Below are 71,488 nucleotides of genomic sequence, written 5' to 3' on the forward strand. Positions count from 1 at the left end.
TCACGATCTCAGGGCTCACGAGTTCGAGGCCCGTGTCGGGCCCTGCGCTGACAGCTCAGAGCCTGGAGCCCGCTTCGGATTCCGGGCCTCCCTCTCGCTCTCTGCCCCTCCCCCGCTCACGCTCTGTCTCTCAAACATAAATAAACGTTACAAAATTGCCTATAAAAGCTTTAAAAAGAGTGGCTTCGAATGAATTAGAAATGGTAAATACTTTAAATTCTACAAATGGTGGTTTAGAAAGCATTCCATGGAATGTTTCACACAAATTATCTTGGTGAGCCTGCGAACAGCTCTGTGACGTGACAGGCTCTGAGCTGTCAGCACTGAGCCCGACGCGGGGCTCGAACTCATGAACCGTGAGATCGTGACCTGAGCCGAAGTCAGACGCGTAAACGACGGAGCCACCCAGGCGCCCTCAGAATTAGCATTCTAAAGTGAAATAAAACATGTCTAATCTTATGTCCTTCCCGGCTTAAAAATCTTTGCTAAAGAGCCAAATAACTATGGAGGTAAGAGAGAGATACTGACAGATGATGCTAAAGACATAGAAAAGGTTCCAGAATACATACTTAAGGGCATGTGTTTTACGAGTGTCAGATTAGCCATGGGAATCACGTGAAGGGGTGGAGAAAAATGTCCTAGGAGATTATGAGTGTTTGTGGGGCGGTGTCACGGGGGTTCATGGGGCAGGGACGAGACCCACAAACCATCGCCAAGGCGGATGTCCAAAGGTACGACTTACACAAAGGAGTGCATACGATTTGCATTCAATACAAGTTAGATGAATGAATGAATGAATGAATGAATGAACGAACAAGTGAACGAATAAACTATTTTTAAGAACGAGTGGCAGACTGCACTCAACATTTCAGAAAGAGCTAACCAAACTCACCACTCTCCTGAGATCATCTGAACCCCGCTTGTTGGAGGAAGTCACCTGTGGATGAGTTCAACAGGCAAGTTCATATAGACCTTATTAAGCAGAAAATACCACCGGTGCCTTGGATGAAAGAAGGGAGACCAGGGCTCGTTGATAGGAGGCCCTGAAGACCTTCCAGGGTCCCCAGCCTCTCCTGTCCTGCGGCTGCCGGACAGCACGTCCCCACGGCGACAGGAGATGGGAAGCAAGCCAAGGGCATCCTTCCTTTTAGTCTCGGGCGTCGGTTCTCGGCTAATGAGACAACGATGTAGGTGAGGATCTTGGTTGTTTGTCCCTTACACATCCGATATGGTCCTTGTTTCTAGAAACTTCTTTTCTATGTGCTTTCCCACGAAACATTCATGTGCCTGGCCAAGTGTTAGGTATCTGGGAATCATGTCTAAGACGTGGCCCTCGCCCTCTAGCATCTCCCCTGAAGATGGGTGGTTATTTCTGAAAAGATAATTTAAATACACCATCGTATGTGCAATTTGTTTCTCAGACATTATCTCACAGGTTATCTCTGAACACAAGGCAAGAGTAGACTCATCACTCCTTTTAACTGAAAATACAGTATGTGCGATGAATTTCTCAGACATATCTCATAAATGATCTCCAAACACATATGAAAAGGGTGAAACCATCACTTTCTTGAATTAAGTCGAGGCGCAAAAATGCTCAGCACCGGACGGGTGCTCGACAAGTACTGAATGAATAAATGTTGAAATGCTGAAATGAAGAAAGAGATGTTGAGTGAATATGGAATAAATCAATTGAATGCAGAGACAGACTAGCTGCCCACCCAACCCCCTTCTTTTTCCTCCCCAGTAAAGGGCTAGACGGTATTTCCCAGACGCCCTTGAGGTTAGGTGGCATCACGTGACAAAGGTGTGGCCAATGGGATGCCACAGACCAATGGGATGAAAGTCCTGGTGGAGGGCCAAGCCACCAGATGGAGGGAGGTTGGGTCTCTGAATGACCACATGGAAACACGTCCCCCACCAGGCACGTCTGATTGGCCTTTAGCGCGACCGGGATAAACGTCCACTGGGTGGGGCCACGGAAGTCTGGGGATCATTTGTTACAGCATCGAGCCGCGCCTGTCTTGAACCACCTAGCTGCTGCCAGCTTTCAGGCTCAGAGCCCACGGGCGAAGCACCTTCGTGTGAATCAGAAAAAGGCGCTCCCGCCCCATGCTTCCCCCGTCTGCCAACGCTCCATTTCTCTTCCAGAACGAGATCTCCGAGACAAGGGTCGTTCCATATTATCTTCCCCGTGGTAGGTAACGTCCTGTACCTGCCCCTCCTGAAAGTCTCTCTCGGATCAAGAAATCGTGTTCTGGAAGATCATTGAGGTGAGCGCTTGGCTTCGGGGATCTAAATACGTGGTTGGGGTCCACGACATCTGGAGGCTCTCTGCCATTTCTTGTCCCCCCCCTCCACATAGCCTGCCCCGTTTCTCCCAGCCCCGGCACACAAGCTTACGGAGCCCCGGGGGCCCGCCCTGGGTTGGCCGCAAAACTGAAATGCCACTTCCCCAGCTTTTCCCAGGCAGAAGCACCCAGCCCATTTCTCTGTGCTGCGCCCGTGCCCGGCCCTCGCCATTCGTCAGCTTTCTCGATGACTTCCCCCTGCTCGTCCCAGCCACACTTCTTTGCAGAAAACTGGAACTCAGAACGTAGTAAAGACGATTTGCTCCGGGACACAGATGCCCCGACTGCCTCGCCTTTGAGAGCTGTCCAAGGGGCAAACGGAAACACACACACACACACACACACACACACCCCAAAACCCAGAGCACTGCCCACGGAAGAGGGATGTGTGTGTTTGTGGGTGTGAGCGTGTTGCATGTGTATCTGTGTTGAGTATGTATGTTGTGTGTGCATCGTATTGAGTGTGTGTGAGCGGGTATGTGCTGCTCTCAAATACCCCTGCCAGTCTGCTTAGCAAGTAGTTATTATTTTTTTTAATGTTTATTTATTTTTGAGAGAGAGAGAGAGACAGAAAGAGACAGAGAGAGAGAGAGAGACAGAGCGTGAGCAAGGGAGCAGCAGAGAGAGGGACGCACAGAATCCGAAGCAGGCTCCAGGCTCTGAGCCGTCAGCACACAGCCTGACACAGGGATTGAACTCCCCAACCGCGAGATCATGACCTGAGCCGAAGCCGGACGCTCAACCGACTGAGCCACCCGGGCGCCCCCCAAATATTTACGACTTGATAATTCCATAAAGTACAGCTGACAAAAGTCACTGCCAAGCAGAGACAGCACAAAGCTCTGTCACCCTTCAGCTGTGTGTCCTTGGGCAAGTGATAGGGGCTGACTGTGCAGTGGCTATTATTACTCATATTGTTGTTCCCACACAGGGTCCCGGGGCCAGATGAGGCGACTCCCGAAGATGAGAGGGCTCCTCTCTGCAGGGGCCTAGATTCTCTCCAACTGGAATGTTCGGAAATCCAGAGATAGGTGGGGCTGATCTGCAAAACCACTGCAACAGGGGTCTGCCCAATATCCACTCACCTGACTTCCCCGGGCAGGAGGGAGCAGTGGGGAGGAAGGGAGGATCTAACCTTCGAGCAGGAAGGGCCTTGAGTTCACCACCGCCAACCACTCCGAAGATCACAGGAAGGCTCCCAGGGCCCCCACGGCCTCAGAGCTGAACAAACACAAGCCTTGTGGCATGCCTTGGTTGAGTAACCAGGGCAAACTCTCTGTGTGTGTCTGTCTCCCTCCCTTTTATTCCACTAATGAAAGAGAATGAGAAGAAAGATTTCCCTTTAGAAAATCAGGAGACAAGAGCATTAAATGCTGAAACCCCAGAGGGCATCTTCGGGATCTAGCCACATAAGGCAAATTCCTCGTCTCTCTGAATCCTCGCGACTGTTCAGCCGGCCAGGTGTTGGCAGCTAAGTTAAGGACTGTCACACAGGAGATGAGCAAGTTCACGTTGGCTCGAGGCCCTGTGGGTATCGGAGCCAGAGCGAGTGAGAGAGAGAGAAGGTCTCTTTACTTGGGGGACGGCACGTGAGGTCGGCCGGGAGAGGCATCTGGGGCCAGGGAGGACGGGACACATGAAGCCAGGTGGCAACTCGTGGCAAAATCCCTGGCCTGGATGTCTGAGTTCTTCTTTCAGATCTGGCACTCATCTGCCACATGACCTTGGGCAAGTCCTTTCCCTCCTCTGCGGTTTGATTTCCGCACGTCTGGGATCCCTTGCCATCCTATCATTTCGTGCTGAGGAAGTGGGGCCAAGCTTTGGCCCGGTAGCCCCGAGGATACCCTATTGAGAAGGCATTTAGCGGTGATTCTAGTGAACGTTTCTGCAGTGAGATTGATCCGTATCATTTTAATATGGTGCCACACTTCCCCGGGCCTCCTTTTAAGGGCCGCGGAGTAGATTGTTCTAGTATGTTCTTTTCCCATGCTTGGGTTCAGACAAGACATCAGCGGTAAAGATGTAGAAGGCGAATAATGTGCTGAGTGCCAGAACACTCGAGCACTTGCCAGAACTTGAGCAGCTGCTCAAACGATCACTCATTCATCCTTAAAACTATCAAATCACCCGTCCGCTTATAGACGTACGCGTGTTTCCATCATCTGTCCCTTAATCAATCCAGTCATCAGTTTATCCCTGGATCCACACATGCATACATGCGCCCATTCACACACACACACACACACACACACACACACACACACACACACACGTATCCATCCATCCAATCATCCAAACTCCCATCCAGCCACTGATCTATTCACATATGCATACGCCCATCCCCTCACCCGTGCATTTACATAATAACCATTTATATAATCCATCTATCCATCGATGCATCCATCCAAATATCCATTCATCTATTCATACATATACCCTTCCCTCCATCCATCCATCCATGCACTCATGCATTCATCTATGAACGCGTACACGCGTACATAAATACATACCTACCTATATACACGCATCCACACCTACTGACAATATTTACAGCCTCCTATCCATCGTCTCTCTCTCCACGCGCCCATTCATGCTCTTACCCCCTCAGCAACGCATCATCTACCTTTCACCCAGCCACGCGTCCACTATCCATTCATCCGTCCCTCTGCTCTTTGCGAGACCCTCAGAGAAGGAGGACCGTCGTTCGTTCCTTCAAGGGGCTCACGGGCAGTGACAGACAAGAGAACGGCTATTTCAGTGGGGTGTGCAAACTCCCATGATGCAAAGTAAAGAGACACAGGTGAGGACCGGGGAAATACGTCCATGACAACCACCTCCTGTGCGCCTGGGTCGTTGCTTATATTGCACATTGACTTTATGAGCTGGGTGGTATAATCCTCATGTTGAGGGGGAGGAATTTGGGCTTAAAGAGGTTCCTTAATTCTCCCACGTTCTTGCAACGAGTAGGTAGCACAGGTAAGACGTAAATACTTGACCTGAGAGCCCAAGACCCTCATCCACCCTTCAACCAGTTCCCACGGAAGAAGTAGGAATAAACGTGAAGAAAGGCAGAAACGAAAAGAACTCATCAGAAGCACCAGGCCAGAAGGGACCTCTGCAAATCTCCTGTCTTGTCACAGAGGACAGGTGAGGGACCACTTCCCTTTGAAAGGGATGGCACGGGGCGCCTGGGTTCCTCGGTCGGTTGAGCGTCTGACTGCGGCTCAGGTCATGATCTCACGGTTCATGAGTCTGAGCCTCACGTCGGGCTCTGTGCTGACAGCTCGGAGCCTGGAACCTGCTTCGGATTCTGTGTCTCCCTCTCGCTCTCTGCCCCTCCCCCCGCTCACACTCTGTCTCTCTCTCAAAAATAAACAAACATTAAGAAAATTAATAATAAAGGGATGGAAACTCTAACATCTTGTGCGAGGTGGAATAACGCCCCCTTAAAGATGCCCACGTCCCCAGAACCTAGAAACACGTTACCAGACATGGCAAATGGGACTTTGCAGAGTTTAGCATCTTGAGAGGAGGGAGATCATCCTGGATTATCCAGGTGGGCCCAGTGTATCACCAGAACCTTAAAGAGGAGTTTAGAGGGTCAGAGTCAGCGAAGGAGATGGAAACGGAGGTCAAAGTCATGCCAAGATGCTCACGGGGGCCCTGAGCCAAGGTGGATTCTAGAAGCTGGGAAGAGACAAGTAAATGGAGTCTTCCCGGGAGCTTCCAAAACAAATACGCACCTGCCGACACCTGGGTTTTACCCAGTGAAACTGATCCCAGACCTCAGACCCGAAGAACTGGGCAATAATAATTAGCGTGCATTGTGTTCAGCCACCAAGCTTGTGGTCACTTGGTACAGCAACAACCGGGGTATATTTGGGGACATGTAACCATGATTCAGGATCTTGTCCAAGAACCAAGAAACTCTTTCTTGTAGTTGACAGCAATATCCCTTCTGATTTTGTTTCTTAGAGCATAAGCACCGAATGGCCATCTCTATAAGAGCTTTATTGAGATAGAACTCACACACCATAGAATTCATCCACGTAAGGTGCACAATTCTGTGACCTTTAGTATATGCACGGACGTGAGCCACCATTACCACAGTCAACTTTAGAACACTTTTGCCACCTCAAAAAAGAACTCTGTACCCATCAGCTGTCACCTCTTTAAACCCCCAGCCCTTCCCCTCGCCTTCAGCAACCACTAAGATACTTTCTGCCTGTATATATTTCCCTTTTCTGGACATTACAAGCCAATGGAATCACATACTACGTGGCCTTTTTTGACGGGCCACTCTCTCTTAGCATGCTAGTCGTAAGGTTCACCCATGTTCTAGCAGAGATCAGTGGTTCACTTCTTTTCAGAGCTGAAGAATATTCCAGTATAGGGATAGACCACATTGTGTTTATCCGTTCATCTGCTAACGACCACGTGGGTCGTTTGCACCTTTTGGCTGTTATGAATCAAGTCGCTACAAACATTTGTACAATTTCTGCGTGGGCTTGTGTTTTCACTTATCTGTTCGCTCCTCTTGGCTTCTCTCGTTTCACCTCATTCCCTCCCAATGGCCAGAGGCGGAAGTTCTGGTTCATATGGTAACTGTGTTCGGTCTTCTGAGGACGTGCCTGTCTGTCCCAGAAGCTGCATCATTTCATATTCCCACCAGCACTGTACGAGAGTTCCCATTTCTCCCCAACCTCACCAACATTCGTTATTTTCTTCTCTCTCTTTTTTTTTTAATTTTATAGACAGAGTGAGCAGGGAGAGGAGCAGGGAGAGAGAGAGAGAGAGAGAGAGAGAGAGTGAGAGAGAGAGAATCTTAAGCAGGATCCATACTCAGCACAGAGCCCAACACGGGGCTTGATCCCGCAACCCCGGGATCGCGAACTGAGCCGAAATCAAGAGTCAGACACTCGACCGACTGACACTTGTTATTTTCTGATTTGCTGGACCCAGTCCTTCTAATGGGTGTGAAATGGCATGTCTTTATGCTTTTGATTTGTTTCCCTGACGATTAAGGACCTTACACATCCCTTTCTTGTGTTCATTGGCCTTTTGCATATCACTTCCTTGAAGGAATGTCTATTCAGATCCTTTGCCCACTTTTAATTGTCTTTTCTTGAATTGTTTTTTTTTTTAATGTTTTTATTTATTTTTGAGACAGAGAGAGATAGAGTGTGAGCGGGGGAGAGTCAGAGAGAGAGGGAGACACAGAATCGGAAGCAGGCTCCAGGCTCTGAGCTGTCAGCACAGAGTCTGACGCGGGGCTTAAACCCACGAACCGCGAGATCACGACCTGAGCCGAAGTCAGATGCCCAACCGACTGAGCCACCCAGGCGCCCCATGTCTTTTCTTGAATTGAAAGAGCTCTTTATATGTTCTGGATACTGGTCCCTTATGGGATATATGATTCGCAAATATTTTCTTATTTATCAATTATTTACATATTTCTACTCTATGTTAATATTTCTTATGTCTTAATTCAGTATGTCGAATATTTCCTCCTAGCCTGTGGGTTGTCATTTCACTTTCTTGATTGTGTCCTTTGAAGTGCAAAAGTCTTTGGGGCACCCGGGTGGCTCAGTCGGTTAAGCGTCCAACTTGGGCTCAGGTCACGATCTCACAGTTCGTGAGTTCGAGTCCCGCGTCGGGCTCTGTGCTGACAGCTCGGAGCCTGCTTCGGATTCTGTGTCTCCCTCTCTCTCTGCCCCTCCCCCACTCGCGCCTCCCTCTCTCTCTCTCTCTCTCAAAAATAAATAAAAACATAAAAAAATTTTTTGAAGTGCAAAAGTCTTCAAATTTGGTGAAGTCTGATTTCTCGAGTTTTCTTTCTGTGGCTCGTGCTTTTGATGTCACTTGAACGATTATTTAAATGACAGAATAATAGATTTAAAATATCCGGCACAGGGTCTGGCATGTAGCTCGAGAATGACCCCTCCTGAGCTGCCATCATCAACAATGTAAGAAGACTTCACTGCAGCGTCTGTTGAGGGCACTGACATGTTCATTCTCCCCCTGCTTCTAACCACCTTAGAAAGGCAGGGATACTTCCCTCCTGTATGTTGAGAAGGACCCCAAGGCCTGAGAGGTTGAATGAGGGTAGGTGGTCAAGCCAGGATTCCCTCCCCAAGCCTGGCATTCCTCCCAGGATCCCACAGCGGCCTCAGCACTTTCCCAAGCCCTCTGGGCCAACGGACGAAGAAGTCTAGAGATTGCTGTCTGATCCAGGACAGGACTATTTCTCCAGAACTTGGGCATACTCATAGCGTGCGGAACCTGATGGAGGAGGCCATGATGACCCTCTGGCAACTGGGCATGTTCATGGCAGCGCCGGGTTCTGTGTGGGGCTGCCTGATATAGGCCAGAGTAACTTGCAGAGGGGACAGAAGTCCATGAGACCTGGAGAAACCAGGGGAGGCTTCATGGAGGTGGTAGCTGTCAAAAGATGGCAGGATTTAGGGGTTTGAGGGCAGGAAGTAAGTGAAGTTGGGTCGACGGAAATGACCAAGAGACGGTGCCGACTCACTGAAAAAGTTCGCGGGGGACAAACAACTTCTCCGAAGGAGCAATCCCAATAATCACCATAAATGTAACAATAATCATTGCTCACACGCCAGGCATTGCTCTAAGGTTCATCAGAGCCCATCTGGTCTTTACGAGAATTCTCCGAAGCGGGTAACGTTATCAGCCCCGTTTTAAGTCCAGTGGAAATTTAAGCCCAACTCAAAGATGGGAAGACTGAGGCGCAGAGAGATTGAATAATTTGACCAAGACTACAAATGAGAAGTGGGAGAACACCAAACTCGGCCAGCAGGGCGGATGTGGGTGGAGGACGCAAGAGAAGAAGAGAACGGCCTTGTAACACAATAACGAATTCCTAAGCTGAACCGAGACATGTAGCGGTTCGCTCCATCCGCTTCCTGGCTGTGGAATCCTATCCGTGTCTTAACTTTCCCGAGCCTGGCTTCCCCAGGCCACGGAAATGGTTAGTTCGGGCCCCTGAGGGGAGGATTTCCAGAAATCAGAGTCATCCAAGAAGGGACTCAATACATTTTAAATTAGGGGATGACATTATTTTCTTCCGGGGGGGGGGGGGGGGGGGTGGTGGGAAGGGCCTTAGAAACACAAGCTGAGGGGCGCCTGGGTGACTCGGTTGGTGAAGCATCCGACTTCGGCTCGGGTCATGATCTCGCGGTTCCTGGGTTCGAGCCCCGCGTCGGCCTCTGCACCGACAGGGTGGAGCCTACTTGGGATTCCCAATCTCCTTTTCTCTCGGTCCTTCTGCCCTCCCCCTCAAAATAAAGAAACTTTTAAAATTACGTAAATAAATAAGGGACACCTGGGTGGCTCAGTCGGTTAAATGTCCGACTTCGGCTCAGGTCGTGATCTCACGGTTTGTGAGTTCGAGCCCCGCATCAGGCTCTCTGTTGTTAGTAAAAGAGCCCGCCTCGGATCCTCTGTCTCCCTCTCTGTCTGTCCCTCCCCTGCTCACGCTTCTTTCTCTCTCTCTCTCTCTCAAAAACAAATAACAATTTAAAAATCTTAAAAAATGGGACACCTGAGTGGCTCAGTCGGTTAAGCATCCAACTTCGGCTCAGGTCATGATCTCACGGTCCGTGAGTTCGAGCCCCGCGTCGGGCTCTGTGCTGACAGCTCGGAGCCTGGAGCCCGATTCCGATTCTGTGTCTCCCTCTGTCTGCCCCTCCCCTACTCTCACTCTGTCTCTCTCTCTCTCTCAAAGAATAAATAAACATAAAAAAAAATTTTTTTAATCTATTTAAAAAAAAGAAACACAAGCTGAACGTCAGGCGAGATGTGTAACAAAGTACCAGCAACAAGACCCGGCAAAGGGGAGTTCACTGTGAAGGTTCACTGTCATTACTGTAAAGGGCCAGCCTAAGGGCACCCCCCAAGCCCCAGAGCATGCCACGCGGGTGTCTTCCAAGGACCACCAGGCCCAGTGCAAGTGGCGCCCTCAGCGGGCAGGCGGAGTCAGCTCGTCAGCTATTGCGATGCTACGATGGGTGTCGGGGCCTTGGAGCCTCCTGCCTCATACGCCAGAATCCAAAGTGTCACCCCCACGGGCATGCAAGCTTTCAAGAAACGAGGCAGGTGGCCCTCGTCTGTCCAGTGCAAGACCTCCAGCCACCGCCCCCAGCTCTTCCAGTGCACACACGCACACGCGCACACACACACACACACGCGCGCACACACACACACACACACACTCCCCCCAGGAACCGGCCATTGCGTCAGTGCTGTTGTTGAAATGTACTCCGTACATATTTGAGGCCGCGCAAGGGAGCGATTACTTCCCAAGTCCTATTTATGGCAGTTTTGTTTTGGAGGAGTTAGCAAGGGCGCGGGGGGCCGGCGGATATCGTTGGTTTTTTTCAGAAAGTCTATTTAAAAAGCAGAATGCCGTGGCCGGCTGGGTTTGAAACAATGAGGATGAACATTCGCGGGCGGTGATGCTTGTCCCTTCATTCGCTCGGACTTCTGTTGAAACCTGAATCCCAAATGACCCTAGACACAGACATCCCACGGTGGAGATGGGTTTTTTTTTATTATTTTTTTAAATCTTTATCGTTTACTTATTTTTGGAAGACAGAGTGTGAGTGGGGGAGGGACAGAGAGAGAGGGAGACACAGAATCCGAAGCAGGATCCAGGCTCCGAGCTGTCGGCACAGAGCCCGATGCGGGGATGGAACTCCGGAACCGAGAGATCTTGACCTGAGCCGAGGTCGGACGCTTAACTGACTGAGCCACCCCGTGCCCCTTCCTTTAATTGTTAAAAAAGACAAAGAGATCTTCAGACAGACCCTAAATATTTGAATCAGCTCCCTGGTGAAATCTCTGGGGGCACACGCACCTGACCTCTTATAAGCAGCTCTTATAAACTCATGATTTGTTCATTCCGTGTGTAATTATGTGTGGCAACCCCGCCTTTCTTCGTGGCCAGGTAGAGGGGTCGTTATCTCAAAAGGGCCATGTAGCTCATGGGGCGGGCAGCACAGGGCTCAACCTTGGCTCTGCCTTTTACTGGGTGTAACCCGTCCTTTAACCCCTCTGAGCCTCAGTTTCTGGAAAACAAGGGATTGTAACGATTGTTTTTATTCATTCATCCTGGCACTTATATATTTGTTTGTGAGCACTAACTTTGAGCTAGGCACTGGAGACAGATCAGGGAATAAACACAGACACAGATCCTACCCTCACAGGATGATCAATCACAAGCACAATAGGGAAGAAAATCGCATAGCGAGTTAAGTTCAGAAAAACCAAAGAAGGGAGGGGGGATTGTGTGTGTGTGGGGGGGGGGGAGGTTGACAGAATGATCCAGAAAGGCCTAAGATGATGTTTGGGAGAAGATCCAAGGTGAGAGGCGAGAGAGCAGACCATGAAGATACCTGGTGAAAAGTGTTTCAGGCAAAGGGAATAGCACGTGCAAAGGCCCTGAGGTGGGAGTGGGTCCAGTGTATTAGAGGAACAGTAGGAAAGCCAGGAGTGGGGGGGGTGTATGCATAAGGAGTGGGGAATAGATGAGGTCAGGGACGTAACTTTATAAAGTGGTCCCGAGAATTCAACCATCGGCTGGCCCGTTTACCTAATAGATATGCAAGGACAGATTTTAGATGGTGGACCCATGCAAGTGAGTGGGTCAGTCAACAGAGAAGTCATTTATCCATCAGGACCCTACCACTCAGAGGGGTCTGTCGACTTGCCCAAGGCCACTCAGCTGGCTTATGAAGCACTCGTGGGGAGGCTTCAGGACCCAGGTTACTAGCCCAAGGTCTCACCCTCCCCAAATTGACACAGATAAAAATCCTGAGCAACGCCCTTCCCCAGTCCAGCTCTAAATGCTAGTGTTTGCTGCCGTGAAGTGAAGGGGTCCTGCTCTCCACCCTACAGGGCACTGAATAGCCCCACATCACAAAGACGTCCCCAGTCCCCAGTGTCAACGGGTCGGGGAACAGCCCCAATCTATTGTTGTTGTTGTTTTTTTCCTCTTCAAACTCTCATTGTTTTAAACCCTACTTGGTGATTCTCAAGGGCGTGTGGGGAGCTGATAGTGAGATTGAATGGGGGGTGGGACCCGCTAGTCCCTCCACCCACTCCGGGGTGGGGATATTTGGGGTGGGGCGGCGGGGGGCGGGGGGGGGGGGAGGGAGGAATAACTCAATCCTATTTCCCCTTCCCGGGATCTTTGTTGAAGGCATTAGCATGGACTGGGGGGGAAAGGGTGGAGCTAGGAGCCAGCGCAGTTTTCCAAAATAAAGTCACAGATAAGAGATCAAGATCCAGGAGACTGTTTAGCTCTACTATTCACAGCACAAAGGCTTGACCCAGGGCTTCTCCCTGGCTTGGCTGGGACAGCAGATATTATCAGGGTGATACAGGAGAATAATAATACCTTAGGTCAAGAGGGTGCGTCCCTTCTTCCACAGGGATCTCGGCACACTTCTGTCCACACGAGCCCGTGTCCTTTCACAAAGACCAAGCTACAGGGACAACTTCCTAAGCCAACTTGAACCCAGGGACCGGAACCAAGAGCAAGGCTAATGGCACTCCCAGTGACAGCCTGATGAGGGCAACGGAGGCGACAGACCAGTTTTCTTGAGTTCACTGCCCGTTCACTCATTCATTCTTTCATTCATACATTCAACAGGTAATTAGTGGGTGCCCTCAGCGTGTCAGGCTCCACTCTAGACCTTGGAGGCACAGCTGTGGACAAGACACGGTCCCTGACCTCTGGTGACTCGCGAGCTAGAGGGGAAGAAAGACAAAGACGTAGGTTGACACGCGGGTTCTTCACCTGGAGTCCAGAGACCACACGGGGTGACGGAGGCTTCGACGGACAAGATCAGGATGTCGTGGCCCCCAAAGGGCATGTCTGCTCAGGTCCAGGGATTCGGGAGAGGCTTCTGGAGGAGGTGAAAGCCTACACCCGTTTCTCAACCTTGACATTATTGACACTTTGGACCCGTTGACTGTCACGGAGGCCACCCTGGCCTTTATTCACAAGGCCTCAGTAAGTAGCACCCCCCCCCCCGAAAATTGTGACGACTGGATATCGCCAAATTGTCCTCTGGGGGACAAAATCACCGTCCCTTCAATTTCCTCCCTCCACCCCTTGAGAACCAGACAAAGGTCCAAAGAATATGCGGAAGGCGGGGCGGTCGAAGCTTCCGGAGTCCCTCACCCCGGGCCCTGGTGCGGTGAGCGCCATGCGGGGCGCCTGAGTTTTATTCCAGGTTCCACTGAAGCCACTGGAAGGTTGAAAGCTGAGCGACACAACCTCATTTTCAAAACCTCCCTTGGTTGTTGGGGTAAGAGGTGTGAACATGGCACAGGGAGACCGGAAGGAAGGTCTTCCCCCAAAATGAGCTGGCCTGCCAATGGCCCCAGGGGACGGTGCTTGGCGCCAGGACTGCAGAGAGGAGCCCCTTCCTGCCCCCCACATCCTCCCCCTCCCGCCTCCGCCGGGGCAGGCCTGGGCACCCAGGCTGATACATCCTCTCGGGCAGGGTGTTCGGGAGGGGTTCCTCTCCCAGGTCCGCTGGCTCCAGGGGGGACAACGCCGACATCCCAGGGCAGCTCGGTGACTCACAACAAAGGGCCTTTCCCTTTCTGGAAAGATAGCCCGGTTCTTAAGGAGGATTAGGTGTCAAAGAGAGACCGCCGGGAAGGGAGCACGTGCCTGGAACCCCCAGGGTTGTCAGGTGGGGCTCACGCCGGACCCTCAGCCTGCGGGGACCTCGTGTTTAAAACACACAGCGTGTCCCCCGGCCATCTCACCCGCGACGCGTGAATGACCGCTTCTCAAAGAATTAGGACAAGGTGCACTGAACGCTACGACTACTTAAAGCTCATTTTCAGTGACGTTCCTTCTTGATAGCCATTGTCACTGTGCAGAAAAAAAGCAGTGTCGTCTTCAAGAGGAAGAGACAGACTCGGAGTGCTGTGAAAGGCCCAAAGTCACACGGCGAGGAGGCTGGGGATCCAGGAATTCAAGTTTAGTCTTACCGGTGTGTCAAGTCTGAGGTTCTGTCACTGCCCGGATTTTCAAAGGTCCTGAGAGTTTACCCACAATTATTTGGGATATAAATATCCTAAATGCATAGAGATTTAGATGTATAGATTTTAAACTTAGATTTAGAGATATTAAAACTTCTTTGGCGGTGGGGGGGGGGGGCGTCTGGGTGGCTCCGTCAGTGAACCATCCGACTCTCGATCCCGGCTCAGGTCGTGATCTCGCGGTTCGTGAAGTTTGAGCCTCACGCCCCACTCTGTGCTGACAGCGCGGAGCCTGCTTGGGATTCTCTCTCCCTCTCTCTCTCTGCTCCTACCCCACTCGTGCTCTCTCTCTCTCTCTCTCAAAAAATAAAATAATTTTTCTTTAAATTTTAAAAAATTAAAAAAATTAAAAAATTGAAAAAATTAATTTTTTAATTTAATTTTTTAAAAAATTTTTAAAAAATTAAAAACAAAAACAACTTCATTGAATTCTAGGTGTTGGAATTACCCAGAAGTATCATCCTCTTTCTACTTTATTTTTCAAATTCCTCAAAAAAAATTTTAAAAATAGGAGCCACTCATCTCGCAGCTAACGATAGCAGCGTGTGCCCGTTATCGAGGGACTGTGGTATATGCCGTCCCTCTCTCAGGGCTCAGACCCGTGCTGTAAAGTCAGCACTGTTGTTATTCCCATTCTGCGGATGAGAAAATCAAGACTCGGTGGCTCGGAGAAGCTTCCCAGCTGGGAAGCGGCAGGGCCACAGTTCAAGGTGAAGTCTGGCCACCTCCAGAGCAAGCAGAGGGCGCAGTACCTTTCTAGCCGCCACCTACACTGCGGGCTTCACTTCCTTGGGGTCAAGCAGCCCTGACGGCAGGAAGCAGCCAGAGGGACGAAGGCAAGACCAGGGCACCTGTGCCCGCCGCCTTTCTTTTCTGGAAAATAACAGGGCTTTCATGCAGCCCAGGCAGGGATCCAGGCCTCTCCACTTGGCCTTGGGGGCTCTCAATACCAACAGGCTTTTCTCTCTCGCTTCCCAGCCCTTTCAGACCTCAACTCTCTGAAAACTCAGGCACGGAGGAAGGTCGCAGGGACAAAGGCACCCACCAGGTGCTTTCCGGAAGCATGTGCCAGGATTCCCCTTGCAACAGCCAGAGGCATCATCTTAACCTGGTGCAAGATCGAATCACTCCCCTGCTGAAAGCCTCCGCATTTGGTTTTTCTTTTCCTTTTTCTTTTCTTTTAAATAAACGTTCATTCATTTTTGAGAGAGAGCGTGAGCAGGGGAGAGGCGGGGGGGGTGGGCAGTGAATCTAAAGTGAGCTCTGCACTGGAACCAGCAGGCCCAACGCGGGGCTCGAACTCGCGAACCGTGAGATCGTGACCTGAGCCGAAGTGGGACACTCAACCGACTGAGCCACCCCGGGACCCCAAGTTTTTTCTTTTTTTCATCAGATCCAAACTCCTTTGGATGCCCCTGCTGACTTGGCCCGGCCAGAACTCCTACCCCTTCCCCTTGCTGGCCACATGCCTTCTAGCTGATTCTCAAACACCCCACACCCGTGAATATTCACAGGTCTGAGCACCCACTGTCTTCCCTGCCCATTCTTCACTGGCTGCGTCTCTCCCCCAGCTTTGATCGGGTGGGCAGCAGGGAGCCATGTAAGGTTTCAGAACAGAGGAGGAGTGCACAAAAGGAAGGACACCTTTACTGGGTACCGACAATGGGACTGGCAGCCGATGGCATTTAACGCAGTCCCCTCAAGCGTTCTATTAGGTTGTTTTACAGATGAGAAAACTGAGGTCTGAAGAGGAATGACGTTCTCCTGGCCCCAGGGTAGCTGGGTTCCAAGGGCAGAGGTGGGATTTAAACCTGTGCCCGTGGTCTGCCAGCCTCCCTTCCCCTCTCCACGTCCTCGGTCAGAACCCTTTGAGTCGTGAGTTTGGGAAGCTGTCGGAAGCTCAGCTCTGGGGTCGTTCACTCGTCCCCACGGGAGCTGGCGGCCTTCACAAAGCGTCATCAGCCTCCCAGAAGGCACAGCGCACCAAGGATTGGAGATTCTAGTCTGGCCAGAGAATGACTGTAGGATAATAGCAAAGCCACCTTGGAGCGTGAATCCACCCAGTGTATGTGGGGATTCAGGGCCTTTCGGCCTCCCCAGTACCTATAATCACAACCCCTGACCGGGAGGAACCCTGGTGAGAAAGGAGAAGGAAGAATCCGGCCGGTCACCGACATGCGAGTCTTGTCAACATGGTTACGGCCTGCCTTCGGCCTCCCAAACGACTTCTGTCTGGTCTCTATCGACCCTGGCTCCACAGGCCCCTGTCCTTCGAGAGTTGTCTGCAGATCCGCTGAAGAGCCAAGCAGGGTTTAAATCCGCATCCAGGGCTTGTTGGTGGATGAAGGCAGAATTCCCAGACATCACCTGGGGGCCTGAACGGAAGGGCACAGGGCAGAGAAGGGGTGTGAGCTTTGATGGAGCCGTCATCGGACCTCGACGAGCCCGGGAAACGCCACCCCGGAAGCAAGACCCCAGAGTGCCCGGGCAGACGGAGGTCTCTCCTCTCCCTGAATCCCAGAGGGCCGGCAGGAACTAAGGTTTGCGGCTGTCCCCCGGCCACGCGGATACCCAGGAGACCTCCCTATCCGGGCCCCCTTGCGGCTCTCTCTACCACAGAGTTGACAGGCTGTCTGCAAAGGACCAGAGACTGAGTATTTCCGATTCTGTTGCCACAACTCCACTACCTGCCAGAGCACAAAAGCAGCCAGAGGCAACAGGTAAAGAAAGGAAGGAGCGAGCACGGCCGCGTGCCAGTTCAAATAGGTGGTCGTCCCAGTTGAGCCCCTCGGCCACAGTTTGTAGATCTCTGCTGTACCAAGCGTGTGAGAGCCTCAGATATGTGTATCAGCATTTCCGGAGTTGTCTTCTGTCCAAGGTCAAAAGAAGACCTTTTTTTTTAGGGAGAGAGTGCGAGCAGGGCAGAGGGAGGGAGAGAGAGAGAGAGAGAGAACCCACACTCAGCGCAGGGCCCACTGCGGGACTCGATTTCATGCACTGCGAGATCATGACCTGAGCCAGCATCAAGAGTTGGGACATTTAACCGACGGAGCCCCCCAGGCGCCCCCGAAACAAGACCCGTCTTAAGGGTAAGATTTTCCCGGAAAGGCGAATGCATTTGGTTTTGCATCCTTCTGCAGGCCCACTGTCATCTGGCCCCCACCGGACTCCGGAAGGGACCGGAATCACAAGGGCTGTTAACTGCTGCCTCACCGGTGTCCAGGCAATTGCCTAAATCGTTGTTGAGTTGGCTGGATGTGCTGAGCTTCTGGCTGTAACGCAAAACATTCTGAGCAGGCTCTTTCCACCCGTTCACCCTGGCTGCCCCAGCCCCGCACGTCCTGGGAGCTTTGAAAAGGCTTCAGGCTGAATTCTCACGAATGGTAGCCGCCCTGTGCAAGGCTGCTTCGGCAACGCTGGAGGTGTTTTTCCCTCTCTCTCCGTTTAGCGAACGTAGCTGTTCTATCCAGAGATGCGCACTGGGTACGAGAAACCGCCCTGGTGAGCACTGGCACACGAATCATTCTGTGAATCTTCCCTTTTTAATTGCTTATTAAAAGCAGACCAGATTTTCCTAAATGGTTACAGTAAACATGTGTTACTATTGTAATTACTTAAAAAAAAAAAAAAAACGCAACAAGTCTTCATGTGCAAAGTCGGACAGAAAACCAAGACCAAGGGCGCCTGGGTGGCTCAGTCGGTTGAGCGTCCGACTTCGGCTCAGGTCACGATCTCGAGGTCCGTGAGTTCGAGCCCCGCGTCGGGCTCTGGGCTGACGGCTCAGAGCCCGGAGCCTGCTTCGGATTCTGTGTCTCCCTCTCTCTCTGCCCCTCCCCTGCTCATGCTCTGTCTCCCTCCCTCTCTCTCTCTGTCAAAAATAAACATTTTTAAAAAAAAGAAAAAAAAAAAGAAGAAAACCAAGTTGAACTTTCCTCCAGGAAAAGGAGGATCTCTCATACTTCACAGGGGCTAAGTACAACTTGAGTGCCCACTAAAACCCAGCCCCCAGGCCCACCTCTCAGCTGCTCTTATGCAGCAGATCTGGGGCAGGGCCTCTGCATCTGCATTTGGAAGACCTGTCCCCAGGTGAGCACTGCAAAAAAAGGTATTGCACACTGGGCTGGCCAATGCCTGGGATTGATTTCTCCCAATCGCTGAAGCTTTTGAGAGGACTGTCCAAGACCTCAGAGCTCACCCTGCCCCCAGCAGGAAATCTACATTTCTGAAAAGGGCCCACAGATATCCTGTGACTGTTCTGCAAATTACCGGTGAATTACCTGCCAAGGCCTTTGACCCCTCCGGGTCTCCCCCCCCCACCCCAGCTTATCTGCCAGGTTGCCTATTTGCTCTGTCTCAAAAGTGAACAGAGGTGCCTCCAACTCCAAAGCATCTCAGGCTGTTTAATTACACTAATTGCCACCCGGGGCTATAAATTTTATGTTAATGCTCTACTAGGTGATTCACGCGTAAATTACACACTTATGACTTCCCCCAGGCTTACCTTCAGACCCTAAGCTCACGAGGGACACTAACGCCCACGCCCCCAGAGCCAGAGAGGCTGGAGAGAAGAACAGATAGGCCTGGGGACCTCCCGCAGTGTCTCCTCCAACCCCGCCATCTCGGTGTTCTCCTCGACGTCTGTTCTTGGGCAAGGCGAACCCTCCCTTCTCTGTAGTAAGCGGGGCTCCGCTGCCCGGGGCCAAGTCACCATCTCCCGGGGACAGATTATAGGCCATGCAAGCGGGAGAAAACAGACAAAGGATTCCACCTTCACCTCTTTAACAGGGGTCCATTTCTCCTTACTCCACGGGTACCTGGCGGAGGCCTTCCGATTAATCTTCCTAAAGCACTCCTTTGATCATGTTATAGCTCAAACACCTTCCATGGCTCCCACTGGCCGCGCTTTTACATCCACGCCTCTTCAGCAGACTTTCCTAGCCCCGTCCTGCTCTGGTTATCCATTGCTGTACAGCAAAGCACCTCTAACTGAATGAAACAAAACAACGCTCATGTATTATTCCTCTCTCTCTAGGGGACACCTGGGCTCCGCAGGGCAGTTGGTGCGTAGACCCTCCCACGTCACTGGAGGCAGAAAGAGGCTGGGGCTGGAGTCATCTTGAAGGCTTCTTCCCTTATACGTATGGCACCGGGACTGGGAAAATGTAAAGCATCCCTCCCTGTTCTTTGAGATCTCTCCACGTGTTCCCTCCAACACGGCAGCTTCAGAACACATCCAGAGCTCCAAAGGTGAATGTCCCGAAGGACAAGGTCAGGCGGATGCTGTATCTCTCTTTACGACCTAGCCTCAGAACCCACACAGCATCATTTCTGTGACCGATCACCAGGATCGCCCATTTTCAACACAGGGGAAAGAAAACCTACTTCTCTCTTTCTTAATGTTTTTATTTTTGAGAGAGAGAGAGAGAGAGCGCAGGGGAGGGGCAGGGAGAGGGGGACAGAGGATCCAAGCAGGCTCCGCACGGTCAGCACAGAGCCCAGTGCCGGGCTCGAACTCACGAACCGTGAGATCATGACCTGAGCCGAAGTCGGGCGCGGACTCTTAAAGCACCGAGCCACCCAGGCGCCTGAACACCTACCCCTTGATAGAAGTGTTAAAGGGTTCGTGAGTGTAGTTTAAAAGCACTTCAGGCCCCAAACTCCTTTTCCAATGAATGAGCCCGGCTTGCATTTTTCAAGTAAGCCAGCTGCTTCCGGTCAACGTGCCCTACTCAGTATTTTACTTTAGTTTATTTTTCATTTTTATTTTATGTTATTTAGTTTTTATTTTTTTAATATAATTTATTGTCAAGTTAGCTAACATACAGAGTATACAGTGTGCTCTTGGCTTCGGGAGTAGATTCCCATGATTCATTGCTTACATACAACACCCACTGCTCATCCCAACAAGCGCCCTCCTCGATGCCCGTCACCCATTTTCCCCTTCCCCCGCGTCCCCCCATCAACCCTCAGTTAGTTCTCTGTATTTAAGAGTCTCTTATGACTTGCCTCTCTCCCTCTCCTTATAACTATTTTCCCCTTCTCCTTCCCCCATGGTCTTCGGTTAAGTTTCTCAAGATCCGCTTATGTCTACTCATTATTTTAAAAACACACTCAAGGGGCGCCTGGGTGGCTCAGTTGGGGAAGCACCCGACATCGGCTCAGGTCATGATCTCACAGCTCATGGGTTCTAGCCCCACGTCAGGCTCTGTGCCGACGGCTCAGAGCCCGGAGCCTGCTTCGGATTCTGTGTCTCCCCTCTCTCTCTGCCTCTTTCCTGTTTGCACTCTGTGTCTCTCTTTCTTTCTCAAAAAATAAATACAATTAAATAAATAATTAATTAAAAAGATAAAAACACACTCCAAACTTGCCCACCCCATGAATCCATTTACCCCATCGTCTCTGCAAGGGATGCCCCCCATTTTGCCCCCTTTTCACCCATAAATCTCCCCTCTCAAGCCCAGTCTCTTACACTAGTTATTATTCGTACAGTTTAGCAGGCGGTTAACTATTCTCTGTAATATGGCTCCTATCCCCACCTTGACATTGGGGTCAAGCGTTTTAGGATTTCATTTCTTATATGTGGACATTTTACCTCCTTAGCTGCCTGGCTAAATCGTCATCACCATCTATTGGGCACTTCCTACGGGCCCAACAAAGCACTTGAACTTTTGCCAACGCTAACTAACTCACCTGTTCTGGACCGCCAGCTGGAAAGACGGGGATTAGCATCTCATTTTGCTGATAAGAAACTAAGACACCGACAGGTCGCCTCGCCCGGCCAAGTTCACATAAGCTCGGAAGCAACAAAGCTAGAACTAGACCCATTTCTCTGTATCCTAAAGCCTGACCATTGTCCCCTTGGTGGACCACCTCTTAGGATTATCTGACTGCCTTCCGTCATCATTCAAGTGGAGGACGCTTGGACAGTACCGTCAATTTAATTGTATTGTTTTCTACCTTAGTTTGATTTCCTTTTCTTTACCTGCAGCCTGGGTACAATGCCAGGCATAGACCGGGCACCAAGCAAGCTCTTAGGAATAAAGAAAAGTGTATCCAGTTAATTTGGGGGGGGGGCGGGGTTTGATAAAGATGGACTTGACTTGTGAGGATGCTAGCACATGGGGTAAAGACCTGGGAGCTAATCACTACGTATTCTCCTGGTTTTTGAATTGCGTTTATGACTCGGTCCAAACCCCCGCCAACTCCATTTGCCCACTCCCCAAAGACAGACGTCGTGTCTTCCACATTCTCCAGCCTTCCGCTTTTCCGAGAAGCCTTATAACCCCCCCGATGCACCACCGCCTCCCCTCCAAGGCTTGAGCGGTGCCTCCATTATGCCCTGCTAGGGGTTGAATTACGTCCCCTAAAACAAACACGTTGAGGTCGTAAGCCCGGATTGCCTGTGAATTGCCTGATTTGGAAACAGGGTCTTTGCAGATGTCATCAAGTCAAGATGAGGTCCTAAGGAGGGCCCGGATCCAATATGACCGATGTCCTCATGAGACGGTGAGAAGAGACACACAGGAAGAACGCCATGGGATAAGAGAGGCGGGGCTTGAAGTGACGCAGCCAAGGAGGATGTGCCCCCTCCCAAAGTTGGAGAGTTAAGGAAAGAGTCCAGGAAGAGTCCAGGCTTCCGACAGAGGAGGGCCCTACCCTGAGTAAGGACTTTGGCCTCCAGAATTGCGAGAGAATACATTTCTGTTGTTCGAAGCCCTCGGGAAATGAACACATACCCTATCCTATGCGATTTCTGTGCTGGCCATCTGCCCGGTAAATGTCAACCCCACGAGAGCATCAACCGTGTCTTGCCTGCAGCCATAACCTCAGGAGCACACAGTAGGTCCTCAGCAAACAGTCCTTGCATGCATACATGAATTCAGGCTCCTTCACGACATGTTAGTCGAGTGTTTTCAAGAGCCATCACTGTTTATGTCACCCGAGAGCCACACAGCCACGACAGCTTCCGTCCGATAGGACACCTCTCTCACGAGGACACGCAGTCAGGACTCTGAACTCAGATGGGCCTGGAGACTTGTGTCTGCCCCATCTCACTCTCTGAGTCCCACGACTAGTAGGTACCCTGGGATCATCACGCGCCTAGCTTCTCACCTCTCCTGGGAGCAATTAACTAATGGGTGGCTGGACGTCATTAGACCCCCATCGGAGTATGACAGCCAAGCCTTCCTTTGGAAGTTTGAAAACAAAGATCACCTATAAGGCACAGGCCTCAAACCCAGGGAAATAAATCTAAAAGCTCCATGAATTGAATCAAATTCCCTGCCTCGAACTGAAGAATGCACAGGTTCCTGTACAGCCCTTCCAGCATTCTTCTGGTAAGAACTGTATTCAGCCGCTAACCTTTCTCCTAAATTGTTCATCCAAGATAGACCATTATAATAATGAAATACCTCGCCCGGGAATGTTCTTGGTTTCAGCTAAAAGGTTTTCTGACTGCCGTGCTCACAGGCGCTGCCTTAATTTGGGGTAACTTCCCCTTGGCTGTCTTGAAAGGACTTCGACAGGCCTCTTTATATTTTATTTGATTTGCTTCATTTCGGCGTGTGGGTCAGCACGCCCCAATCCTAATGATGATGAAAACTGGAAAAGATAGCACAGCCCCAAGAAAGGATTAAGGAAAGAGAGCCATCATTTTAGTGAGGGAGGAATTGGGAGCAAAGCCTCGGGTTCTAGAAGGTTCTGCGTCCTTCCGCCTTCCGGGAGACAGAGAGAGCCGAAGGGAAGAGGTCAGACCTAGATGTTTGCAGCCTCTGGCCCCTCTGGGGCTCCCTGTTTGAACTGTAAATTGTCATGGCCATTGCACAGGGCTGTCTCAGGAGGGACAGACTTTAAGGGGAGTGGCAAAGTCCAGCACTAAATTCTGAACTGTTCAGAGCTCCAACTTAAGGCAGACTGGGTGGCTGGAGGCCTCATCAAGACTTAAGGAATAAAGAGCTGGCACGCCAGTTGGCCATCTGAGATCCTGTTTATGTGATGACCGATCGCCCTCTCTTCCAGTATACTTCCCAGAGATCTCAAACTGGCGACTCCAGGGCCACTAGGAAACTCTGCCCGCCTCCTGATTCTACAGAAATAAATCAAACTCACCGTTTGCGGGAAGATTCTCCCCCACTCCCCGACAGGAAAAAAAAAAAAACCCTCCGGGCCCTGCTGTAGGTTTGTGTTTTATCTGCCAAACTCATAGGAGTAAAACAGAGCCCTCTGTCTGGGCTACCTGAATAACTCCATTCATCCTTTATGACTTAACACAGAGGCCACCTCCTCCAAGGGGACTTCCTTGATTGCTCCTCCCTCCTGCCCCCCCTGCAGGATAAGTTAAGCACGCTTCTTCCCTTTGTGCTGTCATTAACAGTCGGCTTTCTCCACCCATGCTGCGCTGAAATGTCTGTTTCTGCTGTCTCCCCCCGCCAGGTACCAGCTCTGTGCAGAGGTCTGTAGACTCAGCATGAATTTTGAAGCCTGGCACCTAGGAGGGTCTCCACGTGCTTGCAGAACAGAGAGAGCATGGGACAGAACGGACGAAACGGCTCCGTTGCTCAGGGTGCTGACAGCGGGAATGCACAGTAATAATAGCCAAAATAGTAATAGCTCCTAATGCCTATTGGTGGGCTTTGTATGTGAATCTTTTACGAATTACTTCACTTAGACTCAGTTTAGGTCTTCTGGGAAGGAGACACTCATGCAATCAGACAGTCAAGAGATTTGTCTGGGGATGCTGGGGAAGGATCCAGGGGCCAGGGCGCAGGAGTAGAGCATTCAGACCACACCACAGGGTACTCTTGGGAAGGCTCTAGTCCCTCTGCGGTGTTCGGGGACGGGCTGTGGGCAGCCTGGGAGGGTGTGAACACTGTACCGGAACCTAGAATGGGTCAGCAGGAGGCTCTCCTACTGTGGTACCTCTGTAATATTTCTAATAACGCCTGGGGGGCCACTGATATTAACGTTGCTGTGCTCCAGAGGCCTCCAGCCTAGGCAAACTGGGGTGACTTGGCCCAAGGTCTCACACACAGACACGGGGCTCTTAAAGATGCGACCGTATAGCGCTACCCGACCAGCCTGGCTCCCAAACGTGTGTGCGGCCTCTTTGCCCCAGAATCTCCGCAAGCCTGGGAAGAAGACAGTGATGACTCCCAGGGGCTTAATAACAACTTCTCTGTGCCTGCACCGTTGAAGCATCACATCTTCGAGCTCCTTTCACCCTTCGGGCAGCCCTGTGTGAAGGCACCTCCGTCCTCCCATTTCCCAGAAGAGGAGCCCGAGGCAGAGAGAGGGGAAGCCGCTCACCCCAAGGCCACAGCTTGTAAATAGCAAAGCAGAGCGGCAAGCTCCGGGAGGCCTCTGACTGCTAAGGGCTCCGTCGACGGCACCAACGCAAATAGCAAGAATGTTTGACATACATGTCGTGTGTGCCATACGTTTCTGCAAAATGTTACTGTTGAAGTTGACCCGGAACTACAGATGTTCACAAGCAGCGGCTTGGTGAAGACGCAAGTCCCCAGCAGAGCCCCTGGGGGAGGATCGCAAGCCCCGGGCGGGTCCCGGGGCGGAGGCGGGCGCGGGGGGGGGGGTGATCCGGGGGGGGGGGGGCAGGTGCCCAAGCCTCCAGCTCTGGCGGGCAGGTGGCTGGAGCCGGCTCCGGGCCGGCCGGCGGAAGGGCGCCAGGCCGGGATGCTCAGCGCCCTGCGTGCGAAGACGAGGCCGCGCCCCCGCGCCCCCGCTTGCGCCGTGCCTGCCGCCGCCACCCGCCCGGCCGGCCACGCAGCGGCCTCCGCAGACTCGGCGGCGCCAGCGCACCTGCAATAAGGCCCCGCCGCCGCCGCCGCCTCGCGCCCAAGGCCGCCCGCCCTCGAGCCGCTGATAAGACGCGGGGAGGGGGCGCGAGGAGGGGGCGGGGCCGGGCTCCGGCCCCCTCCCCCCCCCCCCCCCCCCCCCCCCCCCCCCCCGCCAACCCTGTCCCCAGACCGCGCGCGCACTCAAGCCAGTCGCCCCTGCAGCCGCTGCCTGTAGCTTTCTCTTGCCTGGGCCCCGCCCCCGCCGCGTGCGTGTGTGTGTGTGTGTGTGTGTGTGTGTGTGTGTGTGTTTCCCTGTCTCTTTCCCTCTCCCGTAGCCCTCTGGTCACTCCCAGCCCTTTCTGCCCACGCTCCCCTCTCTGCCTCTCCCCGTCTGATCCTCCCTCCCCATCTCCCTGTTCTCTACCTCCTTTTTGGTTTCTCTCTCAGCATGGTGAGTCACCCTATCTGTGTCCCCATCTGTGTGGCTCCCTCTCCACTGCACCACTGCAAGCCTGCCTGCCGGGAGCTAGGTCCCCAGAGCCAGCGGGAGCAGGAACAGCTGGACCCCTGGAGCGGGCTCAGCAGGTGTCCTGACATCAGCGGGCTGGGCTGGACTCACCTGGGCGCCTTTCATCTGGGGCTCTGCGCGCGCTTCACAAACGGGTCATTAGGGCCCGCCTGGGGGCAGGTCAGGGAATAGCGCAGCCCGGGCTGTTTGGTTATCTTCATTATTAATACGCACCCCCTCTCCCTTAAATGAGTTTAGTGCTGGAGACAGAATCCCCGCTGACGCCCAAGAGATTAAGGTCTCTCACGGTTGCACAGGCCAAAGATGACTGATAGCACAGGGAATATGAGTTTCTGCCGCTTCCTGCCTGCAGTGGGAGCTTAGAGGCTGCTTGCGGGTTTGAGAGCGCCCCTGGGGTCCGGCGAGGAGGCTGGATTTCTCAGAAGGGGTCCTGGCAACCAGGGGTCCACCGGGAAGGTACTCCTGCCTCCCAGAAGGGACACGCAAGGATCCCAGTGGGACCACAGCCTCTTCGCCCTCGGCGAAATCAGGAGAGTGGCAGAGAGAAGGCCAGTGACCTAGGTTTTATTTCTGCATTCATTTTTCTGATCAGTGTGGTGCATCCATCCAGGTACTACCTGCGGATAAACAGCTAGGGGCCCGTGCAAGCCTGGGGCAGCTCAGGAACTGGCCCCGGGGAGGAGCCCCCACCCAGGCAGAGAAGGCCTCGTCAAAAGCATATTCCCTGGGCAACAGAGACTCTGCCTCAGGAAGGCGGTTCAGGTCCAACCAACTTGTCCCCCTAATCCCCAGAGTCCCCGAAAGTGATTTTTCGGGTACCCATTCTGGGTACCCAAAGCTAGCCTAGAGGAGCCGCAGACGGGGCCTGGGGATTGAGAAATCTGGAATCGGAGTCCTAACTATCTCCGGTAAACAATGAGAGGGATGGTGTGAATGGGGGGCAAAGCGATAGTGGGGCCTTCTGAGGCCTTTCAGACCAGCTCTGCCTCCAGGGTCCCAAGTTACTGGTCTAACACTGTCACTGAGAGGCCTTCACTGTGTGACCTCAGGCAAGTCGCTTGCCCTTTCTGGGCCTTATCTCTAAAATAAGATCAAAGCTTTCTTTGGCTCCTTCAAGTCTCTAGCCAGGCAGTTTCTTATAGCCTGACCTCTTACACGTTTCCCATAGGAGGGACCTAAATTGTTTATTCCACACTCCCTGTCCCAAGTCTCTGTTTGGGTGTGTGTTTATTTTTTAAGCTATGGGAGGGGAACTTCTTTTTTTTTTTTTTTTTAAATAGAAAAATCTAGCAAAATACCATGATATTTTATTTTAAAGACCCGTGCCGGGATATATTCTCAACGTGAAGAGATTCTTGCAATCTGCTTGTGATTTCACTGTGATAGCAAATACGGGCGAGGAGCTGAAAGACTTAAGTAATTTTTTTTAAAAAAATTGCTTTCTTATCAGTCACAGACATTTAAGAAGATTTTCAATAGCACCACTTCTTTGGACTATCATTGAAAAGAATTTCGTCTTTCTGCTTAACAGTAGTTTGGCTAATCACAGGGCAAAGCATTAATTGCAGAATCTAGCTGCTGGCTGTGCCGGTGCTGACTGTAAAATTCTACCCGCTTTTGTGTTTGCTTGAACGTGTTTGTAATCCATTCTAGGAACAGAAAGATAGAAGGTCAACGAGAACCCCTCTTGTCCTAATGCATAAACCAGAGTTCATGCTGCTGACGCCCCGGATCTCGCTAGTGACTACACTGCAGGAGGAATCTGGGTGTTCGGTGGCACCATTCCGAGGGAAAGGAGATGTCGCCTGCTTGGCGTCCCAAAGCTAGCCTCGAGGAGCCGCAGAAGGGGCCTGGGGACCGAGAAATCTGGAATCTGATTACGTGTGCGTCACTGAGTCACGCTCTGACCTTAGGTAAGTAGCTTTGCCGCTCAGTGTCCTGGTTTTTTCCATCTGTGAGATGGGAATGATAACGCAGGGCTGTTGGGACAAGCAAGCAGATAACTTCCAGAAAGCCCTTTGAGCTTCTTGGAAATAGCACGAAAGATATGATTAGGCGCCAGTGTGCTACAGGGAAGCGTGCCCGGTGGCAACTGGAATGATCCGCGCTCCCTCTGGGCAGACGTGGTCATCAGGCTATAAACGGAGCTTGTCAGTTCTAGCACCTGGCATTATTCATCTTCTCTCCCCCTCCCTTCCCTCTCCCATCCCCTTCACCCCCACCCCTACACCCAGCACATACTGTCTCTAGAAGCTCGTCTTATCGTCCCACACTCTTGCTCGTGTCACCGCCCCCCCCCCCCAAGCCTGAAATGCCCTCTCCTCCTGAAACCTAGGGCAGGAGCCCTCATTCCAGTCCTTTCTTACAGTAATGACGACACACACCAGTACTTACTATTACAGCAGTCTCCATACTACGCAACAGGCCCTGTGCTAAGTGCCGTAGGATCACTTGGTCCTTCCTCTTACCGCCCCCTTTTGACAGATATTTCCAATAACTGCCAACTCCAAAAACCTCTTCCTAACTTATTCCATGAAAACACACCTCCTGCTGGGTGATTTATAGACGTGATGTCATGGAGCCCTCGCCGGGCGAGATAGGACTTCGGTCCTCACTCCACAGACGCCCCCCCGCCCTTTCTGTCTCCTCGATGCCGTGACCCTCCCCATACGCGTCACCTTGACCTCGTCAAGGAGCTGTTTGGTCCGTGTCCCCAGTACTTCCGGGGTGCGTAGACACCCGCGAGGCATGTATTAGGGCCGACCCGCCGCGGTAACAAACAAAAGTCTCTCAAGTCCCAGATGGCGTGTCACCATCAAAGTCTGGTTCTCTGTAAGACTAAATCCAAAGAAAGTCCGCAGAGGGCTCCGTTCGACACCGTCATTCCGAGATCCGGGCTCCTTCCGTTTGGTAACTTTTCTGCCCTTCCCTGCGCCCCTGGAGTCTTCTTCATTTGGCAAATGGATGGGAAAGAAAAGAGCACAAAAGGTGGTGTGGGAGGTTTTGGGGGGCCCGGTCTGCAGGCTGAGAATGTCACTAACGGCCACCATTGGATGTCAGCAGGTCCTGCCCACAAAGTGTCAGGAATGACACAGAGGGAGCACAGAGACGTCTGTCTTCCGGAACGAGAAAGAACTTCACGGTTAAGTGTTTTCAGAGCTGTGGCACCTGGCTCCTGGCCGAGTAACCTCTTTACCACACACCCGCTGCGATTTCCAGGTCCTTGAAGAAAGATAAAAATATCTGCCCTGAAGTCTTTACTCCCGGCTAGTGGATTTCCTCACGGCAACAACAGCAAGACCCCTTCCGAGTTTAAAACCTGCCCATGACTCCCTAAGAGAAAACTATCTTCACCAGCCCTACCCTCACCACCATGGAACCTCACCTGCCATGGGCTTATGTGCAATTTCCTGAAAACACTAGGCTTTTCCCATCCCCGGAGAAACGGCATGTACGGGTCCCTCTTGCTAGAGGCTACGGAAAAAGACGTCTTGGTCCTTTTGAAGAAACACTGGGAAGAAGTGGACCGTTTTCTGCCTTTAGCCATTGGCGTTTGAGAAAGTGATGCCTGAAGCAGCACAATCTATGGGTAGAACCAGCTGGAAAGGTTGGCAAGGGAAAAGACGGAAGGAGGCTCTTTGAGCTTCTGAGTTACTCAACCCTCCAACCATCCTCCTGCACATCTGATCTCTCAGATTATAAAGCCCTTAAGTGTCCAAACCTCCTGAACCTTGGCTTCTTGGTGCTTGAAGCCAACAGCCTTCTCATAGGTGATAAATGTACCATCTGAACTGAAACACCTTTGAGAGCGCAAGGAACCACGATCGATAATTACGCCCGGGCACCAACCATGAATTTCCCAAGCCGAGAGGGGAGGATGTTCATCATAATGCTGAATTATCCAAGTTCATATCCAAGTTTGTATGCCTGTCGGACATAAACCTCCATTTCCTCATCTGCAAACGGGGGATGATATTATCTGACTTGTGTCGTAGGTGTGAGAATTACCTAAGAGGGGATGGAGGTGCCTCCAATGATGTTTAACACCTAGTAGGTGGCTGTCCTTCTTCCTACATACTACGGAGAATTCTGGTCCACTCTTCAGTTTCCCTTTCCATCACCTGTTGCCTTACTGAGACTTCAGGTTCTATTCTACAGAGTCACAGGAAGAGAGAACAGGAGAAAAGGAAAAAGGCCCATGGCCCATAGGTTTATGTCCATTTCACAGTGTCCAGGAAGGACAAATGAACTTGAGCCACTGGGAAATTACTTTTGGGTTGTCTGTGTTTTATTAACAGTGGCAGGGGACCAAAGGCTGACCTCCGTGGCCCATGGGTGCCTCAAGATTATAAGTAAGCGAATGAATAAATGAATGAATGAATGCCTTACCTGGGCCAACGACCAGTCACGAGTCTAGGAGCGCTTGGATGGCTCAGTCAGTTAAGCATCTGACTCTTGGCTTCAGCTCAGAACATGATCTCATGGTTCGTGAGTTCGAGCCCCATGCATGGCCAGCCCCACGCTGATAGCACAGAGCCTGCTTGGGATTCTCTCTCTCCCTCTCTCTGCCCCTCCCCTACTCACACTATCTCTGTCTCTCTCAAAAGAAATAAATAAACTTAAAAAAAAACTGTAAAAAGTCTATCTACCAAGAATATAGCTGCTGTAAGGGTGGACTTAAAAATAAATACAGATGACCTTTCAATAATGTGGGGGTTCTGGATACCAACCCCCCATGTACAAAATAACTTTTGACTCCCCAAAAACTTAACCACAAATACAGCCTACTGTTGACCAAAAGCCTTAAAAATAGCATAAACAGTTGATGAACACATATTTTCTGTGACTTGTAGTATACACTGTCTTCTTACAATAAAGTAAGCTAGAGAAAATAAAATGTTATTAAGAAAATCATAAGGAAGAGAAAATACATTGGCAGTCCTGTGTTGTATTTATAAGAAACAATCCACATATAAGTGGACCCATGTTGTTCGAAGCTCAAACTGTATGTTTAGCCCTGTCTTTATTTATTGTCTTTTAATTTTTTTTAATGTTTTATTTTGTTGAGAGAGAGAGAGAGAGAGAGACAGAGTACACGCAGGGGAGGGGCAGATAGAGGGAGACACAGAATCCGAAGCAGGCTCCAGGCTCCAAGCTGTCAGCACAGAGCCCGATGTGGGGCTCGAACTCAGGAACCACGAGATCATGACCTGAGCCAAAGTCGGATGCTTAACCGGCTGAGCCACCCAGGCACCCCTCGGTAAGCCCTGCCTTTATACTGGACACTCTATGTCCTCTTATTCTCCATGTCCCAGTTCCGTGGAGACTTCAGAAATAAAATCAATCACATCTGTGAGACAAGTGATGTAGCGATGTCTGTGTTCTTTGGGGAAGAAAAACTGATGTAATGAACAAAATCATTCATAGTGTCTCTGCCTTCAATTCAAATCGAATCAACCAACATTTATGGAGCTCCTACAAGGGCTCAGGCACTGTTGTCCCATCCAGAAGTATCTAAATTTGAAGAATAAAAGAAAGGACATTACTTAATTCAAATTGATCAATTTCAAATGCCCTGCCAAGCCCCCAGAGGGAAATCATCGTGGTTAGGAGCCTCCCTGAACCCTCATCCTCCCATTGAATGTTGTCTATCCCTGACCTACAGGTTTGACAAGTCCTGAAAGAAAAATGGGTAGATGCTGATGTGAAGAATTCAGCTCAGAGGACAGTCAGCTTTTTGATCAGATATATTAAAATAATTTTTAAAATATTTAATATACATTCTTATCATCAAAGAAATAACACAAGAATTTGGGATATATAGAAATGTGCAAAGAAGAAAATAAGTCATCAGAGAACCATTGACACAATATTTTTCCACCCTTACACTCTTTTTCTGGTGTGTGTGTGTGTGTGTGTGTGTCTGTGATTTGTGGCAAAAGTGATATCATGCAATGCAGATTCTTTTAGAACTTTTTTAAAATTATTTTTTAACATTTGTTCAGTTTTGAGAGACAGAGAGCATGAATAGCAGAGGGGCAGAGAGAGAGAGGGAAACACAGAATCCAAAGCAGGCTCCAGGCTCTGAGATGTCAGCACAGAGCCCAATGCGGGGCTCAAACCCAGGAACCGCGAGATCAGGACCTGAGCCGAAGTCGGACGCTTAACCAAAAGAGCGACCCAGACACCCCATAAAACTTTTTAAAGATTATCTGTCGTAAGGAAATTGAAGAAGATATAAAGAAATGGAAAAACATTCCGTGCTCATGGGTTGGAAGAATAAATATTGTTAAAATGTCAATACTACCCAAAGCTATCTACACATTCAATGCAATCCCAATCAAAATTGCACCAGCATTCTTCTCGAAGCTAGAACAAGCAATCCTAAAATTCATATGGAACCACGAAAGACCCCGAATAGGCCAAGTCATATTGAAGAAGAAGACCAAAGCAGGAGGCATCACAATCCCAGAATTTAGCCTCTACTACAAAGCTGTCATCATCAAGACAGCATGGCATTGGCACAAAAACAGACACACAGACCAATGGAATAGAATAGAGACTCCAGAATTGGACCCACAGAAGTGTGGCCAACTAATCTTTGACAAAGCAGGAAAGAATATCCAATGGAAAAAAGACAGTCTCTTTAACAAATGGTGCTGTGACAACTGGACAGCAACATGCAGAAGAATGAAACTAGACCACTTTCTCGCACCATTCACAAAAATAAACTCAAAATGGATAAAGGACCTGAATGTGAGACAGGAAACCATCAAAACCCTAGAGGAGAAAGCAGGAAAAAACCTCTCTGACCTCAGCCGCAGCAATTTCTTACTTGACACATCCCCAAAGGCAAGGGAATTAAAAGCAAAAATGAACTACTGGGACCTCATGAAGATAAAAAGCTTCTGCACAGCAAAGGAAACAACCAACAAAACTAAAAGGCAACCAACGGAATGGGAAAAGATATTTGCAAATGACATATCGGACAAAGGGCTGGTATCCAAAATCTATAAAGAACTCACCAAACTCCACACCTGAAAAACAAATAATCCAGTGAAGAAATGGGCAGAAGATATGAATAGACACTTTTCCAAAGAAGACATCCAGATGGCCACCAGGCACATGAAAAGATGCTCAACGTCGCTCCTCATCAGGGAAATACAAATCAAAACCACACTCAGATACCACCTCACGCCAGTCAGAGTGGCCAAAATGAACAGATCAGGAGACTATAGATGCTGGAGAGGATGTGGAGAAACGGGAACCCTCTTGCACTGTCGGTGGGAATGCAAACTGGTGCAGCCGCCCCGGAAAACAGTGTGGAGGTTCCTCAAAAAATTAAAAATGGACCTACCCTATGACCCAGCAATAGCACTGCTAGGAATTGACCCAAGGGATACCGGAGTGCTGATGCATCGGGGCACCTGTACCCCAATGTTTATAGCAGCACTCTCAACAATAGCCAAATTGTGGGAAGAGCCTAAATGTCCATCAACCGACGAATGGATAAAGAGGTTGTGGTTTATATACACAATGGAATACTATGTGACAATGAGAAAGAATGAAATCTGGCCCTTTGTAGCAACGTGGATGGAACTGGAGGGTATTATGCTAAGTGAAATAAGTCATACAGAGAAAGACAGATACCATATGTTTTCACTCTTATGTGGATCCTGAGAAACTTAACAGAAGACCATGGGGCAGGGGAAGGGGGGGCAAAAAGGTAGAGAGGGAGGGAGCCAAACCATAAGAGACTCTTAACAACCGAGAACAAACTGAGGGTTGATGGGGGGTGGGAGGGCGGGGAGGGTGGGTGATGGGCCTTGAGGAGGGCACCTGTTGGGAGGAGTGCTGGGTGTTGTATATAAGCCAAGGTGACCATAAATTATTTTTTTTTAAGAAAAAAAAAAAAAATAAATAAATAAAAATAAAGAGTATCTATCGTCAATATTTCCTCCTGTTCTTTAAGACCACAGTTTTAATCACTACATATAACTGTCCCTTGTATAACATTACCACATTTTCCGTAAGGATCTACTGCTGAATAGCTAATTTCCTTTTTCTGTAGCTTAGTGGTATGACCGTATTCATCCATACATCTTGGTGACATCTCTGACTACCGCCTCGATAATTGTCACTGTAAATTTTTTTCCTCCTTCGGTAGGCAAAACACAGTAGCTTTCAGTTTTAATTTATACATATTTTATGATGATGTCACATGCCTTCCTTTAGCTTCAGTCGCCATTTAGAGTTCTTCTTTGGAAACTGATCACGCCTATCCCCAGCCTGTGCTTTTCTACGTGCACAGTTACCTTCTTATTAATTTACAGTAACTCGTCACGTAGTAAAACTAATAATCATTTTGTCGTCACGATGTATGCATTTTCTTCTAGAATTATCTTCCTTCTAATTTTCATGGCGTTTTTTTAGTTTGGTTTGGGGGGCGGGGGTTTGTTTTTGATTTTGTTGTTGTTCTCATTTTTATTTGGTCGAATACATCGCTTGTAGCTTTGCCTTTCCTTTTAAAAAAGACTCCTCCACACAGGGTTCAGATAAAAATTCATCTATGTCTCTAATTCTCTTATGGTCTGACTGTTCACAGGTGACTCAGTCTCCCTGCAGTGGCTTTGCCACATGGCGTAAGACTTTGACTTCACTTTGTCAAGGTTTATCACGTGTCATAGTATCTTTCTTTACCTAATGATCATTTCTCCTTTGATTTAAGCTCCCACCTTTCTCATGGATTATACCCTTATCTATGCTTGGATGTATTAATGAGATTTTATATTTAATTCCATGTATCTAGATGTCTATTTTGCATTAGGCCCATATTGCTTGAGTCATGTAGCTTGGTAACGTGCTTTTAAGTTTGGAAGTATAATTTCTCCCCTACTTTTCACATAAAAATGTACGGCTACTCTCACTTCATTTTAACTTGAAGACCATTTCACCTCATTTTAACGAGTTCCTTTAAAAGCCCTTTTTTGGAATTTCATTAGGTTAATTTAATTTGATTTTTTATTATTTTTTAATTCTTTTACATTTTATTTATTTTTGAGAGAGAGACAGAGAGACAGAGCACAAGTCGGGGAGAGGCAGAGGGAGAGGGAGACGCAGAATCGGAAGCAGGCTCCAGGCTCTGAGCTGTCAGCACGGAGCCCAACGTGGGGCTCGAACCCACAAACCGCAAGATCATGACCTGAGCCGACGTCGGACGCTCAACTGACTGAGCCACCCAGGTGCCCCACTATTTTTTTATTTTTTTAATGTTTATTTATTTTGGGGAGAGACAGAGACAGAGCGTGAGCGGAGAAGGGGCAGAGAGAGAAAGAGACACAGAATCCAAAGCAGGCTCCAGGCTCTGAGCTGTCAGCACAGAGCTCAACGCAGGGCTCAAACTCACAAACTGTGAGATCATGACCTGAGCCAAAATCAAGAGTTGGACACTTAACCAAATGAGCCACCCAGGCACCCCATTAGGTTAATTTTAAAAACCAGAGAAGGTTTTGGTTTATTTTTAAACTCTCTATCTCTTAAAATTTTCCTTTGGTTCAATCAGCACATCTGCAAATAATTATATTTTTTATCCCTCTCTTTCTAGTTTATCTTCATTTCATCTGGGTTTTTTTTTTCCTGCTTTATTGCATTGGCTAGAACTTCTTTAAATTAAGGGTGTCATAGGACTCCTTGTTCCTGACTTTAATGGGAAGGCCTCCACCAGGAATGATGTTGCTAGCGATCTAAAAAAGATAATCATTGTGTTGAAGGAGCACGCTTCTAGTTTAATGAAACCTTGTTTTGTTTTAAATCCCATGAATCTTGGCGTTCATCAAATACCTTTGTGATCTACATCAAAATAATCCTGTCAGATCATCTTACACTTTGGGATACAAACCCAATTTCACCATGATGGCTGTGATTGTAATGTAGGATTTCCACGGACCCCGCCAGGGAATCTATGGGAGTGGATTTAGGGAAGGAGGAGGGGATAAAGAACCAGAGATGGGTATTTAGGGAGAGACTCGGAAGGAGGGACGGCCCCACACCATCCTTGCTGTGAAAACTTAAGACCTCACAGATGAATTTCTGTGAACAAAGCTTCTTAAAGAAACAAAACTTTTACATAGCGCATGCCTCAACACAAATGTTTCTTTGTTTACTATGTTCTCATTTATATTCATAAGTGGGTGTGGCCTGTCAGTTATCTTTTCAGCGCCAGATTGGCTTACTTTCACCCATTACTGATGGGAAAGTGTTAGGATGACCAGCTTGCCCTGGTTTGCCCAAGATCTTCCAGGTTTTAGTACTGAAAGTCTCATATCCCAGGAAACCACTCAGACCTTGGCAGTGCATAGAAAGTGATAATTTATTACCTCCTGAGCATGGACTATAACTCACTAGATTTGATCCAGGATTTGGTTTTCTAGAGATGGAATTTTGACCACGCTGCAAATGTTTTCCCCGCCTCTTATGCATGTACAGAGATATGTGCACACGTATAAATAGACATACTTACATATATTAATTTTTCAGTGAAATTATTACTGTTTCCCTAGAATAGTTTCCTCGTCACTGAGATTTTTCAAAGTGAATGATATAGAACAAGGGTTCTTAGCAGGGGGTGGTTTTGCCCATCGGAAACATTTAGCAATTTCTGGAGATACCTTTTGCTGTCATAACTGGGGGCGGGAGCGGGGAGAGGTGTTAGTGGCATCTACCAGGTTGAGACCGTGGATGCCGCTCAACATCTACAGTGAACGGGACAGCTCCCCACCACTAAGAACTCTCCAGCCCACATGTCAACAGTGCTGAGGTTGAGAAATCCTGATATAGGGTGACATACAGCACTCTCTCACAACTTCATGTTCTGTTTTTTTGTGGCTAACTTAGGATATTTATGTTTCTTCTTGCTTGACCTTCTTTCAACTTCTCCATACCTTGCCCTTTTAAATTTGTTTATTTGATTGCTTCTCAACCTTTCGGCTAAGATCAAGTGTAAAATCTGTTTGTTTCTCAAAGAACAGCCTCCCAAGTTTACCTGTCAAAGTGGGGTCGGTGTCGGTCCTTACTTTCTGATTTCACATGAACGACTTCTGGTCTTCTGCATTTGCTTGGGTCGTTTTGATGTTCTTTTCCCAACCGCTTTCGTTGAAAGCTATTAAGTGTGAATCATACACGGTGGTTTCACATTTATTTCAACCATCAAAGTCACGCCAAGCAGAGGGGGAAAGTGGTCGAAACATACATCACGATCTGTTTTCCAGCCGAAGGCCTGGCTCCAACAGCTGGATCAATTCAACGCACTGGGTTTTAATTAAGCCTGCTCATGTCCACAGTTACGAAACGAGAGGTTTCTTTCAAAAGTAGACAGAGCTGGAGATCTAAAAGCCAAACAGATTCAAAAGGAGACACAAGTTATGTAGGGCATAAGGCAAGTGGACGAGAGAAGCAAGGTAAAGTTAAAACATTGGAACGGCTGGGGGCAGGGATGGGTCCAAAAACCAGAAGCCTCACAAGTGAATGGAAATAAGGGCGGTCCTGCAAAAGTGGTCAGAGGGAAGGCAGAAACCACGAGAATAAGTATCAGGATTCAAAGAGAAGGCGGTGCCTAATAAGGATGATCTTCTCTGTCCTGTAGGACAGATACCGTCCTTTCTTATTTGGTAGATAAGGACAAGGGGGAGGTACAGATGGGGCAGATAACTTGCCCCAAGTCATAGGGCTTCAAGAGACAAACCGTCTCAAGATTCCAGAAACCAACCTCTTTTTCCCTACACCACGTTTCCTTGCAAATTACCCCTCGCAGGTAAGAACTAGTCCAAGAATCTCACTACAAAGCAGTTTCTCCAACGTCCTCTGCTTCAGACACTTCCGCCTGAAGGAAAACACCCACGACTGAGAACCAGCTAAGCTGGGAAAAGTCCACATGAGGGACATAAATCTCCAGTTTACAAGAGTCAGGAAAATCCCCCTTGGGAAGGTTCTGGAGACGACTCAAAAAGACAAAGTCTGGGAATTTAGAAAGAGAAGCTAAAATGAGCCTGACAATGATCTCCCCGGGTTGTCACATCCTGGGGCACCCACACCCATGGAGATTGATGGCAAGAAGGCTTATTATTTGATCGTGTGACTGTTGCCAATTGCCCAATGGAGCAGCGAGGGGGGCCGAGAGGGATGAGCGTTCCTTCCATGCGGTTTCCGCACGCACGTGGGATTGTGGAGCTTTGCCTCTGCGTCGGTTTGCCTGCAAAAACTCTTCTCATTCCGCTCCCCGAAGTTGACTGCCCCAGATATCCGGGCTCTGCAGACCACGAAGAGGCAGCGTGCCTGCAGCAAAGTCACCATCAGGCAGAGGAGGCTGCAAGCGGGGGAGGGTGCAAGCGGGGGAGGGGCAAGAGGGAGGGGGACGGGGTCTGAAGCCGGCTGTATGCCGACAGGCTGACGACGGCCCAGAGCCCGACGCGGGGCTCGAACTCACCAACCGCGAGATCATGACCTGAGCCAAAGTTGGACGCTCAACCGACCGAACCCCCCCCCCCCCCCAGGGGCCCCTGGAATCTTGAGAACAAGACGGAAAGTCAAACTCACTTAAGAGCGAGTAGAATGGAGATGGCCAGGGGCTGGGGAGGTGGAGCAAATAGAGAGAGGTCGGTAAAAGGCAGCACACTTTCAGCTCTAAGACCAACGATGTCTGGGGATCCGTTGCAGGGCACGGTGACCGTAGCTGATAGCACTGCATTGTACCATTGAAATGTGCTCAGAGAGTGGAACTTTTACGTGTTCCTCAAAAAGCAAAGATAAATACGTGAGATGCTGGGCGTAATTAGCTGGTCAAGGGAACTCGCGGACAAATGTACACAGATATTGTCCAGCCACCGTGACGTGCGCTTTAAATGCCTTCCAACTCTGTTGGCTACTTGGGCCGCAATAAAGCTAAAATTGTAAGAAATTAAAAATAAGAATGTCTCGATTAAAATCACGCCTGTTTGCTTGTAAAAATACATAAAGTCCATTAGATGTCTGACATATCGCGCATGCCCAACTGCGGCTGTGAGTATCGATTCTTATTAATATTTTATAAAATATTCAATGCTGTCATTCCTATTAATTTTATACTAATTAATGATGTAATTCTTACCATTATATGATTATAACGGTTATCATTACTAATATGATGTATCAGTTAATATAATTAATCCTAATATTATTATTAATATTCAGTGTACATTTTATTATTTAATATTAATATTCCTGTGGCGCTTTTTTCTTTGGGAATGCCAGCCCCTTACACAATAAACACCACACAGTAGCTGTTATGGAAATGCCCACCCGGGTGACTCTTTATCCTTTGTTTTGCAGGTAGTGGGAAATATCTTTCTGGGCTTAAGATCTCGGACCCAAGCCAGACATACAAGATCCGTGACCTTGGGCAAGTTACGTAACCTTCTGTACCGTCATTTTCTTATCTGTCCATTGGGTCTGAAATGTTACCAACCTCACAGAGTTGTTATAAAGGATAATCATGTTAATTACAAATAACATTTCAATGGCATGACAAACACATAGTTAAGCACTGTGCCCACATTTTCTATTATCACTTGATGGTTTCTTCATCTACAGATAGTCCCCGTGACTCAACCCTGCATCCCCATGAAGCAATCAAGAAGCCGGCCCCTTGGAAACAGCTCAGGCTTTCTGCGGAGTGTTTTTTTGCTGTCTGCAAAGACCATACAGATTGTTTCACTTCAAACCAACTTAGCAAACATTAACTGAGCACCTGCTATATTTAAGGCCCTGGGTCAAGTACTCTGAGGATACGTTAATGAACCAGGGACTGCCCTCGAGGAAGCCTGTGCTCTGGCACAAGCGGGACCTAAAGGTGTCCATTTCTCAAAGCGCTCATCACCAGCGCGGGGAACAGGATGGCCAAGTAGGCGGTGCCTGGGGGGCCCGCTCACACGTCACCCGGGTCCAACCTGCCTGCAGCTGGCACCTGCTACCTGTAACCTGGGGCAGGCGATGTAACTCAGCCGGGTCTTAGTCTCCTCGTTTGTCAGACTGTGCGCAAAAGTGGCTCCTACCTCGTGGGCTTGTAGTGCAAGTTCAGGGAAGTGTTCTATGCCAAGGGCCCAGCAAGGAGCCTGGCAAAGCCTCTCAGGTGATAGCTGTTTTTATTATGATTAATCTAGGGAGCGATGGTGGAGTAGAAGGGTCTTCTTTTAAAAGCACTTTTTTGAATTAGTAAAGTGTCGGACTTAATACAAAAGACTTTGAGTTCTATTTTTTTCTACTGAGAGCTATTTCTGTTGTTTTTTCTTTAAGTTTATGTATTTTGAGAAAGAGAGAGAGAGCATGCGCACACATGAGTGGGAGAAGGGCAGAGAGAGAGAGAGAGAGAGAGAGAGAGAGAACCCCAAACAGGCTCCACCCCATCAGCACAGAGCCAAGCTCGGGGCTCGATCTCAGGAACCGGGAGATCACGACCTGAGCTGAAATCAAGAGTCAGACGCTTAATTTCTGGGTGACTGAGTCACCCAGGCGCCCCATCTGTTGTGTTTTCCAATAACCAAAAATGGCCCTGCTCCCTTGTACGGCATTTTCCTGTTGCTCTGGTTGTTTTTGAGGCCCCTTGCCACGAGACAAGTCTTACCTGTCCCTCTCTACACGGGCAAGAACTTTTTAGGTGGATTCCTCAAAAGGAATCAACTATTCTGGGTCCACAGGCCCCGGGGGACTTCCCAGGATGTGGAACACCCAGCGCCAAGACGAGGACAGTCCCGGGCAAAGTGGAAGAGCCGTGTCCAGCCCGGACCTTCGCGCACAAGGGAGCACGTGCGCGCACGTGGAAATTTCCGTGCGTGTGCACGAGCGTGAGCCTCTGAAGACGAAAGCCACCCCTGGACAACACACAGCTGGGTCTGGCACGCAGCGGACAAGGTCCACGGGACGGAGCAGGGGCGTGAGATCCGCTTGCATCCATCCCTGGCCGTGCCTGAGCCACGGAGCGCCTTTCCGCAGGCTGCCGAGCAGGAGGGCTGGCACGACTTTTTCAGGATGTGAGCCTCAGCTTCCAATTATGCGGGGCAGTCCTGGCTCCTGACGGTACGTGTGATCCCTGAGTCACTCGGGAGGATTTGGAAAGTAAACGGGAAAAACAGACCAGCACGTCCACGAGAGGTGGCAACGCGATTGCCCGGGAACGTTGATCCTGGATTCAAATGTGGGCTTTGCTACTTTCTAGAGCCGTGACTTTGGGAAAACTACCGACCCTTCTGAGCCTCAGTTTCCTCTTTAGAGGACTAAATAGATCGTGTATGCCCCCCTACGGAGTGTGGGGGAAGAGAATACAGACGGGACGCCGTAAACGGCTGCCGTGACTGACCGTTGTCACCGCTGTAGAGATGTCGTCACGAACAGCACTGACACTCGCCCATAATGGGAACCCAAGTATTTTTCATTCCTGAGCCTTTAGGTCAGCCATTTAAAACAGCTACAAAAATCTCACACCAACATTTCCGGGCACAATACACAAGTTTTTTGTTTTGTTTTGTTCTGTTTTGTTTTGTTTTTTTAAATGACATTCAAGTAGGGCGCGTTATGAACAACAGAGATTAGACACAAAATCTTCTTTTTTTTTTTTTTTCCAACCTTGGGGAGCAGAGTTCTTCCAAATTCTCTTGGTTAAACTCAATCTCTCTCCCTAAGTATTTTCAGAGAAAGGATGTATTATTTTATGAAATCAAATCAGATAAAAGGAGGGGTTCAAGAGTTAAATAGGTTTGGGGAATACTGGAATTTCCTCCTGGAAATTCAATGGACTTCTTCACCGCAGGACTTCTCAGAGCTTTTAGGACGCAGATAAACTTGGTGGTGCCCCCAGAGGGAGGAAGAACATGCTCCCCACTTTCTTGGCCGTGGTGTCCTTTGCTCAGGGAGGGGGAACCAGCGGACTGGTATTGGGTAGAACAGCCTTGGAAAATCCCGATCTAGACGTTTCTAGACGAGTCTTAGTTCCTGTCTCATCTCAATCCACACCCCATTGCCTGACTTACTTTATTCTTGGTTTTTCTGCTTGGCCACCCAAGAGCTCTGACTCATTCTTATGCTTGGCCTTTGCTCCTGGATGATTCCGAGCCCTCCCGACTGACCACCCGGAGTGCATGGCACCAGGATCTAAACAACCATAGAACTCTCTCTGTGTGTCTCATGCCTCCTTTCTGGGAAACCGAGTTCCTTTTTGATCTACCAAGATGCTTCATTTCTGCTAGGAGAGCACTGCTATTTGACAAAGATGATGACACGTGGATGACCAACATGAAGATAAAATGATCACCCCTGGGAAGTGGGGACTCTCCGTATCCCCATTCCCCAGATGTGAAAACTGACATTCCCAGAGGTTCTCCGACTTCCCTACCCATCACCCGGGAAGTAAGTCTTAGCACCTGCATTCCTAGGGACCACCAGAAAATGGACTTATTCCAGAACCCGTGTTCTTCAAATACATGACGCAGAGACTCTCCAAAAACCAGGACTCGAAGATCTTAAGTGAAGTCCCACAGGCAGAATTATAGCAAAACGATCAGGCACAGAGGCCCTGCAAGACCTCAGCTCCCTCCAAACGCTAACATGAGCATCTCAAGCTCCACAAAATATGGCGGCTGATGACCCGAGCCTTGGATGACCCCCTTCACCTTCCCCTGGGCCTTGGCAGAGGAAAACAAGGCGCGCAGCCCCAGCCTTGGCTCTTCTCCATCTCTGCCGTGGCGTTCTTTTGTCCCATCGGCACCTCGGGTTTTCTCCTCATCTATATAATGGGGTAACTCGGGGAAACTGACCCTATCCCGTGGCCAAAAGACGCTTCCCTCGCCCGGGCTTCTTGGGGGTGGAATCCTCCCACTAATCAATAACAGGCTCAGAATCACCTCCACCCATTCCCCCCACCCCGGTCAGAGGAGATAAGACGCTGCCCTACTTCCTGCATCAAACTGTCTCCTTGTCGAGGCCTTGGTGCCACTGAGGTGACTGGCGCCTGCTGCCACCCCCACCCCATGAGGTGGCAGCTTATCGTCTGAGGGTGAAGCGAAGTGATGCGTGTGTCCACACAGGGGCCGATTGTCGCGAGCGCTTGCAGGATTGTAAAAGGTGCTGTATAAATCAATTATTAATACCAATCAGAGCATAATAGCACCATGAGCAAGAGACAGGACGCCCGGAGACGGGCACCACACCCTCTGTGACACCGTCCTCAGGAGCCAGGTATCTCACGAGTTATGAAAAGATCTGAGGAGAGATGACCTGAGAGCAGTAAGGATTAACCCCTTCTCCACGAATCTCACCTGGCCTTGCAGAAGCCTCCGCCTCAGCTAGGGAAGGTTCTAGAACTTTAGAACCGTGGGGTATTGAGCGCCAGCTTTGAGTGCCAGTGCCCAGTCAGGACGGCAGCCTGCCCCACTGGACTTCACAGAAAATGGTTCCCACTGAGACGCCTCTCATAAGCCAACTTGATGCTCCCCGGCATCGGGGGGTGCCATTCACAGGCCCCCTGAGCTGGGTGTATTTTCTCAAGCCACTTCCTGTTCCCTCCTGGGCTCCACCTTATGAGCTGGGGACAAAAGGAACAATCTATTCAGGCAGTGGCTATGATGGGTTGATTTTGTGTGGGTTTTTATTTAATTTTTTTATCAAAAAATTTTTAATGTTTATTTATTTTTGAGAGAGAGACAGAGCACGAGTGGGGGAGGAGAAGATAGAGAGGGAGACACAGAATCGGAAGCAGGCTCCAAGCCCCGAGCTGTCAGCACAGAGCCCGACGCGGGGTTCGAACTCCCGAACCGTGAGATCATCATGACCTGAGCCGAAATCGGACGCTTCACCGACTGAGCCACCAGGTGCCCTAAATTGATTTTGTGTTTATTCTCTGATGTTCCAAGCCCCTGGTCTGGTTTGGTGATTCTCCTCTGAGTTTTCACATGTCTCCAATGAGTGGGTATGCCAAAGTTACACAAACAAAACTTCCCAGGGGGGGAAGACATCATTTGGGCTCTTTCAGAAATACACATCGGGGCGCCTGGGTGGCTCAGTCGGTTAAGCGTCCGACTTCAGCTCGGGTCACCATCTCGCGGTCCGTGAGTTCGAGCCCCGCGTCAGGCTCTGGGCTAACGGCCTGGAGCCTGGAGCCTGCTTCCGATTCTGTGTCTCCCTCTCTCTCTGCCCCTCCCCCGTTCATGCTCTGTCTCTCTCTGTCTCAAAAATGAATAAACGTTAAAAAAAAAAAAACAAAACAGAAATACAGATTAGGCACCCTATGGCACTTGTAGGACCTACCAGTGTTGGGTGGCAGATCAAAACTTCACAGTGATTAAGACCAACAGCCTCGAGGCAGGGTATCCCTGTCCTCAGGAAAAACAATTGATGATAAAACCAATCTGGGTCCAGCAGGAACTGCCTGAGAATCCAAAGTACCAAGAAAGGCGGCACAGGATGGAGAAGACATCTTGCAGGAAACGGAGCGGAGGAAAAGCCCAGGGTGAGCAATAACAGATCTAGACAACAGACGCCAGCTTCCAGAACAACTTGAGTCATCTTTTTGTTTGTTTCTTACTTTTTTGGCCAGTAAGACCGGGCCAGTGGTCAGAATAATGGCTCCCCAAAAAGATGTCCACATCCTCAGGGGGGCGCCCGGGTGACTCAGTCAGCGAAGCATCCGACTTCAGCTCAGGTCCTGATCTCACGGTTCGTGGGTTCGAGCCCCGCATCGGGCTCTGTGCCGACAGCTCGGGGGCCCGGAGCCTGCTTCGGATTCTGTGTCTCCCTCTCTCTCTTCCTGTCCCTCCCCCGCTCACGCTCTGTCTCTCGAAACGTAAATAAACGTTCAGAAAATTTTTTAAAAGATGCCCACGTCCTGATGCCTAGAATTCCCGGAAACTGTGCACGTGTTACCTTACTTGGCAAAAGGGAGCGTGTAGATGTGATCAAAGGCCTCCAGATGGGGAGACTGTCTTGGATGATGCGGGTGGGTCCGTTGCAATCATAAGAGCCTTACAAAAGGAGGGCACCAGGAAGAGTCTGGAGTCGGAGAAGATGTGCTGATAAGGCCCTGAGTGATGCCTTTGCTGGCTTCAGAGAACGGAAGGGGCCGTGAGCCAAGGAGTGTGTACAGCCTCTATGGCTGGAAAAGGCCAGGAACCGGATTCTCCCCGGAGCCTGAAGCAGCCGTGCCGTGCCGCCCAGCAGACAGCTCCGTTGGGGAAATTCTCATCTCCAGCGCGGTAGGAGAGTAGATGTGCACCACTCCGAGCCCCTGCTTGTGCTCAGACGTTCACGCCGCAGCTGGAGACGAAACGGGGTGAGGCTGGGCTCCTCTCCCCTCCCGGCCCCCGAAGGCATGTGCGCCCCCCTCACAGAATCATGCTCGAGGTCCGTGCATGTATTCATTCATCCAACAAATACTTAGCGCAGAGGTCCTATGTGCAGGGCTCTCCTCCCAGCCTTGGGGGTTGCACCTGAGAATGATCCAGATGCGGAAATGAGTGGAAATGACAACCCAATGGAGGGACGCGCGGTAACAAGGCGAACGAACAATCAAATGACTCCCATCATTGCTGATAGACAATAAAGAGAAGGTCAGCGATGGCTTGGGAGGAGGTGACATTTGAACCAAGACAGGCCTATAAACACCTGGAGGAGATCCTATGGATACCCTAGGGTAGGAGTTGGCTGGGTAGGTCTGAGGAATAGCAAAGGGGTCGGTTAGGCTGACAGTGACAGAACCCAGAGAGGCCGATAGAGCGTGGGGTCAAAGAGGGAGCCAGGGACAGATCACACGAGGTCTTACAGGCCACAGTAAGGAGTGGGATTTTAGGGTAAGTGGATGGGAAGCCACCGAACTGAGCGATCCTTTATGGAATGTTCTGAAAGGATCCGATCTATGGTTATCTTGCAATAACATTACTCTCAGTTGCATTCAGCGTGCTTCCGTGAGGGGAGAAAAAATGAGGCGGACCAGGAACGGACCCCAATCCTACCTATCCCCCCGACAGAATATGTTCCGCAGGGCAACAGCTCTACTCGGGCACGCACCAGGAAGTAACGGGGCTCTAGGTCCGTGTTTCTCAAGCCCTTGGCATCAGAATTACGCAGGGGTGCTAATTAAATCGGCAGAGTCCTAGGCCCTGCCCCCACACCAGTGGAACGGGCATTGCTGTGATGTGGGCCTGGACCACCCTGCTCGAGAGGCGTCTCGGGAGGGTCTCTGCCAAGGAGGGTTTGAGGCCCACTGACCACTTCAGGGAAGACACCGCAGAGTCCTGGGGCACGTCAGAGAAATGAGGGTCGAACCCGTGAGGAGGTGGTGAGACTTCTTTCCTGGAGGTCCCTCCCACAACCCAATTACTTCCAAGTTCCATAATGGCCCTCATGGGGTTAGGTTCACCGGGGTTCCCTCCAGTCACTATTTTCATTATGCCGTTGAAAGGATCGTTTGAGCATATGACAAACGCGTCTCGGGTTCCGATGGGCCCACGGACTCCCCGGGGGCCTCGTCGAGTAAGACTGGTGCAGCAGATCCGGGGTGAGGCTGCAGATTCTGTACCTCCGACCAGACGCCAGGCAACGTCGGCGCGGCTGGTCCACAGCCCCAGGCCCTTTGGATCAGCGAGGGTTGCAGACACCCAAAGGAACAGAATCTGCCAGCGGCCCCCAGATGGGTACATCTCCAAAGGCAGCCGGGTCACGAGGACGCTCTCGTCCGCCACGCAAGAGTCAGCGTGTCGGTTTCCACTGGGACACTAGCTGTGGCGTTTGGGGGGCCGTCACTCAAGGGGCCTGTGCCTCTGTTTCCCCATCCAGAAGATGGGACCCTAATGGTGTCCACCACAGAAGAGTGGTCACGAGGATTCCAGGAGCCAATATGAGACGGGCCGTACCTGTCATAAGCGTTCAGTACGTGTCAGCTACCGGCCTTGTTGACGTTTCTTTCTCTCTTTGGACGCGGTTCCGCCAGGGAAGCTCTTTTATCTAATCTTTTTCTGCCCGGCCTGGATTCTGGCACTTAGCGAGTGTTCGATCCATCCGAGGAACGAACGAATGAATACAAACACACCCAATCTATTCACCTTCAAAGGTGACGTTCCAAGGAAAGAATAGGGAAGGAGGCGATTCCCGCTTGTGGAACACCGTGCGGGGCACGATGTCGGTTGCTTTTCATACATTATTGTAGTCCGTTCTCCAAAGAGCCCTCGGAGAGAGGAAACGGAGGTTCAGGAGGTTGAGGCTTCGAGAAGTGAAGACGCTTGCCCGAGATCCCGCGGCTGTTGAGCGTCAGAGGCAAGGTTCAAAGCCATTTCTACCCAGGGTTGCTCTTCCTCGCCGGTCCCGTGACACCAACCTCCTCTGACCCTCCATATTTCCCCCTGAGAGAATTAGTCACGATCGGCTTTGATCGGCTGGGCGGCCAATGCGGTCCCAGCTCATGGCATTTCTCTGGGGCCTTATCTTTATGAACTGTGAATTTATCTCCCTGCAGAGATAGGGCTGTGGGTGAAGGGCCCCTGTGTCCACACCTGGGCAAGTCTTACCTGCTTCAAACAGGTCAGCAGGCAACTGGGAGCCTTTAATTGCCTTTTTCCTCACTTAGCCCCCTCCCTCAAGTTCAAACCCGCACGGTAAACACGGCCTCCAGGACCAAAGGTAAGGGAGGTGAGGCATGACAGTATTAGCCTGTAATCCCTTGATAAGACCCAGCACATTTCACAGAGCCATAAATTAATTCCTGGCCTCCGTAGCCTGTGAGGGTACAGAAAAGAAAGAGCAAGCTGGGAGGTGAGGACAGGCCACAGCGGCACAGGGAGCACAGCGTGATGCGATCACAGCCGCAGGAAACCCCCCAGAGTGTCCCCTCCTAGCAGGTGAAGGGTGTAACCCAGACCATCCCGTATGGTCTATGGTGGCAGGCTTCTCGGAGAAGGAAAAAGCAAACAGTCGGAGAAGGGGCAGGAGAATGTTTGTCCCGTCCGCTGTGCCCAGCTCACCCTTACGGCCAGGTTGGGGGGGTGTGTCTCGTGTTTTCAACAGGCGGCAGATTTCCCACATCAGGCTGGACTGGCCACCATGTCCCAGAGGGCCTAGAATTCATGTATGGAGTAGAGTGACCCCAAAGCGTGATTGGGCCCCCCTCAGCCTTGTCAGTCAAAGGTTGTCACCCTGACCTCAGGGGCCCCCCGCAGAGTCATTTCCCATAAGTCCTGTGGTTCTAAAAAGCCCTCCCTTGTGACACTTGAAAAATGAGTTCAAAAGGCCTCCAGGCTTGGGCGCCAGCTTGGCTATTTAAGTGTCGGACTCTTGATCTCAGCTCAGGTCATGATCTCATGGTCATGGGATCAAGCCCCAGGTCAGTATCCATGCTGAACATGGAGACTGCTTGAGATCCTCTCTCTGTCTCTTTCTCTCTCTTCCCCTTTCCCGCTTGTGCTCCCTCTGTCTCTCTCAAAATAAATACACATTAAAAAAAAAAAAAAAAAAAAGGCGTCTGGCATACAGGGATGTCTCCAAACAGAGTCATTTCCCAAGTGTCTATTTACAAGACTGTCTATGGTTGGTTTTCCTAATTCTTTGCTTCCTTTCAATACAACTTTCTGAATGCCCACCAAATGCCAAACATTATTGTCAGGCCCTGGGGATCCTACAGTGTCCCAGATGTACATTCATGGGTCCTGAGATTTCTGATCCAGTGGAGGATAAGGATAAGTGGACAGGAAACCAAAATATACCTTAGCAAACTCTGTGATGGCAGCCAAGGACAGGTGGGGTTTTAAACGGATCCTCACATGGGCTTGCTTTTGCAACACAGCAAATCTCTCTCTGATCCTTCACCCATTTGGAGTCAGCAAATACTTGGAGAATGAGAAATCATTTCATTATTAGCTAACACCAACTCACAAGGTAAAACTTCTCTTCCGATTTGCATAGCGCATTCCAAAGCCAATCACCAAATACGTTTAGGCTTTCTACTTCTTAGGATAATCTACTCATCGGCTCTCTGCACAGATAGACGGTATGAGATCGCCCCACACTTCGGATGTTTTAAAAATATGATTTGAGTTGTTGAAAAGGAAACGAAAACCCACTTAGGCAGAGAAAAGAGGGTAAGTCAAGTGTCTTTAAGGGACCAGCTTTGAGAAATTGCTTTAGGATAGAGGTATGGTTAAATTCACTCATCTTGACCTGAAAAATACATTTACTTCCCTAAGACTTGCCAAAAAGATTAAGAAAGGGAGAAAGAAATAGAAAGAAAGAAAGAAAAGAAAGAAAGAAAGAAAGAAAGAAAGGAAGGAAGAAAGAAAGGAGGAAGGAAGGAAGGAAGAAAGGAAGAAAGGAAGAAGGAAGGAAGGAAGGAAGGAAGGAAGGAAGGAAGGAAGGAGGAAGGAAGGAAGGAAGGAAGGAAGGAAGGGAGAAAGAAAGGAGGAAGGAAGGAAGGAACGGAAGGAAAGAAGAAAGGAAGAAAGGAAGAAGGAAGGAAGGAAGGAAGGAGGAAGGAAGGAAGGAAGGAAGGAAGGAACTCAAAATCACAATCTGATTTTCAAAATCAGTCTACACACATATTCCTGTTTAAAGATGTCCCTTACAGTGTTACTGAAAATACAAGAAAAGTCCTTTAACAAGAGAATGAATGGTTTAAGTAACAATCAAGTAGCAATTAAGAAGCTATAAAAAGCTTCTATTGACACGCAAAAGATGCTTCAAATGTTAGGGGAAAAGGCAGAATACAAAATAAAATTTTACTTTAAATAAGTTTTTAAAAAATAATCAAAATTAAGAAATACACTAAAATGCCAGCATAAGGTGCTTCTGGGTCATGGTCGTAGCACAGTGGTTCAACAAATGACGTCTGTTGTCAGAGACTTTTTGATCAAATCCTGACTTCCCCACTTTCTACTTGACTTGCTTTGGGAAAATTGGTATTTTCTGTCCATGTTGATTTTTCCTCTTCTGAAAAATGGGGCTCACGGCAATACCTACCTCATAAGAATTAAAAGAAATAAATAAGTAAAGAATATATAATAAATGTTTAATAAACAAAAGCTGAAATATTGAAATGTTATAAAATGAAATATCATGGGCATATCATTTAATAAGCTTTCCACGATTTACATATACGATATATTGCATCAGAAAGAGAAAAACATTAAACATTTTTTAAAATTTTTGTTGTTTTTTATTTAATTTTTGAGAGAGAGACAGAGAGCAAGCTGGGAGGGGCAGAGAGAGAGAGGGAGACACAGAATCCGAAGCAGGCTCCAGGCTCCGAGCTGTCAGCACAGAGCCCGACGCGGGGCAGGCTTAACTGACTGAGCCACCCAGGCGCCCCATAAACATTTTTTAATTTTACAGTTAAACACAAATCAGGATCTCAGATGTCAAACTGCCTTCCCATCAATAAAGTCAGTTCCCCGTAAACCAAAGCGCTGGGCTTGGCAGGGGTTATGGTGATTAACTTATCAGAGCAAGGCTTACCTGTTGCTAGAGATCAATGCTTCCTTTTTTAAAGAAATCTTCAATAAACGAACAACAGAGTTAGAATCGCCAGGTGTCTGTGCTATGAGTATAAAGTAAGGCTGTTTTCTTGCAAATGGACAGGGGGATTTTTACTGTCCATGTGAAGTGAACTTAGAAATAGTTGAGTAGCAGGGGCGCCTGGGTGGCTCAGTCAGTTGAGCGTCCGACTTCGGCTCAGGTCACGATCTTACGGTCGGTGAGTTCGAGCCCCGTGTCGGGCTCTGTGCTGACAGCTCAGAGCCTGGAGCCTGCTTCGGATTCTCTGTCTCCCTCTCTCTGCCCACCCCCACTCACTTGGTCTCTCTCAAAATAAATAAATAAGCTTTAAAAAATAAAATAAAAAAGAATAAAATCTCCTAAGTAGCTACAACATACAATTAACCAATATCCTTTACCCTGCTCAAATTTTTAGGAAACCTCTCCTCCTGATGCAGGAGAGAAGCATCAAAGGAAAAGACTTTAAAAGGGAAGGGCTGGAGAAGGAATAAGGCCTTAGGACGTGTTTAGATAGTTTATGTGGCTGCTGCTTGTAAGGAACACCCAGGGCCATTAACATTGTCCAGGGTCAGATCCTCCTTTACACCTGACCCCTCCTAGTGTTATAGAAACCAATTAACTCGAAATTCAACCTTGAAAAGCTAAACCATTAGACTGATCAACACACTTGCTTAGCTGACTTTATGCACATCGTCTTTAACAATTATCCTCATACAAAGAAGCTTCATTCTAAAATCAGGGCCTCATTCCAACTCAAATATAAGAACCTTCACTTAACTACACTTTATTTGTGAACTCATCTTTTGCTACTCCGACCATACCCCCTATGACGAACAAAGGGGAAATTAAAAAAGAATTTTCCATTAGAAGTTTGGTAAACAAAGTGGCAAAGCTTCCAGAAATAGCTTCCCTGAATTCTTGACCTGGATCCCCAAGAATACCCAGGACTGACACCGAAAGAAAAGGGATGTGGTCACAGGGGAAAGCTCACCACCTTCTATCACATGGTTGAAGGAATCTGTGACTTTTCCCCCAAATTTTTCAGAAACTGTCCTACCTCTTCAAGCCTGGATAGGAAGAAGTGTTTAAAATGATGGAACATAGGACAAACCAAGGAAACACGCAATTGCTTTCCCTACACTGGCCTTCTTGACGCTGGCCCGGGCGCCATGAACAAATGGCCACCATGGGTGACACAGGGTCCCAAGGTTACCCACACAAGAGTTAGGGTATGCCGGGGGCCAAGATTCCACGTTAAATCTCAGTTATGCTGAACACCCAGCTCCCTACACACGCCACTTAATATTGTCATGTTTAAAGTCTTCCGTTCAGGGAGCCGCAGAGAGAGAGAGAGAGAGAGAGACAGAGAGAGAAGTCCTGAGGAGGGACAACCCACCCAACGTCAGAAACGAGGAAGGACCAACAGGCTGGGATTGTGCAGAGTAAATATTTAAACACGGAACGTTCGATAGCTGTTATATAGGTTCAGGAACAGGCTCATTTTTAAAAATCAATACTCTTACTAATAGCAATGGACTAGCCTTCAACAGAAGACAGGAAAAGAGTGGTGATCATTTTTGAATCAGAAGTCAGGAGGAACCCGTGTCCCCGCCAAGTCCCTCAAGCTGTACTAGAAAAATGTGTCTTAGGACCTCCCTCCGGGAAGCTGGGTCATCATGGACCCCCAGAGCTGATGGGGACCACAGATGTGACTGGGGCAGGGTGGAGGGGAGACAACGGTTAGAAAAGCAAGTAAGGCAAGGGGAGAGGAAGTCCTCGACTGTTCTCCAGGATTACTTAAACAATCAAGGAGTTGGCTTTTTAACCTGCAGGTGGTAGCTGTGTGACCTTGAACAAGGAAGTGAACCACTCTGAATGGCAGATGTCATAAGCCCTCCCCACCTTTCCTTAGCCTTTGCCATCTCAAGCAGTCAGATTTCTACCCCTAAGCGCCCAGACTCAGCCTGAGGGCTCTGTCGGGACTCAGACACAAAGTGGCCTGAATTATGGGCCCCCCACAGTGGCCCTAACCATTGGCTGAGGGGTGGCCCCTTATCCGTGGTGTGGTCTCCAGGCTGCCTCTCAGAGCCCTGGGTGGGATGAAACCCCTGTGGTCCCCAGAGGCGACCAGCTTTCTTGCCTACTCTTCTGTCTTCCCCGCTCCCCACCCAGCGCTCGAGATCCCCTCCCAGATAAACCCCTTGCACCCGAAATCCGGTCTCCGGTCAGAGTATTAGTTCTGGGGGCCCCCCAGAAGACTTGAAGTATCTGCCTCTATATACGTAAAATGAAGGGAAAAAAGTAACACCTTCGTCGGACGGTCACTGTCTGGGTCAAGTGAGGTGATGCTAAGAAGCATTTGCATAGTGCCCGGCACCCAGTAATTGCCAGCCGTGGTTATTCTTAACTCCACTGCTTAAAGTAAGCAATCTTCCACTTACTCCAAAGACGGTTGAGTTACCAATGATTTTTATTTTCTTCTTTCTCTTTTGGAAAATGAGTGGTGCTCGAAGACGGCAGGGCGTCAAGGAACCCAGGGTCCAAATGGCAGCTGGGTCCACTGTTAGCAGGAGGCTGGCTGCACGGCTCCGTGCCTCAGTTTCCTTGCGGGAGACGGGGCGGAAAAGCATTTCTTTCAAAACCCTCTTAGGTTTGGGGGACGTTCCGGTGAGAAAACCGCATGTAAAGTGGTCAGCACACTGGTTGGCAAGTGATGCCACAGAAGTAAACATGAGCCGTCGTCAGGAAAAGGGGATTAATAAAAATAACAGACGGATACTATGTGTATCCGGTGCAGATACAGAACGCCTCCTGGATCGGGATTAAAATTTGTTAAACAAGCATCCCACCAAGAATTAGGCCAATGAAGCTCTCAGGAGGTTGTTTCGTAAAATCCTTTCTGCCTCTGCTGCAGAAAGAGGTCTGAAATGGGTTATCACAGTAGGAACGACAGCGACACTTATTAGGAAGGGGCAAAAGGAATCAGCTAGAAGTACATACTTTCAAAATGATCTACTTAAAGAAAAATATAGGGCAGATGTCAAGTGGGAATGTTGGCTTAAATACAGCAGTCGGGGGATGAAGGGGAAGAGCATTTGATCACGTGGTTTTACCTCCGATGGAAAACCGAGTGAAGGGAAATGAGACTCAAGGTTCAGAGAGGTGCCTAGTAGACAGAGAACTTCGAAGAACTAAATCAAGAAAATGATGGCAATGGTCTCAGACTCTAATTGGTGGAATATTCTAGAATCGGCTGTTTTACCTTGAGACAGCAATTTACCCGTTCTTCTGTGGATTCAGGCATTTATTCACTGCTCGGGTGTCTCGTATCTACACCCCAAATAGAACAATGACACAGTCCCAGTCCCTTAAACACTGTGCTCTGTGTCTTTAGGCCCTTGGCATATATTTGACAGCAGTAATATTCTACCCCCTCTCCATTGCCCCTAACTTACTCCCTGCAGATATTGATAATTGAGTGCTAGACTATTTCTACAGTTCTTGGATGAACCCTCTGAGTCTTTCCTGACACAACATGCCATGTAGCCACTATCAACCGATTGGATGGCCGGCGAGCCGGTCGCACAACTGGACTAGGTAAGACTAGTTGACTGCAAGCCACAGAAGCTGAGTCTGGGCAACATAAGCCAACGAAGGTTCCATTGAAAGAATATGGGAGAGAAACCAGTCTGACAATAAACTTCATATATTGAAAGAAAAAAAAAAGAAAGAAAGAATATGGGAGAATGTAAGAGGACTGAAGGGAATGTTCAGGAACCAGGAATTTCCCGGGGGCCTTGACAGCAGGTACCTACTAGGTCAACAGCTTTGTCTAGACACCCCCGCTGAAATTAACGTGTCCTAAGTATATTTTTCTCCCAGTCCTTGAGCCCTGCCTCTCAAGATTGAAACTCCCCAGAGAGTGACTACTGGGGTAGCATAAACCATGCACCAGAACCACACAGGATGATGAGCGAGTGGCCACACGCGTAAGGGAGGGGCTCTTTTCCGGGGAAAAGAAGTCTGGGAAGTCCAAAACAACACCACCGGCACCAATTGCCAACCATCCAGATCTCAACCACCCAATTAACTGGGCCCAGTAGTTACGGCAGGGCTGCTGAATGGGTTAACGGGTTGGACAGCAAGTGTTCACTAAAACAGTTCTGCTGATGATTATAAATCAAGCATGGGTGTCTGCACCTGGGGAACTAACTCATCAACCAGAGAAAGAGCTGGCAACCTCCAGGATGGGCCTCTGAAAGCCTCTGATGAAATCAGCCCGTTGATTAACGCAATTAGCACCATTAGGAAAGGAAGTTGTTAACCTAAATCAATTATCCACAGACATCTATCACGCTAAGTGTTCCTCTTTGTCTTGAGTATATTGCACTGTTGGTGTTTCAGTGGTGATGGCCATTAAAAATAAATGATTATTGTTGATTTTCTATTGATATAGCTATTAATGTATCGGTGCCTGTGTGTATAGGCCGCTTACGTGTAGTGTACAGAAAATAGATGTACTAACAATAGGAAGTGAGTATTGACTCTCATTTCTCAATTCAGGAGGTAAATATTGACCAACAAAGAGCGCTGCTAGCTTGCGATGAGCTAAAAGGTAAAACGTTCGTATCAGCTCGATTTTTCTTTAACTACTTGTATCACCTACTTTCTGCAGCACAGAGGTTCCAACGCATGGATGAGGTCCCTCACTCACGGTCCTGAGGCACTTCGCGCCAGTTAGTTTCCACCCGTATGGAGACTCTTAACTCCTCTTGTCTTTTCTGAGCGTTTCCACCACTTTAGCCAATGTATGTCTTCTGTATCAATTTCCATGCTCGTTAGCCCAGCCGCACAGGCAAAGAACAATTGTCCATGATAATGACGGTCGACGTTTATTGAATTCCTTCTACCACCCAGTCCTTTGATCGGTAATGGTGATCTCCATCTTGTAGAGTGATAATAACGATAATAACGGCTTATGTGCCAGGTACCCTTGAAAGCACTTTCCGAGCAGGAATTAATTCAAACTCCCAGCTGGCTCTGGAGGTAACATTACCGTGGTCATTCTACTGATGGGGAAACTGAAGCCCAGAAAAGCTAAGTCCTAATACTCAGCTGGTAAAGAGTAGCATAAGCCAATTATTTGAGTGTAATTTTTTTCCCTGCTTGCCCATGCTTCTCCGAACGTACTTCAAGATTTGTAGGAGATATCCAGTTTCAAGAACACACTTTTGGGGCGCCTGGGTGGCTCAGTCGGTTAAGCCTCCCGACGGTGGCTCGGGTCAGGGTCTCACGGTTGGTGAGTTTGAGCCCCCACACCAGGTTCCCGGCTGCCAGGCTAGAACCCACTTCAGATCCTCTGTTCCCTTCTCACTCTGTCCTTCCCTGGCTCACGCTCTCTCTCCCTCTCTCTCAAAAATAAATGAACACTGACAAAAAAAAAAAGAACACACTCTTGCTATCATGGACATGTGCCCTGGCGTGCTGCACACACACGTCTCTGTGTGCGTGCGTGTGCATGCACGTGTCCCCACCCCACCCCCAGGGAAAGAAACTGAAATTTACCCGGGCCAGGCAACTTTCTAACAACGATACGGCCAAGAAGCAAAGCATGAAATTCAAACCAGCCTCTGTTGGAAAAGCGCAATCTCCTAAGAGAAACGGAGAGTTCTTAAGCGTTTCGGTTTTGGAAAGGACCCTCAGGTTTCTCCATCGCAGCAGAGCCTGGAATTAGCCCTGGAGGAACAGAGATGATACATAATGCGATATGCTCCCATTGGGGCCTGGAATCTGATTGCAACATCCAGAAATATCTGCGTGATCGATTGGAGTGACTGGATTCAACAGAGCAAGTAAGTCCAGGCAGGGGAGGGAAGGAGGGTTGCCAGGGGCGACCCGGGAGCATGAATATGAAAAAAAAAAAAAAAAATCACAAGACTGGAGAGAAGGGCCAATTGTTCCGAGCGCCCTGGCTGACCGTGCCCTTGAAGGTCAGACTTGCACAGAGTCCTCAAAAAGGAGGTTTAAACACGGCAAACCAGAAAGGCAAGCTGGGCTTTACCTTGGGAGCTGAATTGTCAGGAACTTGTTTCAAAAGGTCTTAGCCTCTGCCAAGACGGCACTTCACCAGGTTAATTAAAACCGGGTGTCAGCGATGCTTCGAAATTGCCAGCAAAGGTGCCAGCTTCAGGGCATGCCTGGGAACCCTCACGGGTTTTGATCTTGGGGGCGGGGGAGATCGTTTGAGGGCCCCCAGGAACCTCCTGGTAAAACAAACAGAAGAAGAGGGGAGGGAAGCGGTGAGACAAGGACTCAGGAAAGACCGATTCCTTCAGTTCATCTAGAATTACTCTCTGGGACGCCTGGGTGGCTCCGTTGGTTGAGCGCCCAACTCTTGAGTTCGGCTCAGGCCATGAACGCAGGTCACGGGATCGAGCCCTGGGTCGGGTTCTGCGCTAAGCATGGGTCCCGCTTGAGTTTCTCTTTCTCTCCCTCTCCCCTGCTCTCTCTCTCTCTCTCAACAACAACAAAAAATGACTCTCCAAGGTTCCCAGGGAGACTAAATTTCAAGTAAAATTTCCATCTTGCTTTTAAAAACATTTTAAGTTTATTTTAGAGAGAGACAGAGAGAGGGCACAAGCAGGGGAGGGGCACAGAGAGGGGACAGAGGCTCTGAAGTGGGCTCGGTGGTGACAGCAGAGAGCCCGATGTGGGGCTCGAACTCACAAACCACGAGATCACAGCCTGAGCTGAAGTCTGATACTTAATGGGCTGAGCCACCCAGGTGCCTCTCCGTCCCATTTTCGATCACGGGTCCTATGAAAAGGTCTTTAAAGTCAATTACTATGCTGCTTGGGGAGAACCCCAGATTACTGTGCTGTGCAAAGTTCATATCAGAAATAACTTAGTAGCTGAGTAGGCAGTTGGATGATGTGGCGGGCAGAATAACGCCTGCCAGGGATGTGCACTCCCTGACTCTTGGCACCCGAGGGACCTGTGAATACGTGACCTTTTGTGGCAGGGGAGACTGTGCAGGTGTGATTGAAGATTTTGAGATGGGGAGATTATTCTGGATGTTCCAGATGGGGCCTAAGTATAATCAATCGGGACCTTAGAAGAGATACACAGGAGGGTCAGAATAAGAAGGAGATGGGGAGGATAGTCAGCAGGGGTCAGAGTGGCTCGGGGCCACAAGCTGAGGTTTTCAGGTGGCCTCCAGAAACCGGAGGTGACAAAGAACACACAGTTGGCCCCCTGAGCTTCCAGAAGGGGCCCGGCGCTCCTGATATCTTGATTTGAGCCCCAGAGGACCCGTTTTAGACTTCTGACCTCTAAGACCATAAGTGAGTAAATCTGGGTTATGTTCCGTTGCCCTGTTCGCGATTCTTTGCGATAGCGGCGAAAAGAGCTAACACGGACGGTTAGTTCATTCTTTGCTTTACTCTAGGAAGGTCTCGGGGCTTCCGATGACGCATAAAAGGCAACAAAAATAACCAGGGGTAAAAGCAGTTCAGGAGACTGTCTTCTGAAGACAAAGACCAGGGGGATTGAGAGCAAAACTGGGGTTAGGGGCTGGAGCCACCTAACCTAGTCTGGGCACAGCGAGAAGAAGCTGTTCCCAGCGGCACCGGATTAGGTTGAAGAAGGGAGAACCAAGCAGACATTGGGTGTATGTGTGTGGGAGGGGGCCTGGAAGCTGAAGGTATCGTGGGAAAGAATACAGAATAAATACAGGTGCCTGGGGGCAAGGGGGCACCCCGGAGCTGTGAGAAGTCATGTAGATCACCCCCAAGAGGCCAGGGAAGGGGTTGGGGTGGGGCTGAAGGCCTGGGAGGTAGGGAGGGTCAGATCCTGTCTAAAGAGTTCTTACTTCTTTTTTTTTTTTTTTTTTTTTTTTTTTTTAACGTTTATTTATTATTGAGAGACAGAGAGAGACAGAGCGTGAGCACGGGAGGGGCAGAGAGAGAGGGAGACACAGAATCCGAAGCGGGCTCCGGGCTCCGAGCCATCAGCACGGAGCCCGACGAGGGGCTCGAACCCACGAACCACATCGTGACCTGGGCTGAAGCCGGAGGCTTAACCAGCTGAGCCACCCAGTCGCCCCAAGAGTTCTTACTTCTAATTGTCCTCCCTCCAGAAGAGAATCACAGCAGTGATGAGCCACAAGGCTGCCCAAACACCCCTTCACAGCACGAGAAAATCATCCCAGGCAAGGACTCGGGTATACAAACTGGCTGTTGCTTTTTGAGCGCTGGCCACATGGCCCACCGTCAGCAGCTGCCATCATTTCCCCCATTCTAGAAAGGAAGGAGTCCTTCGGCAGGGTCACACAGCAACAAAGGGACCCAGTGGGAGCTGAGCCGGGTCTGTCTCCCCAAGTCGGTGCTCTGTCAACCTGTTTCAAGCTTAGGGTTTAAAGAACAGGCGAGGTAGACTTCCTTCTTTCCCCCTACCCTTGAAATGGCTATCATGGATAAGAAATCTCCCTCCCGCCAACTTTCATCCATTCAACCACTTATTCAGCAAATATTTATTTAGAGCTTATTGTGTGGCTAAGCTAAAGAACCAGGCAATTTCCTTGGCTTCTCGGAGCTTAGATTTGGGGGAAGAAACGCAGGTAACACACAAACAGAGATGAGTCGGGGGGTGATAAATGCTACGTAATCCGTAAATATGGGCAAGGGGTGAACACCCACCATAGCGGAACGGGGGTCAGGGAGCAGGCTGGCTTCGGGGTGGAAAGCCGAGACAGGTGCGACAGACACAGCTGTGCGTTAGCCCTTGAGGGGTGGGCTCGCAGGGGTTTATTTTATCAGTGGGCCTTCGCAATTTATACCTATGCTCATAATTTGTACCTAGGCTCTTTGGATGTGTCGAATATTAGCTGGAAAACATTCTTAGAGGGTTAGGGAATGCTATTTTATGGTGGGGGGGGGGCAGGAAAAGCCTCCACGCTGACTCAGTGGCAGGGCGAGGATGTGAAGGTGGTAAGAGTGCTCACCGTACCTCTGGGAAGGGCATCCGGGTAGCAGAAGCAGCAGGTGGAAAGGCCCTAAGTGCTCGGAGTATTCGCACAATCTACGGAAGGAGCATGGAACGCAGAACTACCCAAAGCCTCTTCCTGATCGGATGTTTTACATATTTTATATTTTATATTATTATATATAATCTTATATTGTTTGTATTATTATTTTATATTATTCTCTCACTTACCCAAGGCCCTCAAAGGGGATAAGAGAAAGGCGCGCATGCCTGCATTCATTTGTTCGCTACGCATTTATTGAGCACCTGCCGTGCGCTTTTAACTGGCCATACAAATAGCGAAAACATGGTCTGTTCTTCAAGGAGCTTACGGTCTCGTGAGGGATTGAGGACAAAAACTTGGGGAAGATAGAGAAGTCGCCAGACATTCCTCTTGGCCCTTCCTAGGACCCTCCTCCCTGAAGAACTCGGGTTGGTTCCTTCTAATCTTGGCTAACATGACAGAGGGGCCGGTCCCCGGCTGAGAAAACCCTCCCAGGTCAGCAGGTGAGCTCATGGCTCAACAATCAGAGGTGACGACTTTGATGTTTCTGGCGGGCGGCTGCCCGCCCTGTAAGGAACCAGGCACTGATAACGTTTTCCAGCCAGCAGAGATCCAGAAAGCTCCAGGCGCTTACCGACTCTGTGCACTCAAGATCTGCTCAAACGTAAAGAAGATGCGGCAGGTCCCCACAATGGGATATTACGCACCCCTAAAAAGGAACGGTATTCTAACCCATGTTACAACATGGACGCACCCGGAAAACGTCATGCCAGGGATATACACTAGGTACAAAAGGTCACTTATGGTATGATTCCGTTTTTATGAAATGTCTGAAATAGCTAAGCCCTTAGGGACAGAAAGCAGATGGGTAGTTACCGAGGCCTGGGGTGAAGGGGAGGGAGACGTGGGGAATGCGCACTTAATGAACACAGGGTTTTCTTTTAGGGTAAGGACATGCATGTCTTGTAACTAGATAGGTTCATTTTGGGGCGCGCGGGTGGCTCAGTCAGTTAAGCGTCCAACCTCGGCTCAGGTCACGATCTCACGGTTCACGAGTTCGAGCCCCGCGTCGGGCTCTGAGCTGTCAGAGCCTGGAGACTGTTTCAGACTCTGTGCCTTCCTCTCTCCCTCCCCATCCCCCATTCGTTGTCCGTCTCTCTCTCGCCTTCAAAAATACATAAAACATTGTAAAAAATGGTTCATTTTTGAGGTGCCTGGGTGGCTCGGTCAGTTAAGCGTCTGACTCTTGGTTTCAGCTCAGGTCACGATCTCACAGTTTCGTGAGTTCGAGCTCCGCGGCAGGCTCTGCGGGGACTGGGAGTCTCTCTCTCCCTCTCTTTCTGCCCTTCCCCTGCTCGTGCTGTCTCTGTCTCTAAATTGATTAATTAATTAATAAAACTTAAAAACATATTTAAATTTTTTTTAATAAAATGGTTCATTTTATGGCATGTGAATTCACCTCCATTAAAAAAATGGCCAGGTTTGGGGCGCCTGGGTGGCTCAGTCACTTAAGTGTCCGACTTTGGCTCAGGTCACGATCTCACAGTTCGTGGGTTCGAGCCCCGCGTCGGGCTCTGTGCTGACAGCTCGGAGCCTGGAGCCCGCTTCCGATTCTGTGTCTGTCTGTCTCTCTCTCTCTCTCTCTCTGCCCCTCCCCTGCTCATGCTCTGTCTCTCTCTCTCTCTCTCTCTCAAAAATGAATAAACATTAAAAAAATTTTAAAAGATAGTCAGCTTGTTCGGCTGCTGTGACTGCCGCACTTTGTCATTAAGTACTATGGACTCCCAGTGGCCAATGCCAGGTGACCGTTAGGTACAGCCCTGTTTGTTACATGTGACTTTTCTTTTCTTTTTTTTTTTTTTTTTTGCCAGCATCAGTCGGGTCCCCACCGTCTCCCATCGGCTGACCTACACAACTGCCGATCCGGAGTCTCCGAGGAACCAAAGTGTCCCGGTCCCTCTCTCCTACACCCTTCTAGAGCACCCCCCATGCTTGAAGGAAACACTTCACTTGGATTTGCTTCTGAGCGAAACGCAGGCAGGAGCCAGGGGGACACCGAAAGCTCTGCGAAGCAAATGACGAACGCTGGGGTCCCTCGCCAAACCTACATCAGCGTCCTTTCAACTCCGAACCTGGTAAAAGGATTAGCCCTCTGCCGTCCACAAGGGCGCGTGAAAGCCGGTCTGTCTGTTAAAAGACTCTTGCGTGCACACCCCAGTCCAGGCATCAAACCCTCCCCGCCCTTTGATAAAGCCAGACCTCCTTCTATGGATGTGCGGCCAGGGAATAACGAACACCTGCTAAGAGAATAAGAGACGCTGGGGGCGGGGGCGGGCAGCGAGGCTAGACGGGACCACTTTCCATTGTACATCACCCATACGGCTGGTAGAGAATGAATTATTTCTTCCCAATTCGGCGCCATCATCCATCACGGTCAATTTGCGGCCCATCTGGAAGGTTTCAGAAGCCCCGGAATGGGCTCAAGAGTTATAAAACAGCCACGGCGGCAAGCCTTTCTAAACGGATTACGGTAAATACAAACACGAAGAAACAGGGTGCGTGTTTCGGGGAGTTTACGCTGTTCCACGTCCCGGGCTCGAGCTCCCTCATTTCATCCCCTCAACGAACCTACGAGGCGGGAACGAGAACCGTTCCCATTGTGCAGATGAGAAAACCGAGGCCCACGGAGGTCCACGCCGTTCTCTGGTCACCCAGGTAGGAGGTGGCACAGCTGGGGCACGAGGCTGGGTGGTACTGACCCGGGACACTGTGTCCTGCTCGTGATGTGAAAGCGATGAGCTCAGGAGGCCCTACCTTCCCTGTCTGCACTCTCTCGGCCTGAATCCTACCTCGTTCAGTCACTGCCTTGGGACCCTCCGTCTTAAGCTTTATTCTTACAGCTGAGCCTAGAAGGGGCGGAGAAGATGCACGACAGACTCGAGGACCAAAGAAATCGTGTGTTTTCTGTGTGTTGAATTCAGTTCTCCCCAGTTGCCGGCGAGGGGGACCCACTGGAGAGCGTCAATATTAGCACAGAAGGCCCAGAAGAAACGGCACAGAGCTCTTTGCCTGGGTTAACTGATCGGGACCTGCTGGAGGGAACGTGTTCATTCTACAAACAGCCATCAGTGCCCCCTCGAGCCTGGTCACGTGGGAGGGAACGACAGCACACACAGGGACCGTGTGTCCCTGCCTTCCCGGAGCTGCATGCTACTGGACGCGTGGCTTGAAGAACAATGTGATGAGCGAAATGAAGGGGACGTACAGAATGCCGCCGAGCACAGAAAGAGGGAATCCGAGCAGATCTCGAAGGAAGAAGGAAGAGTCACCGAAAACCAACACGACAGTGACTTCAACAAGGTAGGAGTTTATTTCTCTAGCATCTAACAGAAGTCAGAAGGTAACAGTTCAAAGCTGACGTGGCAGGTGAATGGTGACATCAGGGACCCAGGGCTCTCTTCCTCCCTCCCTTCCTCCCTTCCTTCCTTCCTTCTTTCCTTCCTTCCTTCCTTTACCTCCTTCCTTCCTTTCTTCCTTCCTTCCTTTCTTTCTTTCTTTCTTTCTTTTCTTTCTTTCTTTCTTTCTTTCTTTCTTTCTTTCTTTCTTTCTTTCTTTCTCTTTCTTTCTTTCTCTTTCTTTCCTTTCTCTTTCTTTCTTTCCTTCTTTTTCTTTCTTTCCTTTCAAGTCTCATGGTTGCTTTGTGGTTCAAACTGATTGCTGGAGCTCCAGCCATCACATTCTAGCCCCGCCCCCCCCCCCACAGAAGGAGGAAAGATGGCAGAGAGCCAAACCAGGCTTCTCCCAGCTGGGCCAGCCCCCTTTCAGCAGTCTTTCTGAGAGCCCCACACATCGGTTCTGCTTTTATTTCACTGGCCAGGGCACCGCCTTATGACCACATCTGGGCTGCACGGGAAGCTGGGCAATGCAGTTGTTGAAGCCAGACGGCCACGCGCTCGGCTAAAAAGCGGGGCTCCTGCCACGGGGAGCCCAACTGTTTGAAAGCGTCTGTGTTTGAGGGAAGAAAATTTCAGTTCAAGCCCCATCTGTGTTACTCGCTTGCTGTGTGAGCTTAGGTCACGCACTTAACCTCTCTGAGCCACCGTCTGCCCGCCAGCAGAATGGCCTGATAGACCGTGCTTCGCAGTGGTGATGGAATCTTAGCCGAGGAATGCAGTCTGCATATCATTGCGTTGCCGACTATGTGCTTGAGAAGGACCACTGAATCGAAACGAGCCTGAGTCCTTGGGGAAGTGGTGTTTCACAAAGGGAGAGCAGGACTGTAAGTCCAGCAGGCGCGAATAACAGCTCATTGCAAGCTTCCCGTGTAGCGGGAAACATTACTGACTCCTGGGTCCATCACTCCGACTTTGCTACCTCATGATTCGTCCTTCACGGAGGTCAAGTTTGATGTAACAGACAAAGGAGCTTGCTTGCTCAAGGCTGTTCGAGCTGGTAAATGGTACCGGTAGGGCGAGTGATGGCAGATGGGGCCGAGGGGGGAAAGGCATGGCACGCCCCCGGGGCCTTGTGAGCAGAGCCAGGGGTCTGAAAGAGCGTGGCACGGTGGGGCACCAGGGAAAAACATCTGGATAGAGCAGGTAGTTCCGACCGGAAAGAGTAGGCCCCAAACACAGAACGGAAAGCCTCGAATTCGGCGGCAAGATAACGTAGACTTCACTCCCATGGTAGCAAGGAGCCATCGAAGGTTGTGGAGCAGGAGAGGGACACAGTGCAGGAAGATCTGGAGGAGGACTGGGGGGGCGGGGGAAGCTTTGTCTGGGCAAAATGGATTCTCCAAGTTATTACTGGACCCCTGGAACGGATGAGAAAACCGAGGCTCAGAGAAATGTCTTTGTTTGCCCAAGTCAGAGTAAAAAGGAAAAAGCTGCAAGTTAAGTGGGAATGTCTTGAGACATTGGTGTGGGGAAACCCCTGCACAGGTAAAGGACGGTCAAGCCACGGTGGCAGCCACAGGCCCTTCTCCAGGGCTGGGGGCTGGCTTACACGTTTGGTTCTTTCCCCAACCCGCCTCTACCTTCCCGGAGAAGGCCCTCTCAGTGATCCCTGACCCTCCCGGCCTCTCATCCCCAGGGGGGGAGGGGGACAGAGAGATGCCCCCATCCGCCACCCTGGAGAAGCAGGGATGTGGAAACCCAGAGGCGGTATTTCTAACAGATAATTGCTCTCTTATTTAAACAACAGCCACTGAAACAGCTCATTCAAGAGACAAAGGCAGTCATTACCTGGATTTTTATCGGGGAAATCTGAGAGAACTACCAGGGGTCACGTTTCTAGCTAACAGCCCGAGGAGAAGCCGGGGCAGAGCCTGACCACAAGGCCACAGACCAGCTCGGCAGCAACCTTTCCTCCCGTCCTCAGGGGTTCACCGGACTTGGGGGTGATCGGGGTCAAAGTTCCTGAGCAGCTCCTGCAGGAATTATGCATAGTGGGTGCTCGTCATGTCTTGGAGGTTGCACAATGGCCCAGGAAGATGGTCACGGAACAGTCCCATTTTACAGAGGAGGAAAGCGAGGCTCAGAGAGGCCGCTTGCACAGAGTTATTAGGCTGGCAGGTGGCGGTGCTGGGACTCGAGTGCAGATTCTTTGCCCCATTCTGTCTCAACACAAAGTCTTTGGCTCCCAAGGTTTCTGCCCCAAAGCCCGGCCAAAGGGACCCTCAATAAACCCTCAGTGGTTGGGGATCCCAGCCCTCAGTGATCCAAGGCTGGTCCCCAGACGCCCCGGGGAGGCCCTGCGATCCATATGCTAGTTCGGTCGCCCAGACACATGACTGTCCCAGCAGAAGGAAGCCAGTCCGATGGGTCTGCAAGTTATAGCTCATGGGCCAGATCTACCATTGCCTGTATATGGTTCATGAGCTAGAAGAGGTTTTTACCTTTTTCAATGGCTGCAATCAATAAAAGGAGGAGGTTTCACGCTACGTGAAAACTCTCTGAAATCCCAAGTTTTTAAAAGCATCCACGCATGAAGGTTTGTTCGAATACAACCACGCTCATTGTTTCCGTATCAGAGGTAAGCATGCGTGACACAGCCTGTGTGGCTTGCAAAGCCTAAACCCTTTATTGTCTGACCCTTCAAGGAAACGTCTGCCCTGCTGTGGTTTAGATCGTGAAGGTTTAACCCGTGGCCATCACCTTGACACATTCAAAGACGCGCCATGTTGGGAAAAGCCTCCCTTCCTGGAAAAGGAGGAGAGGGAGAAATACACAAACACACATAGGCTCACGCCCTTTAGAGGCGCTTAGGGACACACGGACGAGCAGGTACACATGCACGGAGAAATGCAAACCTTCAGGGAGAAAGCCAGAAACACAGACACTCAGAGAAATATCCAAGTGCATTCAGAGCCTCGGAACCATCCAGGTGTGCACAGACACTAAAGCATATAGTTAAGCACATGCACACACACTCATGTACACACACACACACACACACAAACAGGGAACAAATACCTCCACACACACAGACATACGCAGACCCCCAGGGACCCAAAGAGAACACGCCAGCTACTAGGTGCACGGCTATCTATCATGCTACAAAACAAGGAGATACATATACAGCCTCCCGGGCAGAGACAGACACACAGGAGTCCCCAGCTGTTCGGCTGTCACAGACTCACAGGCGAAGAAAGCCAGAGCCATCTGTGCACGGTGACAAAAACACTCAGAGACAGAGGAGAGACAGAGAGACGCAGAGGGGCTGGGGTCTGTGTTCTTCGCCCCCGTGCTATGTTCACCGTCCTTTGTTGTGTACGGACATTAATGGGAGCCCCAGAACTGGGGTTTCCTATGGCGTAAGTGGAGGGGCCATTCTTTGGATCCAGGGTTTGGAGTGTCGCTACAAAGAACAAGCAGATTAAATAGACTTCACACCTCGCCAGCCACCATTCTGCCTGCGGGCTCTCTGACTGCCCCGTGACACCCGCCCAGTCTGAATCACCCTTCTTCACATAGATCTCCCCTGACCCACCGGGGAGAATCAAATCTTCATCCTTGGAAATACCCGTCCCACGCATGGCCTTGGATCATTCCCGCTGGCCCGGACCCAAAGCTGGAGAGGCAGGAGGATAGAGAACTAGAAACCCATGGGTAAATACCACTGTTGAGCACGAGCACCGTGCCGGGCGTTGGGCTCAAGGCTTTCTGGCAAGCAAGGGGAAAAACACCGTCACCCCACGTCACATCGTCACCCCATGTCACACCGTCACCCCACCTCACAGATGAGAAAGCTCATCACCCAACTAACAAGCTCCAAAGCAGAGATTCAAACCTAGTTCTGGCTGGCCCCAGAGCCCATCACCCCAAATCCTCTCCTCGGCTTGTTTCGTCCTCTCCATGAGCTTGGCATTCGGTTGAATCGATCTCAGAAAGCCCAAACAGTGCCTGGCCACCAAACTACAGGAAAATAAAGCCCTCCCGTTAGGTCTTACCACGCGATGTTTATCAACGGCCGACAAAGAGATGACGGGTAGGCTTTCAAATACTCATTGTGCCACTGGGTAAACTGAGGCTCTGGGAGGTCAAGGTGAGCTGCAGAACCAGTATTCCAAGCCAGCTCTCTCTCATCCATGGAGCCTGCTGCCTCAGTACTTGCGCACATGGCCTGGGACATTCAGAGTCAGAAGAGAGGTCCTGTTTGTTCCTTTGCTTTTCTCTGGTTCTCTTTTACAGAAATTCTCTCACTGGGAAGAAGGAGAGAAAAGCCAACAGGATATGCCTAAGAGTCACCTGTCAGCTTCCCCCATCCACAAGCAACATGGTTACACAGAAGAGACCCTGCTGCCTGTCCCTTTCCCCTGTCCCCCTGGGGATCGGGCTACATGACAGGGCCAGTGGAGATGTCCGGGGGGGTGGGGCATCAGTTGCTGCCTGCCTAGTGGGAGCCCGAGCTCAGAGGAATGTTGGAAGGAAGTCTCCCAGGCAGGAGGGCGTCCCCCAAGGAGCCAGGCAGTGTTGGGAAGGGCAGCTGCAAGGATGTCTTTTTCTCCTCCCTGCTCCCCAGGAAGCCTAGCATCTCTGGCTTGGTCTCCTTCTTTTGACCAGCTGGGCCACCCCCTGGGGGTCAAGGTGGCACAAATCCTGGCCATCAGAAGGCATCTGACCTCAAGGCTTTCCTTGAGGGAGGACAGGTGACCTGGGGGCCGACGGGGCATCAGGGGGCTTGTTTGTTTCTGTAGGGGCTCGATGGGCCCTGCCCCTCCCTGCTGTGACAGGAACGACGGAGGGCCCGGGCACCGAACACCTGCTCCACGGCACACAGATGGGTCCTTACGACGTACAACAGCCAGCTGATGCCTGGAGAGGTTCTAGCCCCTGACTGAGGTCATTCGAGGAATAAGAAACAGAGCTGGCCTAACAAGGCCCAGATGAATTGCTGAGTGAACCAAAGAGATAGAGGGACGAGTGAATGACTTCAGACCTAGAAACGACACAAGGCGAGCCGTGTGATGAGGACACCCGTACTCACAAGCAGCATTTTTCACAAGAGCAGAAACACAGAAGCAGCCCACGGGTCCATCGAGAGGTGAACAGACAAACAAAATGTGGTCCATCCACATAACGGAATGTTATTCAGCCTTAAGGGGCGCCTGGGCGGCTCAGTCGGTTAAGCGTCCGACTCTTGGTTTCAGCTCAGGTCGTGGTCTCGCGGTTCGTGAGTTTGAGCCCCGCATCTCCCGCTCCTTCTGCCCCTCCCCCACTCTCTCTGTCTCTCCCTCTCAAGATACATAAACAAACTTTAAAAAAAAAAGAGGGGGTGGGGCGACTGGGTGGCTCAGTCGGTTAAGTGTCCGACTTCGGCTCAGGTCACGATCTCACGGTCCGTGGGTTCGAGCCCCGCGTCGGGCTCTGTGCTGACCGTTCAGAGCCTGAAGCCTGTTTCAGATTCTGTGTCTCCCTCTCTCTGACCCTCCCCCGTTCATGCTCTGTCTCTCTCTGTCTCAAAAATAAATAAACGTTAAAAAAAATAAAATAAAATAAACATTAAAAAAAATTGCTTAAATAAGTAAACATTTAAAAAAAAAGAATAAAAGGAAGAGAAAGCAGCAGCATTATCTTGGTTGGATCCACGGCAGCAACACTGTATTGGTTAGTTAGTGCCATGTAACAAGTCATCACAAGGTCTGCGGACCATGAATCCAGTCCTGGTTTAGGGTGAGTCATCTGCTTCAGGCGGCACCGAGGATCAGCCAGAACCGGGGGTTTCATCTGAAACTCAACTGGAGAAAGCCATGCTCCCGGTTTATGTGGTCGCTGGCAGAATTCAGTTCCCCACATCGTGTTGGCCCGGGAGCCTCAAGCCCCATTTCCTGCTGGGTGTCCGTCAAAGGCTGGCCCCAGTTCCTGGCCACTTGGGCTTTCCCACCGTGGCTGCAGGCTTCCTCAAAGCCAGCAAGGGGGAGCGTCTGCGAGCGGAGAGAAGTTCCGATGTGTGTCATCACAGAAGTGACATCCCGTCCCACTGCTTTATTCCATCTGTGTAGCAGGAAGTGCCAGGATCTGACCACATGCGCAAGGAGAGGATTGTACAAGGGTGTGAACAATGAGATGGGGCTCAAGCATTACGGGGGGCTCCAGAATGATTAAAACCAGATTATCATCTTTCCTTCAGGCTCTGGAAAATTCTAAAATCTCGCTTCCTTACTTTAAGAGAAGAGCTGAGAGGGGGTAGGCAGAGGCCATCTGGATCTTGGAGACCAAGGTGAAGATCCTTATTTTAACCTTGAAGCGTTGGGTGCCGTTGATGGATTTTAAGCAGCCAACTGACATAGTCAGATCTGTGGAGCTTCATTTAAATTATTATTATTTTTTTAATGTTTATTTTTGAGAGAGAGAGAGAGAGAGAGAGAGACACAGAGTGCGAGCAGGGGAGGGGCAGAGGGAGAGGGAGACACAGAATCCAAAGCAGCTCCAGGCTCTGAGCTGTCAGCACAGAGCCCGACGCGGGGCTCGAACTCATGAACCACAATAAAAAATTACTCCCTCTTTCCTCCTAATGATAAATAATTAATTTAATATTTAATAATTTAATATTAAATATTAAATACTTTAATATATTTAAAGTATATTTTAAAGCTGATTAGTCCCTTGTGTGGACAGACCCCATCTGGTTTATCTGTTCCTCTGCCGATGGACACTTGGGTCGCTGCTACCTTGGGGCTATATCGTGAAGAACGTTACTACGAACGTGGGCTCGCAAATGCCGGCTCGACACTCTGCCTCCAGGTCTTTGGGGTATGTCCCCGGAAGTGGCATTGCTGGCGCGTGTGTGGTGATTCTGTTGGTGATTTTGGGGGGCACTGCCCAGATCTGCGTGTGTGGGTGTTTTGTCTAATGCCACTCTGTTGATCAAGAGGCCACTACGGCCGTCCATCAAGGGCAAGAGATAGACGCGACCTGGGTGGGGTGGTGGCCGCAGACAGAGAAGAGACCATCCCCGCAATGCAAATCAAGTCTATCCTAGGAGGAGACTTCGGGCTTCCGTTCAGAGCAAAGCTATTTAGAGAAGGCGACGGGCCTTCCATCGGGCAAATCGCAGACGCCCTGGGTTCAAATCCTGACGTCGCTGCCTCTCTTTGAGCCTCGGGAATTACTACTGCTTACCTCTCGGGGAGCGTGAGGGTTAAATGCGCTAACTCAGGGGCAGGGTCTTGTGTAAAGCAAGTGCTCGTTAAAAGCCAGACGAATGTCACACACCAACCAAACCCGGCCTGCCACGTTCGCCACTAGCCCGTCGTGGCGCTGCCCTCCGCCAGGACGGTTTGGGGAGGCAGGCTGTGTCCCAAGCTTCCTGTGGCGTCAGCACCGCTCGGGGAGTTAGTACGAGAGGGCACCTTTCCTCTGTGTTTTCTGACACCCCCCTGCCTCTGCCCCAACCGTCACCAGAGCTTCCTGCCTTGGTCCCTTTCAGTGACTGACGGGCTCCTGAATTAGAAAAATGGGCGAGTGATATTTATAATCCCCGCGTGGGCCCCGCCCCTACCCTCCAGAGCCAGTGGGAGGGTCTTTCCATGCAGGGAAATCTACAAAGTCCTAGAAGGAACCAGTTTTCTGCCTTTCTCATTCACAGCAGCCTTCTTCAGCTCCCCCCCCCCCCCACTGTCCTTGTCCTTCCAAGGACAGCTGGCTTCTGCTGTCTGTCCAGCTGTCCAGCTGAAGGGGGCGGGCAGGGAAAGGGGGAGAGGGTAATGGAGCAGGGGAGGGGGAGCGCCACCTGCCTGCCCTGCATCACTGTCCTCCTTCCGTCCTGTCCTCTCCCTCTAGGCCAGTGTAGCGCAAGCACACAGCTTGCTCTGGTTCTGAGTACTCAGGGTCCCTGTCGCCTTCAGCGTTGTGGTTCAGTGTACGGGCTGTGGAGTCGGGCTGCCCCGGGTTCGAATCCCAGTGCCACCACTTACCAGTTGTGTTCACCTGGGGCGAAACACTTCACGACAAGCTGCCTACTTCCTCTTGTCATGTCTTCAGTGATGCCCCCCTCCCCAAATGTCACAGGCGGAAGTCCTGACTCCCAACACCTCGGAACATGAACTTGTTTGGGAACAGGGTTGTTGCAGATATAATTCGTTACGATGAGGTCACATTGGGGTAACCGGGCCCCCAGTCCAATATGAGTGGCATCCCTATAGAAAGGGGGAATTTGGACACGGATACACACACGGGCAGGACGGAAGCAGAAGCTAAAGAAAGAAGCCTGGAGAAGGTTCTTCCCCAGGGCCCTCAAAGAGAACACGGCCCCACAGACACCTCGATCTTGGGCTTCTCACCTCCAGAACCGTGAGAGAATAAATTTCTGTTGTCTACGCCACGAGTTGATAGCAAATTTTTCAAAGTTTTTTTTTTTTTTTTTTATTTTGAGAGAGAAGGACAGAGAGCGAGCAGGGAAGGGGCAGAGAAAGGAAGAGACAGAATCCCAAGCAGGCTCTGTGCTTTCAGCGCAGAGCCCGACGAGGGGCTCCAACTCACGGACCGTGAGATCACGACCTGCGCCGAGGTCGAGAGTTGGACGCTTAACCGACTGAGCCCCCCCGGGCGCCCCACGCCGTTGTTAACTGCAGCCCCCGGAAACTAACACATGCCTCCGAAACACTGAAAGGTCTAGCACAGTCCTCGGCAGGTAGCGGGTGCTGTCTACGTGC

At 50.0% G+C, this 71,488-nt stretch overlaps 2 long non-coding RNA genes across 3 annotated transcripts; one reads left to right on the forward strand and one right to left on the reverse strand.

The window, feature by feature from the left end:
• Nucleotides 1-17,525: 17,525 nt before the first annotated feature.
• On the reverse strand, nt 17,526-23,649 carry LOC132665406 (uncharacterized). The gene is made up of 3 exons (XR_009604129.2): nt 23,544-23,649; nt 19,210-19,421; nt 17,526-17,914 (listed from the first exon to the last, which is right to left on the reverse strand). It is a non-coding gene; the product is annotated as an uncharacterized LOC132665406 (long non-coding RNA).
• A 122-nt stretch (nt 23,650-23,771) lies between these two features.
• LOC144613907 (uncharacterized) lies at nt 23,772-42,085 on the forward strand. 2 transcript variants are annotated; one of them, XR_013551363.2, is made up of 3 exons: nt 23,772-23,886; nt 27,411-27,670; nt 39,120-42,085. It is a non-coding gene; the product is annotated as an uncharacterized LOC144613907 (long non-coding RNA). The 2 variants fall into 2 exon arrangements; XR_013551364.2 differs by lacking the exon at nt 23,772-23,886 and adding an exon at nt 25,463-25,813.
• The last annotated feature ends 29,403 nt before the right edge of the window (nt 42,086-71,488 follow it).

This window comes from Panthera onca, chromosome D3 (assembly GCF_046562875.1).
Source record: "Panthera onca isolate mPanOnc1 chromosome D3, mPanOnc1 haplotype 2, whole genome shotgun sequence".
NCBI lineage: Eukaryota > Metazoa > Chordata > Mammalia > Carnivora > Felidae > Panthera > Panthera onca.